At 44.0% G+C, this 62,734-nt stretch overlaps 1 protein-coding gene across 1 annotated transcript; it reads left to right on the forward strand.

Moving 5' to 3' along the window:
* Positions 1-27,966: 27,966 nt before the first annotated feature.
* On the forward strand, positions 27,967-53,838 carry TEKT3 (tektin 3; the record flags this gene model as incomplete). The annotated part of the gene is made up of 7 exons (XM_082678684.1): positions 27,967-28,564; positions 31,352-31,435; positions 36,061-36,131; positions 39,491-39,634; positions 42,030-42,252; positions 45,603-45,757; positions 53,622-53,838. The coding sequence occupies exons 1-7, from the start codon at positions 27,986-27,988 to the stop codon at positions 53,836-53,838; spliced, it is 1,473 nt and encodes a 490-aa protein (XP_082534810.1). The 5' UTR covers positions 27,967-27,985.
* Between the last annotated feature and the right edge of the window lie 8,896 nt (positions 53,839-62,734).

Consider the following 62,734-nt stretch of genomic DNA (forward strand, 5'->3'; position numbering starts at 1 on the left):
AGAATACGTAAAGATATTTGCTGCCACATTGTTCATAATAGTGAAAAGAACTGATAACATTCGACGTGCACAGTCATGGGAGGTGGGTCAAATAAAGTCTGGTTCTGTCCCAGTGGATGCGTATCTGCAAAGCCTCTGCGGAAGCATAAGGCTTGGTTTGCAGAACAGGCCTTGGTGCTGGCGATGAAGCCTGGCTCTGACGCCTGCCGGCTCTGTGGACTTTGGCGAGTTTACTTAAGCTCTCAAAGCACTAATTTTCCCCTTTGAGAGTGGTTTTAAGGATGCCAACCTCGTTGGGTCAGGAAAATCAGACAGGTGCTTGGGACGGCTACTGGCAGGCTGCCAGGGTCCCAAATGGCACGCAGCCAATGAAATCAGCTAAGCCGCAAAACCATATGATTACTTTTGTGTGTGTGTGTGTGTGTGTGTGAAAAATAAATACACATATAGAGGTAGAGAAAGTCTGGAAGGATATATGCAAACTCGTCGAGAGTGGTTATATCTCAGAGGGCGTGTTGTGGGTGCTTTTTTGTTTCATCTTTCTGTTCATTTGCGTTTTCTTTTTGCTACCATGTGCTATGATCATCTCTGCAATAAAAGCACATTCAACTTGTACATATGGCGTCATTTCTGGGTCCTTGGGAAAGGAGTTTTGTACTGTTTGGCATAGTTTGATGACCTGCCATAAAGACAGATTACCTGATGGGCAGTTTTATGTAGTCTGAGCAAAGTTGATCTGCTAAGAGGCAGCTTCATCCTTTTTGGATGAACGTACATTATTTTCCCATCAAAGAACTTTGGCCGCTCACGCCTCAGGTAGGGCTGGGGAGGCAGCATCTGTGTCACCGTGGACAGTGCTTGCTGGCAGGTCAGTAACGACAATAATGATAGCTCACGTTTTGTCTGCCTGGCACTGTCCCAATCATAACAACCCTATGCTACTATGATACTATGATTGCCTCTATGAGGTGGGTTAAAAAATGAAGGCACAGAGAGGTTAAAAAAATGCCCCCGGTCTCAAGGCGACTAAGTGTTATAAGCAGGAACTACCACATTCAAAGGCACTGCCTCCCAGCTGGAGGGTTCTGACAGTGAAGCACCCTGACGATCCCCCTGGGCAGCTTTGTTAGTCGATGGACCTTGTGCAAGTTTCTTCATCCATAAAATGGCGATATCAACGGTGCTCCTTGGGATGAATCCATGAGCCAGTGCGTAGAAAGCAGTTATCACAGAGCCCGCGTGAGGTCAGACTTGACGTCCTGCGTGTGTGGCTCCGTTTCCCACTAAGCGTGATGGCAGAATCCTCTGCAACAGGGCTCCGAGGGACCACCCCTCATGAGCTAGAGCCGATTCTCTTATCTGCCATCTCTGGGCTAGCATTTCCTAGATGTTCTTACGATGTCATTTCAAACGATAAAAATGCAAGCTCTGGTTGAAGACGGCTGTCTTTCCCCATTCCTGTGCTGAAGCAAACTACCCTAACCCTTGTGCTCTCTTGCCCTTCTCCTTCCCCAGGGACAGCTCAGATGTTAATAAGCATGGTGATCATGGTGATTTTCATTATTCTGATACTATCGAGAAACCTGATTTTTTTGGATTAAGGTGCACTGAAAATTAACAAATGAATTTGTACGGTTCGTATTTGAGATGACTATTCATAATGTTATTTGTAGTACACTTTATTTTTTCTTGTGATGAGATACAGTATTATTAACTCCAGTCACCATGCACGGTGAATTTGCAACATTTCAGGCTGCAAATTCAACCTTGGAAAGTTTATTGATACTCTAAGGAAACAGAATTGTGATGTGGTGAGCTGTCACCTGATGGTCGTTCTTTGGCTCCACAGTTCACACTGTAAGGCATGTGTGTTATCTGAGATTTACCTAGAGGTTAAACAACCGTGTAGGACCCAGTGAGTCATGCCTTCTGACTCTGGGCCAAATGGGTGTAGCCACATGTTGCGTAAATGTCAGCGTCACTCGTTTTCCTATTCTTCTAGCAAGCAGAATATTAAGGTTCATAAAAGAAAATGATATATCAAAGTCCAGTGGAAATAAGTTATTACAAAAGCGAGAGGGTGGTATGCTCAGAAACGTCTAGAAACTCACAGCTGTGTGGATTTTTGCGCGTTTTGCCGGTGATTTTTGCATTTAGAACGGCTTCCAAGAATAGCGCTGAGTTGCTGTCCAGTGATCCTAAGTGCAAGTAGGCTGTGATGGTCCCTTATGGAGGAAACACACGTGTTAGGGAAGCTTTGTCGGGCACCTGTTGTAGTGCTGACGGCCGTGAGTTTAGTGAATCAACGATGTATATTAAAGTGTCTTTAAACAGAAACACACATAAAACAAGGTTATGTGTCGATTGGTCGATGAAAATGTTGTCATCAAAGGCTCCCAGGAGTCTAGCCCTATATTTCCCCCAGGAGCAAAGGTTCAGGATTCGCTAATTCAGTGTTCTCGGTGACTTTATAAAACAGAACTGCCGTGAATAACAAGAATCAGCTGTACACATATTGATTATATATTGATTATCTGTAACTCAAAATAACTAAACTTCAGCTGCATTAATATATTTCATCATAGTGAAGACCCTGCAGCAGGATGGGAAAGTGACTCCTCAATTCTAACGAACCCGGGGCCCCCTCCCTTGCAGGGTTGCGAGTCGTGTAAGGATATTTATTGTGAGCCCCAGGGTGAACACACAGTGACTGAGGAAGGGCAGCTATTCTGACGATGGTGATGAAGACATTGTGAATCATTTCAGGTGGGTCAGGACGGACCCACGAGATGATTTTCAGTGTAGGCATGAAACCCACAACCTGTTCCTACCCTCCCACTAATAAAAAGTTCAAACCTCATAAGAATTAAGTTATATGCCAAAGTCCAGTGGAAATGAATCCCTAGAGGTGAAACACCCAAAAAGTATTCTGTACAAGGTGAGAAGGTGAATTTAGCACCTAGGAAGAGCCCAAGTATGTCTTATTGTGCTTTATTGTTATTTTGCAAAGGCTTTGCTCGTACTGTTTCCAGTTTGACAGCTGAGAGTTGGTTCAATTCAACTGAAATCACTCAGAGATTTGCATTTGCTCCTTTGTGGTAGTTGGCTGGAATCCAGCCTTGAGACAAACCATGGTTGATTTTCACAAAGAAGTAATGCTGCAGAATTTTATGTTTCTAGAACTACAGGAAAGCGTAGATGAGGATTCCTTTCCTCTCGTTATTTGTGCAGATGAAGAAGTGAAGGCCCCCAGTGAGTGAAGGAGAAGCCCCATCGCATGCCTTCTATTCAAGGTTCTTAGGAGAGTTCATGGAGCAAATCCTATCTTCTTGGACAAAAGGAAAGCTAGGGCGTCCCCTCTAGAGTGGACACCAGGACACTAGGGTGTGCCCTGTTCCTCTTGTCCACTCTGTCCAGTGGTGGTCAACCCTTAAGGCATCTGCCCTCAGCTAATGTCCTGGTCGTCAAAAAGTGCATCATTAGGGACTTCCCTGGTGGCGCAGTGGTTAAGAATCCACCTGCCAATGCAGGGGACAAAGGTTTGAGCCCTGGTCCGGGAAGATCCCACATGCCGCAGAGCAACTAAACCCGTGCGCCATAACTACTGAGCCTGCGCTCTAGAGCCCGTGAGCACCAACTACTGAAGCCCGCACTCCTCGAGCCCGTGCTCCACAACAAGAGAAGCCACCGCAATGAGAAGCCCGCGCACCGCAACGAAGAGTAGCCCCCGCTGGCTTCAACTACAGAAAGCCTGTGTGCAACAATGAAGACCCAACGCTGCCAAAAAAAAAGAAAAAGAAAGCAAAGTGCATCGTTAATATGGCCAGCCCCCTTCTGAGTGTACATGATTAGCTCAAGATGAGACTAAAAATATGTGGATCAGTGCAAATCCCTCCAAGTTGGAAAAATCTTTTGAAGCACATCCTCCTCATCTTGGGCAGGCTCTTCCTCTGTGCCCTTGACCTAATTGAAATAGGTCCATTTACTGCTCACTAAGTGCCGGCTTCTGTTCTATAGGTCGCCCCACTGTCTATCACTGGATGCTGGAGAATTTCTGTGATGGAGGCAGTGTGGTCGTGGTCACTGTAGAGCCGAGGAAAGCAAAGCACAGAGCTGTGCTCATCTTACAGCTTATGGTCAAGTAGGCAATATTCCGACCTGGGCCGTCTTACCATGTGGTGGATCTGACGTCCAGGTAACGAAGGTGGACCTGGATTAACATTTCAGCCCTGCCAGTTGACCTTCATCCAGCTACCTAACCACTTGGATCACCATTTCCCCCAGTTCTAAAGCAGAGATAATGATAACTACATAGTGAGCCAGTTTTATTGTGTGTCTGTCATTAGAAAGATGCAATACAGTTTTAAGGTTATTTAGCTGTGAACCAAATGGCCACATACCTATTTCTGTGTGTCATGAGGGAACTGGGTGTAGGTGTCGGGGGAGTGAAGATGGAAAGATATCTCTCTATGGCTCTATCTAACTGCATTAACAAAAGAACCCACCCAGCTTTCTAGAGAGATCTAGAGCTTTTCAGAACAATAAATCCTCAACCATCAAATCAGCTCTTTTGAAAGCAGCACCTTTTCTTGAGGAGGTATTTGCTCTCCTCCTCCTTGGATAGACCACGGTCCACGGATTCCTGGAATAGTTTCGCTGTAAAAGCCGAGATCCGGGACATCTACAATCGAGCCCCTGGACTCTGTCTGTGCTCACTCCCACTGGCTGGAATTTTTTATGCGAGTTCAGACAAAGGCCATTTTGTGGTGACTCCCTCTGCCCCCTGCCCAGAACTGGCTTGGCTGGAATGCATTAATTGCTGTGAACAAAAGAATGCCTATGTCCTCTCTACCCCATGGCTGTGCATTGATTCTTTATGGCGTTGGTATCAAAACTGCCAGTGTCTCCCCTGGACGATCTGCTCCCTGACACAGGACACAGCCGTGGGTCACCTGTGCTCCCGGGGACGTGCTTGTGAGGCTGGGGAAGTGGGAAGTGATGAGCTTCACTCACCTGGCAGCCTGGTGGGAAGCACCTCCACTGGCCATAAGGTCCCCTTTGTCTGTTTGCGTCCATGTCCCGGGCACTAACTCTACAGGTCCAGCCCAGCATGGGGAACAGTCAGCACCTTGCAAAGATATTCAGTCCACCCACTGGGTGTTGGCCTAAGAAGAAACCTGGTCCTACCCAGAGAGGTTTCTCAAAAGGAGACAAAGGAAGGATGTGAGGGGGTGGGCTGAACACCTGTATGAAAGTTTCTTGAAAGGGTAACAGCACGAAAAAATAAGATGGCATGCCATGAGCCAGTAAGGATGGAGGACAGTCCATTGAAAGGCCGCCATGAGATGCAGCGACGTGAGGAAGCCCAGAGTCTCCAGACAGAAACACAGGCTCAGGTGGGAGACCCCTAGTCTTACTTTAGGGGTGTAGTTGGAAGCTGCCTTTGGAAGGTGAGCTGGGCTAGGCAACCCCCTTTTCCAGCTCCTACTTCAAGAAGTAATGACTTCTGTCCACTGACTAGGATAGTAAGAGTGAGTACTTGGGCCTAAGACGGAAGGAAGTGTCCCCAGAGGCTACTGAACCCAGGGAGGAGTGGAGACCTGCTCACACCCAGAAAACCCCTGCTCATAATTCCCTGTAGTGAGGTCCACAGAATAAACGGGTCTACAGGCAAAGAGGGAATCCCCCAGATGAAGGGAAGCGTGAGAATCACCGGCCTTTCCAGAAGATCAACCTCATGAAAGAGAACCACCAAGCTTGACAAGGGGGCAAATCATCCCCCTGCCAATAGTGAAAACAGAAAAATACTTTAAAATATAGATAATTATTACCTTATGATGGGCTAACTGGGAGGAATCATCACAACACAATAATGACTGATGTTAAAAAAGAATCAAGTAGACATCTTATAAATTCAGAATGAGATAATTAAAAAAATCCTTCAATATATGGAATGAGTAACTAAATATAAAAAATAAATCCAGGCACCAAATGGTCAAAGCAAGAAATTCTCCCTGGTTTGGGGGGAGTTCCCTGGCCGTCCAGTGGTTAGGACTTGGTGCTTTCACTGCCGGGGGCCGGATTCAGTCTCAATAGTTTATAGACTGTACTGTTCTATTTATGGGGAAGGGTAGGGGGCAGGGATAGTTTGGGAGCTTGGGATTGACATGTACATACTGCTATATTTCAAATAACATGCCTTTCCATGAAAAAAATTAATTAATTAAAAAAAGAAATTCTCCCTGATTTTTAAAAAATGTAGATTAATTTTTTTAAAAATTGCAGTAAAATACACATAACATAAACTTAACCATTGTCACCGTTTTAAAATGTACAGTTCAGTGCCATTAAGTACCTTCACATCATGTGTAACCGTCACCACCATCCATCCCTAGAACTCTTTTCATCTTGCAAGACTGAAGCTCTGTCCGCATTAAACGCTAACTTCCCATTCCTGCCCCCCTCCCCCGACCCAGGCCCTGGAAACCATCCTTCTACTGTCTGTCTCTATGCATTTGACTACATTAGGGACCTCATATAAGTGGAGTCCTACAGCATTTGTCCTTTTGTGACTGGCCGATTTCATTTAGCATCATGTCCTCAAGGTTCATCCACGATGTAGCATGTGTCAGAATTTCCCTCTTACCTATGGCTGAATATTATTCCATTGTAAGCATACACCACTTTCGCTGATCCATTCATTTATTGATGGACACTTGGGTTGCTTCCACCTTTTGGCTATTGTGAGTAATGCCTCTATGTCCTGGGTTTTTATACTATAGAACAAACAGATGAAAGAATGAAACAGGGACTTCCCTGGTGGCACAGTGGTTAAGGATCTGCCTGGTAATGCAGGGGACACGGGTTCGAGCCCTGGTCTGGGAAGATCCCACATGCCATGGAGCAACTAAACCCGTGCGCCACAACTACCAAGCCTACGCCCTAGAGCCCGAGAGCCACAACTACTGAAGCCTGTGCGCCTAGAGCCCGTACTCCGCAACAAGAGATGCCACCGCAGTGAGAAGCCTGTGCACCGCAACGAAGAGTAGCCCCCGCTCGCTGCAACTAGAGGAAGCCTGCGTGCAGCAACGGAGACCCAATGCAGCCAAAAATAAATAAATAAATTTATATTTATATTAAAAAAAAAAGAATGAAACAAAAGGTAAAAGATCTGGACTGGAGACCCAGAAGCTCCAAACACCACATTTCGAAAAAGTTTGAGAAGCAGTAGAAAACCTAAATAAACCGATTACCATAGAAAAATGGAAAAGGCAGTCTAAAATCCAACCCTTGAAAGGATATAAGGCCCAGATCCTGTTTTGGACAAATTCTACCAAGAAATATAGGAACTTTCCCAGAGCCTAGAAGAAGATGTAAACGTTCCCAATTCGTACTATGAGCTTAACTTTGAAACTAGACAACAATAGAAGAAAATGAAAGACCCAATAAAAGAGAACAGATTACATCCATGTATGTATCTTTCCTCTCTCCCCACCTCTCTGCCCGTACCCCCCTAAAATAACATTACAGGAGGACAAAAGTGTAGGGCTTCTGAGGGCTAAGAAGGGCAGACAGGAGCCCCCAGTGGCCAAGAGATTTAAACAGATTTCTACAAGATGGAAAACAGATGGGAGAGAGGAACTAAGTAAGGAGGAAGAAACTACATTCTAATGTGTGTAGGCAGGGAATACTGAAGGAAAACAAGCCATTTAATTCCATAAAACCCCTTGAAGGCTCTGGACCTGGTAGCATCACAGAAAGTTGGAGGCAAGCTGGAGGCAGGAAATGGGAAACAGGACCACTGTTTCCATCCAGGGCTCCTGGTTTTCTAGCTCTGCCCCACTCCACTCAGAAGACTGCAGGTTTATGTTCTGGACAAATTAAATAGAAGGAGCTCTGGTCCTGGACGTTTCAGGTACAATTTGGGGGGGGAAGGGGTGTGGTGTAGGGATAAAAACAGGTATGAAATGAAAGTCTGATCCCCTAACCCCCTCCCTGCCCCTTTTCCCTGCTCTGCTCACAGAGTCCCTGCAGCTATATGCAGGGGTGGGGATTTGGGAATTCCTTCCCAGAGAAAATAGCTCCACACAGTGAAATCTGGAAGTGCCCAATGTGGAGGCCACCAGGCGAGAAGCCTTATTCACATATTTAGAGCTTCCAGTGTCTTTCTTAGAGCCTTGCTCTGACACATATAATAAAAGGGTGTCAAGGATTACCAGGCATTTGAGGCAAGAGTCCAAAATGAACAGGAGAAGAGGAAAGAAACTATGCAGGGCAGAGAAGAAAACTTAAAATACTGTGTAATTTAATATCTCCAAACAGGTACAAGATGGCATTGCAGTCGTGCAAGAGCGTTGCTCTCAGAATAAAACAGAAATCAGGTCTCGCTAAAAGGCTCTTGGAAACTAAAAGTATGGGAGTAAAACAAATGGGGGATATAATTGAGGAAATACTCCACAATGTAAAAGTTAAATGACCAAGTAATGGAAAACAGGAGAGAACTGATGGGAACATTAAGAGGATCAATTTAAAAGAAACAAAAAATCATCTAATGTCAGTTCCGGAGGAAATGGAAGAGAGAAAATTATCAAACAAATAGTACAAGAAGGTTTTCTGGAACAGACGAACATGACAGTCCACATAGTAACCAACCAAGTGTCTGGGATCATGACAAATAAAACAAACAAACAATCAACAAGAAATCAAACGCATAAGAAATCTACTTTTATGAAATTTCAGAACAATAGTGATTAACGACACAGAGTTACAAGAGGGAAACCAGGTCACATACAAAAAGGATTAGGAGTCAAAATGGTATCACACAGCCCTGAATGGTAGATGACAAAATTCGGAGGGGAAATTATTTTCAACCTAGAATTTACTACTGAGACCAACTGGGACTCAAGTGTGAGGGAAGAATAATGACATTTTCAGAGGAAAAGGGAATTACACATTTTACTGACCGTGAACCTTCGCATAAGAAGCTGTAAAGATTTATTCCACTAAAGTGAGAGAGAAAACCAGACATGGAAAAAAGCAATGGAGCCAGGAAACAATATTTAATAGAGAAAAAAAAAGGTAAATGAAAGTCTCAGGATGTCAGCTGTGCAGAGTGGAGCTCACATGTGCTCCGTGAAAGCCATAATGACTTGGGGGTGGGGAATGCTCCTCCCTGGCTGGGGTCAGAGCATCTGTGTTCTGGGCCAGAACCTTCCAACACTGTGACTGTTGCAACTCCCTGGGCTCCCCTTCGCTTTCCTTGTTTGTAAAGAGATGAGATTGAACAGTATACTTTTTGAGTTTCCTTAGATTCCCAGTAGTCTTTGCTTTGCAGAACAAGAGGAAGAGGTTAGGGATGAACTTTTTCCGGAAAAAAAGTGCAAGCATATATACTTTTCGCTTCCTGTGGAACAAAACATTGATACCGGAATAAGACAGAAATAAAAATAAAGCCACTTGACATGTTTCTAGCTCTAAAAGTCTGTTCTTCCTTCCTTTGGGTGAGTAACCCAAAGGAATTTGGGGTGGTCTATATAAGTGTGATGATTGTGGAACAGAACTACCAAGTAAAAATGCACCAGTTGCCCTCTTTCTTGAGGTCTTGAAGTGGCTTTCTTGCACTGGCCTGAGCCCCTTCTTTCACTACTGGCTAATATTTAAACCCAAAACATGTTCTTAAATCTTGTGGTTATTTTTAGTCAAACAAACTGTGAATCGAAACTACATAAATTTATTGTTAAACCCCCAAAGCAAAACTTGATTGGAAATGCTCTTCTTGATGAGATGGATGGGAGATTATTTACTTATTTAATCAATGCACATATCATTGCTAAACTGAGCTTAGTTTCAGTGTCAGTTCTGTGCCAGTGCCTCATTTTTCAAGCTATTGGTGTTGAGAAACCTCATTCACACAAATTAGATAGGACTGGAAGGAGTATTCTTTTTTTAAAAATTTATTTTATTGAAGTATAGTTGATTTACAATGTGTTACTTTTTGGTGTACAGAAATTATATATTATATAATATATATTTATATACTATATATACTATATAGTATAATATATATTATATGTTTATAAATATATATAATTTTCCCAGGATATTGAATATAGTTCCCTGTACTATACAGTAAGACCTTGTTGTCTATCCATTCTATACATAATAGTTTGCATCTGCTAATCCCAACCTCCCCCCCATCCCATCCCCCTACCCCTCAGCAATCACAAGTCTGTTCTCTATGTCTGTGAGTCTGTTCCTGTTTCGTAGATGAGTTAATTTATGTCCTATTTTAGATTCCCCATATAAGTGATATCATATGATATTTGTCTCTCTCTTTCTGACTGATGGAAGGAGTATTCTTATATCAATGCTACTCAATTGGAAATAGAACACCTTCTGAGTTATGTGTCAAAAATGACAAGATCATCTATCACCAAAAATTGTTTGATGAATGGACAAGCGTTTAGCTCTTCCTTCCTTGTTGCAGGAAGCCAACTGGAAACCACGGGATTGGCAACAAAATTCACTACCTAATTATCAGAGTGATACACTTTCTGAACCCATTACCAAGTCTGAACTGTCCCTTGGTTGGACACCCTGAGATGTTTTTCACCCAAGGGCAACACACTCCTGAAAGTCAGAAGAGTGTCTGTGAAAGGGGCGGGGAGCCAGGAGGATTCCAGGACCCTGCTCCCCTCCGGTCAGATCAGTTGTAGAAATGAATATGTACAGAATGGAAATGGTTGCCCTGAAACCACTGGAGGGCCCGCCTGGCCCTTGGAAAGTCTTTCAGTACCTCTAGTGGGATAGTCCAATAGTCCGCTGGTCTCTTCTGGGCTGGAGAGGGGAGCTGGGCTGCATCTAGGACAATGCCCCAGACCCAGTGAGACACTTTCCTGCCCCTTCCTCTACTTTGTGCCTCCTGAGAGCAGCCCTGCGAGCCATGGTAGCCTCACTGCGTCCCCATCCTTTGCCGTCTCTTCTGGACTCCATTAGAGACTCCAGGGAAAGACTGCACTACCAGATAAATTAAACTTCCTGGACGTGTGCGTCAGGAATCAGGTAATCTGTTTCCATGATTATTTCTAGGCTGTGTGCTTGGAACGCTTAGGAACTCTAGGGAAAAAAAATTAGCCCCAAGATTCATCATAAACCCTGATCTAGGTTAGTCCTTGGGCCCATCTGCCTTAAGCTGAGAGGAGAAAGAAGAAAACTCTTTTTTTTTTTTTTCCAGTTTAGTTATTTAAAAATAGTTGTCACCTTTCAAGAAGCCCTTGGTCATTTTCTGGAAGAGCTGATGCAGTATCCCAGGTTGTGGCTGACTTGCAGCCACATATAATTAAGTCCCATCCTGCTGTGGTTCTGCTGTAAGATGATGCGATGCTTCCCTTCCCGCCAGGAGAAAATAGCTCCCTGGGGCTGTGTAGGTTCCCAAACCTGCCCTCAGGTACCCCCCTCTCCTCTCACAGGAGCAACAGGATTCTGGGGAGGGGAGGGGAGGTACTATTTCACCTGTGTTCTTGTTGAACTTGCGTAAGAAGCTGGGAAGGTGGTATGATTATCCCAGCATCGCAGATGAGGAAACTGAGTCTCAATGAGGTTTAAATGGCTTGCTCATGGTCTCGGGCCGGCAGGGGCAGAAGCAAGGCTGCAGTCTGGGTCCGTCTCATCGCTGACCCCATGTTCTTTCCAACACGCGGAGGGTCCACCTCAGGCAGAAAGACTTCTCCACGGCTCTTCCCGGGCTGGAACACGCAGCTCCTTGGCTGGGGCGGGTGCCCGGGCGGGGGCGTGGGAAGTGGCTGCAGGTGATGCTGCGGTCTTCAGGGATGCCTGGCAGCTGTGAGTCCGGAGCCGTGCTGCCTCACCCTTTCCACATCGTGGCTCATAGAGAAAAGGAAAACGTGTATTTGACAGCTTGGGTTACACAGCGGAAGGTGGCCAAGGCTGGAGGCCGGGGGCCTGACCTTGACCTGGCTGCTGAAGGAGGCACCCTGGTAACTGTGCTGGCCTGGGTGCTGGGGCGCTGACCCACCATGCAGGTGCCACGCAGACCTGGTCTTAAGGGAACAGCCTCTGTCGCAGCGGGGCCTCTGCAGAGCTGTGTCCCTTCATGGGATAAGCAATGGATGGTCCCTTTTCGAATTCACGGTGATGACGCACTTAGTGTCCTTGGAGCAGTGGTGACTTTGGATGGTGGAGGAATGTGGAGGGACACTGCAGGTGGTTATGAGTGACAGCCCTTGTCCCTGGGAGCAGGAGGTGGCAGGAGATTGCCTACTGGTCATGGCGTTGCCCACGGCGTTCTCTCCTTCTCTCTCCATTGACGACAGTCCAAAATGAGATAAGAAGAACTAATACAGCGTGGGGTTGGTGACTCTCACTTTGGACTCAAATAAATAATTTCTGAGGAAGTAGAGAATATATAGATGTGTCTATATGTAGTGTATCCATATATATGTGTATGTATATATAGCGAGAGTATATATGTATGTGATATACATATATATATAGAGAGAGAATGTATAGGTGTATGTATATGTGTGTATCCATGTATGTATATATGTATATATATAGAGAGAGACTATGTGTGTGTGTATATATAGATATTATATACATATTTAGAGAGAGAGAGAGAGAATGTATAGGTGTATGTATATGTGTGTATCCATATATGTATATATGCATATATATAGAGAGAGACTATGTGTGTGTGTGTATATAGATATTATATACATATTTAGAGAGAGAGAGAACGTATAGGTGTATGTATTTTCAGAAGATATATGAAAGCAGGCTGCAGGGATTTAGGTAACTGAGAAGACATGAAAGTATCTTGAGGCATGATGAAGTCTGCTTTTCTTTTCTAATTAAAAAATGTTCACCTTGAAGGCTCTTCCTTAGGGAAGCCTCAAGCGGTGATGGATGGATCCCCGTGGCTAGGGTCTGATCAAGCAGAGGGGAGACGGAGCGCCCCACGATGAGCTGAGCTCAGAGACAGCAAGCCTACCCCTGCTCAGCTGGGCCAGAGGTGCTGTTTGCAGAACAAGACTAGGAGAAAAGCTCCAGTGAGATGATAATACTCACGCCAGGCCTCTGGGTGCAGGGCAGCATCAAAGGATGTTGGGGGCAGGTCTCCGTGGCCACTTGGGTGACATGGGGCACGTTGAACGCGTTGGTCTCAGTTTCCTCATCTAATAAAGGGGCTGAACTGGGGAGGTATTAAGATCCTTCTAGATTTCACTTTCTGTGATTCCATCAACTTCGATTCAGTTACCTGAAACCTCTTTCCAAAGACACTGTGTGCTTAATGGGACAGGTAAGGGAGAAACAGGAGAGATGTAAAGATTCCTCTTGAATACTTAAAAACAGTTTTTAAACTTAATTTAAATGAGAAATATAACTATTAAAAACATCTCACCCACAAGCAAAGAATGGGCAACTTATTTCCAATGCAAGTTAGGTAAGTAGACAAATATTCATCTCAAACGGGATACAGGGGCCTTCTTCGCCTTCAAAATTCCCCAACTTTTTAAATAAAGGTTAAAGTAAGGGCCATCTGAACAAAAACGTAAGATCGGGTATCATTGCTCAAATCCAAGTAAAGTTTGCCTGGATCTCCAGGCCCCGCCCTAGACTTACAGAATCAGATCCTCTTGGGCTGAGATCCTGAAATCTGCATTTGAAAAGATCTCTGGGAAATTCTGATGTGTCCCCTTCTTCACCTGGGAATGTGCTCGCAGAGCAACCATGTCCCTGCACTGTGACTCCAGCGAGCTAATTATTGGAGCACTTAGTATTTTTACGAGCATTCCAGAGAAGTGTGGGGTGTGGGCTGCAGGAGCTGCTGTTGATTCCAGGCAAGCACAGCTTCTCTTTGTTTGCCGGAGCCTGTAAAGTGCTGGCCTTCCATCTTCGATATGGAGGGTTGTAGTTTGGTATCTCTCTTCTCCACACCCTACTTGACCTGTTACTCCAAGGACTGTTCAACCTACATTTCTGAACAGAGATGTCTGCCCTGAGCCCCTGTCTCTTCTGGGGCCCTGGTGAGCAGAGCTAGGTCAGAAGTTCCTTTTTTTTTTTTTTTTTTTTGCGGTACGCAGGTCTCTCACTGTTGTGGCCTCTCCCGGACGCGCAGGCCCAGCGGCCACGGCTCACGGGCCCAGCTGCTCCGCGGCACGTGGGATCTTCCGAGACCGGGGCACGAACCCGTGTCCCTTGCATCGGCAGGCGGACTCCCAACCACTGCGCCACCAGGGAAGCCCAGAAGTTCCTTTTAAATCCAGTTATTGGGCGAACCTGGAGCAAGCCCAGACAACACGTCTCAGTTTCCATTGATCCCTAGAACTAACGTGTTTTCTTGAGCAAAAGGCAGCCAAAGACTCAGAGAGCCAAGGGCCAAAGGGCGCAACATTCCTGGTTTGTAGAGCTTCCTGGTTTATAGCCTTCCTGCTCTTTCTTTCTGCTACCGCTCTCCTCCCTAGGTTGATAGCCTCACCTTGGGAGAGAAGGGGACATGGAAGACAAGGGCATTCCGCTGCCGCTTCTACCGCAAGCACGAACACTCATCTGCATCCTTTCAGCTTTTCGATATCGCAACCAGATTTCCTTCCATCTTCACCGCTCCACTGATTTGAATACTGTCTTGACTTCACCTTGCTTCTGCTGTATCATTACGGCCTCCCTGATAGTTTTCAGGACGCTTCCCTAAGAATTTGACGAGTGGCCAGAAAATTGGGGCCCTCCTGAGGTCATTCCTAGCTTGTGTTTTAGGCTCTTTGAGAAACAGAGACACCCGATTACCTTGAGTCATGAGGATTCCAAGAAGGAGACCTGGAGAAATAAATCTCATGGCAAATGGGAGACCGTTTGAAAACTGGAAAGTCACGGCGGAGGCAGTAGGTTTCCAGTTGTTAACGCAAGTTCGTGTGCCCAACGAAGCAAAGTGAGCCCAAACAAACGGAAACGTCGGAGTTTGGAGCAGAGAAAGGTTGATTGCAAGACGAGGCAAGAACAGGTGGCTCATGTCCTAAAAAGCCCCGAGCTCCCCGAAGGGTTTCCGCAAAGCATTTTTAAAAGCCAGGTGAGGGAGGCTGGGGGTCACAGGGAGCAGGGTGGTGTCACAGGGGTTAACTTCATTAGTCCTTAGGCTCCAGGAGGCCTGGGGCTATGTGCTCAGGGTCATCAAGTAGTTAACATCTTCCATTTGGTGGGGGGTTTTCAACATCTGCAAAACAACACGGGAAATTTGCATCAAATACTATTATCTAGGTAGTTCAGAGAGAAGCTAAAGCAGAGGATATGGGGGGCGGAAAAGCCTGTCCTGGGGAAGGCCCCGTAGGGTCCTGCTCGTTACACAATGACAGGGTATCTGGTGGCTCCCTGGCAGGCCTAGTCTGTGATTCTCAACCAGAGTTTTGCAACATCAAATATGATGACTCAGCTACTCTCTGGAGGACTCAAGGTCTGGCTTCCTGAGAGAGCAGGTCTGCTTAGATGAGCTTGTATGTATATCTTATACACATACAGCACATCTATCTCTATCCTACTCCATTTTTATTTCCACAAACCCTCATCGGTCTAAAGAGCTAGGCAATTTTCCATATAACCTGTGAACTCATCTTTCAAGAGTCCCTGGATGACGCTGCTTTGCCCTCTTCAGAACTCCTGGGAGACTTGAGTTCCTTTCTGATGCTTCTCACCACACTGGAGTCTGCAGCACAGGGGTTTTGCCTGTGTCCTGCCAGAGAATAATCTCTTTAAGGATAAAAACAGGGGCCCACTTCCAGTGATGTAAACATTTAACAGCTGGCTCTCTGGGAAAAATGTCTGCATGCATACATACATAAGTTTATTATACATTTTAATGATATAAAGGACACATAGCCCACAACTTACAAATAGTCACAAAAATACACAATACTCTGTATTGCAAATTCCACATAGTCAATTGTTTTTTTTAAACATCTTTATTGGAGTATAATTGCTTTACAATGGTGTGTTAGTTTCTGCTTTATAACAAAGTGAATCCAGTCAATTGAATTTTGCCAAATGCTTTTACTGATTTTTGCTACACTCGTATCTCTAGCCAACCTTGCAACTGATGAACAAAGGAGTTTCAGCTTGAATGCTGGTTGATATTTTCATTTACGTTGTTGAGTAGACAAAACTGAAGATGCATGTTGCAATTTCACTTAATGATATGAATCACTTCTTTGCTGAATCAGATGTTTGTCTTCAATACTGGGAGAATGTAGCTTCTTAATTTTTTTTGCTTGTCACAATGTAATGGCCACAGACACAAGACATTTTTAAAGTTTCATCTGCATTATAGCATTTTCTCTATGACTTTCTTGAGTCTAGGCAATCAAGAAAACAATAAATGAAGCCTTGATTTGTAGCTTTTAATGATTTCCATGGTTTAAATACTCCCATCACGGTCAATCCCAATTTACCAATGTGACATTGCTGAACTTAAAAATGATAAGGGATACCGTCATTATGTAGTATTTCCACCATAATGATGCAACAGATGAAGATAAACTCAAAAGGATGAAAAACAGTAAAGTGTTGGAAAAGAATTAGAAAGTGTTGTTTTGAGTATTTATTACCATTGTTTCGATATAATTTATTTAATGATACATTGATATAATTTAGCTCTTAATAAGGACTCTTTAACAATGGGCTTGCAAAATTCCTGCAAATTTAACAATGGGCTGTTGTGAGCCACTATAAATCAAACTACTGCCAGTTACCTGTCTAATTCATTGCCTTGCATGCCCACAGCTAAAATACCTTCAGTGCTTGCATGAGGGATCTTGGTCCAGTAAATTCGAGACATTGACTGTCTGACTCTGTTTGACATGCTCTATCTCCTTGACTAAAGTTTAACAACCTCCCAGTGGTAGCTGAGTTCAGAAGCTAATTTTTCTTAACTGATAAAGACTCATCTGGATGAAATACGGTGTATCGCTGATATAAACCAGCCTACTCAGACCCGTTAGTCTTGTATCAGTCACATTGAAAAAATAATGCAGTCTCTGCAGAATCTTCACGAGAATATTACAAAATGGCCTCAGCTCCTAAAATGCCAGATCAAGATTCTAAGTAGCCTTGATATAGCCCTGTTTTTTCATACATAGCATGAAGTATAATCCACAACCTAACATATACCATTGTATGACTCTTTAAAAATAATAAATTTATTCATTTATTTATTTAAAATGGATTTTTGGCTGTGCTGGGTCTTCATTGCTGCGCACAGGCTTTCTCTAGTTGCAGTGAGCGGGGGCTACTCTTCGTTGCGGTGCGCGGGCTTCTCATTGCGGTGGCTTCTCTTGTTGAGGAGCACAGGCTGTAGGTGTGTGGGCTTCAGGAGTTGTGGCACATGGGCTCAGGAGTTGTGGCACGTGGGCTCAGTAGTTGTGGCTTGTGGGCTTAGTTGCTCCGCGGCATGTGGGATCTTCCCAGATCAGGGATTGAACCCGTGTCCCCTGCATGGGCAGGCAGGTGCTTAACCACTGAGCCACCAGGGAAGTCCCACCACTGTATGACTCTTAACATCTTTAAAGTGTACTGTTTGTGTCTTTGTTTCTCTCCTCCTTTAGATTGTCAGGATCTCCCTGCAGCACTTAAAATGAGTCATCTTTATCGTGGATGATGATTAATTGATGACGTTAGACTGCCAATAAATACCAGGACCTTCTAAATGGTCTAATCTTAATGGAACTTTAAGATTAGATTTCAGAGGTGTCCCACATCATATAAGACTTTAGGTCATAGAGCTCAATTAATTGTCTAGCTATCTCAGCTGCTGGGGCGGCTTCTGATTAATACCCCACAACACACCTCACCTGATAGCTCCAATCTGGGTTGCTTTTCCCTTGAGTTTTATGTATCTCAGGGAGAAAGAGAAGCATCCAACTGTCCCTGTAGAGGTGGGTGCCATTCCCCTTAGGTGGGCTAAATACACTTAGCTTTCCCAGAACTACTCATAAGTGAGCATCTGAATTTCAATCTATTTTCTGGGAAGGATTTCAATAGAGCATCTGATTAATGCTCTTCCTTTCAGGCCAGTGAAGCATCATTAGCCCCATTTTATGGAGAGATACAACAGACCTGGTGTGATTTGGGAATTTGTCCCAAATCATCACTATTAAGTACCAGGGAGGGAAGCTGGTCCCTCCTTCTCCAAGCGCTCATTCATTCATTCAACAAACATGCACTAGGAGTACACCGTAGGCCAAGCTCGATGGCTGGTGCTGAGGATAGAAAGGAGAATATATGAGAAGGAATATAGCTATTTGATGTAGGGGGAAGACCATGGGCTTTGAGGTCAGACAGACCTAGGTTAGACTCCAGCTCTATGACCTCCTGGCTAATGTGACCTTGGTCAAGTTACTTAACCTGTAAGTCCCTGTAAAAGGGGAATCATATTTTCAACCTTATGATGAGGGTCATAAATGATGTGTATGAAGCTGGCACAGAGCAAGTGCTTCAAAAATGGTTCCCGTGACTAAGGCTGGAAAATCATTGTCTCTGCCCTCGCAGGGACATAGTCTAATGGGGGAGACAATATGTGAAAACATACGACGGTGACATAATGGCTCTGATGGAAACAAAAGGAAAGAGAGGCTGTGGGAGTCCATTGTTTTCTACTTGATCCGAAGGACACACACAGAAATGCGACCCTGGGCATGTCATTTAGCCTCTAGGACACAGCTCCTCACTTGCTAAATAAGTGAGCTAGAATATGATATCTGAACTTGATAGAGTCTGTGTACCTTGGCTCTCTGGGAATACTCTCAACGAGGTGTGCGCTGCAATTTCATGTCATGAAAAAGTCATTCAATGAAAAAAGCCGATGGTGATTCACACCCCTATAAATAACCTAGTAACATAAGCAAAACATAACAGTGACAACGGATACTACCTTCCTGTGGTTGTAAATGATAAAATTCTCAATGAACACATCACACACTCAAGTTGCCAATAAACACTCCACAAAGCACTTTTCTGTAAATATTAGTGTTATATTCTGTGCATGAAGGCCATTTGGATCCCATACCCAGTTACAGGTTATAGTTTCCAAAACTACTGATTCTCAACACAGCACTCAAGGAAAAGAATACCATTGATATTGATGGTACAAATTGGAATAAAATGTCCCAAATCTGTTTCTGAGTAATCTCCAAGAACAATGATAAAGAATACATTGCAAGAACTTACATTGTTCTAAAATTTAGACCGAAAATGTTTGTAATCACCTCTCCCAACTTTGACAATGTGAAATATTTCCAATTTCCCTGTATAAATAGCCATAAAAATGGAATTATGGGATTAAAAAAATTTAGAAGGCACAGAGAGATTAGAGACAGTTGGCTGTAAAGGCAATATTTTCCATTTCATTTTCCTAAACATTCCTTCTCAGCCCAACACACTCATATCCCCATATATTGCTCTCACCTCTCTTACTTTTTTTCTCCTCTTCCTTTATTTTCCCACCAGCCGCCCTTTAACACACCCTCTCCACCCTCACCCCCCAATGCCTAGACAGGATACATACAAGGGCAACTGTCATCAAATCACAACTGAGTTAGAATCGTTTATTGAAGACACAGCTAAGTCGGTTATGTACGCATGGCTTTGGAGAAAAAATGGCTTGTCCATCTCTAGTTAACTGCTGCCATTCTCCAAAGCCACGTGGACACAACTGATTTATCTGTGTCTTCAATAAAAGAATGGCATCCACTATGTCACAGGGAGAAGCACAAATGGGTATGGCCAGGTTAGGGTGTGGGGTAAGGTCAGCCTGTCTTCCCAGCCAGGCTGAAACGCGGGGGCTTGTCAGCCTCCCGAGCCTTAGAATGGGCCACCAAGGTCTGCGCAGCTGAGAGAGCTCCGATTTAGGCGCCGCAGGGGAGGCGGGGGACCCTTCACCCCTTCACCCCCTCCACCTCTCTGTCTCCCCCGGAGCTGTGGTTACTACGCGCGAGAGCGTCCATGGCAACGGTCGCCTGCCCGCAGGGTTTCCCTCCTCTCTCCGGCTCCCGCCGCCCGCCTCTCCCTCCACCGGCCAATCGGCTTCCGGGGAGCCAGCAGCGGCGGTCGTTGAGTGGTCCTCGGGCGCTGACGTCACAGAAGGGCGAGGCTGGGCGGGGCGGGGTCTGGCGGGGCCGCTAGTCCGCGCTCCAGCGGGTTGTAGTTTGTGGGGCTGCGACCCCTTCCCGCCCACGCCCGCTTCCCCGCCCCTCGCCCGGCACCGCCGACAGGTGAGTGGTCCCTCGGGCACCTCCTGCCTGCTGCTGGGACGACCCCGACAGAGTCCCCGCCCCTATTAGGACTCCAACGTCTGGCCTCAGAATTCGGGGTGAGGTCGTGGAAACCCTGGCCCCGCCTCCATCTTCACTTCGCTACCCTCACCCCTGCATATGAAAACCGTAAAACCCACAGGTACACTTACCCAGTCTCCCAAGCCTTCTTAATGTACGTTTCTGGTGCTTTTCGCGGATTGAGAAGTTACTTATAAATGCAGAACCAGGAAAGGTGTGTCAGAACCCCAGACCCTAGGTCGCATAATACCTTACACCTGTTGGCAGTGCTGTGTTTGTCCCTGTGGTTCTTGTGTGCCTCAACCCTCTGCCTTGTTCTCCCGGCTTACTTAGCCCGGTCTTCCAAATGCAGCCAAGGGGAGGGCTGGACAACCAGTCACCTGGCCGTTCAAAGAGTTGCTGAAATTCAGGTCACAGCAGTTGTTCCCTTACTGTCCGTGGCCTTTTCTGTTCAGCTCTGGCTGTGAAGCACTCACTTGTATTTTGACAGTTTGCACAAAGTAACGGTATGTTTTCTCCCTAGATGCTTATGGTGGCGTAGCTGAATAAACATTTTAGAAATGAGTAGAATTACTCGTTTGATTATTGTGAAAAAAGCAAACAGACTCATAGGCCAAGTGTATTGAGGTGTATGATAAAATATTCAACTGTTCTCGTTTTAAAATATTTCACAAAGTGTTCAAGCATGCAGGTACCCACCCCTTGTTTAAAAACAAAACAAAACAAAAAAACTTACAGACACAGAAGAGGCCTCCTATGTACCCCTTGGGAATCGCATGCCTTTTTCTCCTTCCCCACCTACCAGAATTTAGTGTTTACTTATACTCTGCATATTTTTATACTTTTGCTACTTAGGTATTTATCCAGAAACCAATATATAGTCTCATTTTAAACGTTTATATAATGCTGTCATTCTCTACATGCTCTAGGTCATTGCTTTTAACTGTTGTGTGATAATTCTTGCATGGATTTATCGTAAGTTACGCATGCATACTCCTGTCGATGGACTTTTACGCTTTTCCCTTTTAAAAATCACCAGAAACATATTCTTGTACATTCTAATTGTATCATTTCTGAGTCATAGGGAATGTTTTTTCAACTTTAGTAGATACTGCCCCATAGCTCTCCAACGTGTAGTAATTTATACTTTCACCATCAATGAAGAGAGTTCCTTATCAAACTTTTTTAAAAGAAACAGATTGTTCAACTTTTCCTGCATTCTTATTTAATATATGCATAGAGAGAAATTACTTAAACGCTGAAATCTGATATATTTTCTCCTAAGTCTGGTACTTATTAATGTGTCAGGGGCAGTGTTTTATTTCTGCTTCAATTTGAAACTGTGAGGAATTAAATACATATGATCAAAGGAACAGGGGTTTTGTGTGATTCTTTCAAGCCTGTGGTGGCCGCTGATCTGAGGCAATGTGTGAAAAAAGTCATGGAAACTTTCTGTCCTTGTCATGCCTTCTGCAGACTATGAGCTATAGGTTTTTATACCTTGAAATATTTATGATCTTAAAGTCTTGCGTAAATGTGCTAATAAAATATATTTCTCCAGCTTGAGGCCACCTTTTGGGTTTGAAATGGAGCTTTCCAGTACTTACAATCTCTGTGTGATTAATTATGTTTTTAGCATGTTAATATTTATAGAAGACTATTGTAGCATTTTTCCAGTATGTAAATAACTATTGACCCCAACTTCAATGAATACAGTCAAATACTGTATTTGACTTTGTAGCAGGTCTGATTTCTTAAAATGCTTTTTTGGTCATGACTAAAAGCATAATAAAAAAACAATTGCATGATTTAGGGGATGAATTTTTCCACAGCTATTTTCAGTCATCTTCCCAAAGAATTTGTTTAGTTTACTTGCAAATGTGAGATATTTATAGCATCAGTTAAGGATCATAGTGTGTGCTCATTGCCTCTTTAGGAAGAGGCTGAGTTAGAATTTAGAGAATAATTTAAACATTGTGAAAGGCACCTGACGCAAGTAAGCGATAGGCTTTTAAAAGCTATACTATTTCTTCCTTAAAACTCTGGTAGAATTTATCAGTGAACCCATCTGGACCTGATGTTTTCTTTGAAGAAAGATTTTAAACTATAGATTCAATTTCTTTAATTCCTATACAGCTGTTCAGGTTACCTTTTTCTTCTTAGGCAGTTTTGTTTGTATCTTTAAAGAATTTTGTCCATTTCCTCTCTGTTGTCAAATTCCTTGGCATAGGTTGTTAGTAATCATACGTTATTAACTTTCTAACATTTGCAGGGGCTTTAGTAGTATTCCCTCTTTCACTTCTGATAGTAGTCATTTGTCTTCTCTTTTTTAAATCTTGATCAGTCTTGCAAGAGGTTTATCAATTTTATTGTTAAGATTTCATTGCTTTTCAAAAATTTGTTCATTTTCTACTTCATTGACTTTTTATTATTTCCTTCTTTCTACTTTGGGTTTACTTTGCTTTTTTTTTTTTTCCTAGCCATTAAGATGAAAGTATAGATCATTGATTTTAGCTCATTCTTATTTTCTTATATAAGCGTTTAAAGCTATAAACCTCATTCTAAACACTCTTAGCTGAATTTCACAATTTTGATACGTTCTGTTTTTTATTCTCATTCAGTTCAAGATATTTTCTAATTTCCCGTGTTATTTCTTCATTGACCCATAGGATGTTTAGAAGTGTGTTGTTTAGCTTCCTAGTATTTGAGGATTTTCCGAACACCTTTCTATTATTGATTTCTAATTTAACTCTGATATGGTCAGAGAGCGTACTCTGTAGAGCTTTAGTTTATGTAGGTTACAGCTACTGATATTTATTATATCAGAAATTAAAATAGAGAAATTAAAAATATTAACTCTTAAAAGTAACCATAACAACCTATTATATAGTAACATAAACAATACTTTTCATTAAAAAACTATGTTTTCTGAAACAAATTTAGTTAGAAGAGTGGCACTGTTTCACATTTTTGGTAAAGTTTTAAAATTTTTGTTAGTCGGTGGGTTCTCATATCTACTTCTGCATTCAGTCTGTTGTGATATCGCATATCATGTCACCTCTGGAAACCTCTATTGTACATTTCTGAGAGAACGAGAGTGAAAAAGGCCAATCACATCTGGGTGTTTACTATAAAAATAACCTTGACCTTGTCACTCCAGAGAAGGTCTTAGGCAAGCCCATGGTTTTGGGTCACATTTTGAGAACTGCTGCTCTATGGTTTACAGTATGCATTTTTGACTTACTGTAGTATATGCTTAAATAACATTATTCCATTTTAGTCATAAGGCCTTTACAATAGTACTTTTCCATTTCTGCTCTCCCATCATTGGTGCTGTTATTACCATATAACTTACTTTTGTTTTTATCATAAACCTCCCAATGAATTTTTATTATTTTTACTTTAAGCAGCCATCTTTTAAAGAAATTTAAAAGTTAGAAAAGTTTTTTTTTTTTTGCTATTAGCACACATACTTACCATTTCTGAGACTTCATTTCTTTGTGTAGCTCCAAGTTTCCATCTGGTATAATGTCCTTTTGCCTGAAGAATTTCCTTTCACAGCCCTTTTAGTGCAGTTCTGCTGCAGCTGAATTCTCTTGGCTTTTGCTTTTATATATATATATATATATTAAAAAAAACCTTTTATTTCACCTTCATCTTTGAAGGATATTTTCACTGGAAATAGAATTCTCGGATTACACTTTCTTCCAGCCCTTTAAAGATGTTGTTTGATTGTCTTCTGGCTTGCATAGTTTCTGACAAGAATTCTTCACTAATTCTTATCTTTGTTCCTTTCTATCTATTGTGTCTTTTTTCCTCTGATTTTAATTTTTTCTCTTTATTGTGAACTTTCATCCATTTTATTATGATGAGCCTTGAGGTAGTGGTGTGTGCACACACACATGGATGTGTGTTTATCCTCCTGGAGTGTGTGGAGCTTCTTAGACATAGGGGTTTGTACTTTTCATCAGATTTGGGAAATTTGCAGCCATTGTTTCTTCAGATATTTTGTCTCCCTCTCGTCTTAATGTGACACCCCAAGTGCATGATGTTAGACCACTTGATATTATACCGTAAGTTACTGAGGCTCTTTTCATGTTTTGTTTCCAGTGAATTAAAAAGTCTGTGCTTTGGTTTGGTTAGATTCGAGCTCACTTATCTTTGCTTCTCTGGTGTCTAATCTGCAGTTACTCCAATCTAGTGAAATTGTGCAAGAATATATTATATGTTTTATCCCTAAAGATTCATTTTGTTTTATCCCTAAAGATTCATTTTGTTCTTTTGTTCCATGTCTCTCTTCATTATGTTCTTGTTTTCCTTTAAATACTTGTACGTGGTTTTCTAGTGCCGTCACATCTCCGCCATTTGTATACCTGTTTCTATTGACTGATTTTTCTCCTAATTACGGGCCACATGTGTCTACTTCTTGGCATGTCTGGAAGTTTTTGATTGGATGCTGGACACTGTGGTGCTCTATATTTGAGCTCCTGACGTTGGCAGGCACTTACTTGTGGATTAGTTTGAGCTTTTTGAGGCCTGTATTCAAGCTTTCCCAGAGTCTTTAGTACCTTCGTTCTAAAGATAGGTCGGCCCCATTCTAATGCGTGACCTCTCTGGGCTTTCCATCAAATGCTCCAGGTGACCACTAACAACTCTCCACTCTGACTGGTCTGGGTTCAAAATGTCTCTGGGCCCTCTGTGAGCTCTAGGAATTGTGCAGCTAACAACACTGCCATCATTATTTGCCAAGGTTTGTGGAACATTCCTTGATGTATGTACAACCTATTACTCAGCAAAGACCCAAGTGGACCCCTACATAGATTTATGGAGCGCTTTGTCTGCATAACTCATTTTACTCCAGAATCCCGCGTCCCAACTTCCAGGTGTCTCAGCCTCCCCAAATTCTGGCCTCCTCCTCAACTCACAGATGCTGCCAGGCTCTGTTTTGTTTCCATCCATTTTCCCCATAGTCTGGAAATTGCCTCCAGGTGATCAGAGGGCTCACCTTTTTTGTTTCTCTTCTCTCACAGATCAGAGTCCTGTGCAGCCTGAAAACAGTTGTTTCATATATTTTGTCTAGATTTTTAGGTGTAAGAGGCTAAGTCTAGTTTTTATTACTCTATCCTGGTTGAAGGCAGAAATCTATTTTGAGTTAAATATTTCTTAGGCCATGAGATTCTCAATTTTCTTGGCCAATAATGACCAAAAGAAAAAAAAAGAAAAAAAGACATTGCCAGGCTGTTGTCTTTTATTGGGTCTTCCTAAATGACTTAGAAGGGGGCCTACTGGAGCTGGAACATGGAATATTGGAATATGGAATGGCAATGGAATATTGTCTCTCATGTGAAACTTACTGCCATATATGAGGAGCTCTACATCTGGGAACTTTTTAAACAACTGACTTTATGCTTCAGATTCCAGATTCTAAATTATATCCCATCTCTAATTAAAAATTATCACTGGATGCTTTTACAAACCATATTGATTTTCTCAAGTCATATGTCTCCTCTGGCTTGTGGAACCCTGCATTTCACACATGTGTTAAACCTGAACACTCGTGGTTTGATATTTGACAGACATGGATTGAGCTGCCTCAAGATTTCAGCATCATAGGTGTCGAGTAAATACATGTGGGAATTCTACACCTGGAATTCCGTGATTGAAGGACCAAGTGTGACATTAGCTTTTAGATTCATTGTTGTCAGGAATTAAGAAAAGCCAAGCAAGAGTGGTCCAATCCCACTCGAAGCTTCTTGCTCAAAGAAAACTGATGGGATTATTTCTAGATGTGACTTGGGGAAGGGGTTGAAACTAAAAGTAGCCAGGAGGACCCTCGTGGCTCAAGTTACTTGGAATTTGCTTTTTCAAAAAGCAATGTTTTAAGTTTCAGACTTAGGTGTGGAATGGCAAGTGGTTATTAAGGCTTTCGTTTTTACCATCGTACTCTAAGCTTGGCCCATATAAAGTGTTTGGGGGCTGAGGGAGGGAAGAATAAGGAAAACATCAGGGAGCTAGGGTCAGGTGGGATACCACCAGTGGCAGTGGGTAGCTGTTTCATCACATGTAGTCCGAGTGGATTTTGATTTGGCCACAGTTCTACAAATAGATTATTTTGTGGTTTGGGTACCAATGGCGTCAAAACAGCTATTTAAAGAATCATTGAATGTGGTTTTTTTTTTTTCGGTATGTGGGCCTCTCACTGCTGTGGCCTCTCCCGTTGCGGAGCACAGGCTCCGGACGCGCAGGCTCAGCGGCCATGGCTCACGGGCCCAGCCGCTCCACGGCATGTGGGATCTTCCCGGACCGGGGCACGAACCCGTGTCCCCTGTATCGGCAGGCGGATTCTGAATGTGTTTTTGTTTGTTTGTTTTTTCTGAGTAGGAGCCTACAGAATTGGATCTGATATTATTTTTCCTTTTCAGTAAATGCATCTATGGACATTAACCCCCAAACAGAATGACGTTCAGATGCTGAAAAGTATGTCATAGTCTATGGCATCTTTGGCTTTCTGGACTAACAATGACCCCAAATTCTGGACAATAGAATATTTTCAGCTGGTAAAAAAGGATAAAGTGGCTCTCTATGTTTTAACAGGGGGAGAGGTCCAAAATACATATATTTTCAAAAATGCATGTTCTGGAATGATACATATAATGATTAAGATAATTCAATTTTTGTATTAAAAAACTCTGTGCATATGTATATAGGGAGATGTATATAGATTTAAAAATAATATATATGTTGGTATATGAAAAGGAAAAATCTGGAAAGATACAACTAGTAATGAATTATTCACAGTGTCTACTTCTGAGGAGTTTATTTTGAAGGGGGGAGAGTAGATATTTATCTTTTACTTTGTATACACCTCTGAGCTAGTAATTTTAAAAGCTAACATTTATTGAGCATTAACTATGTGCCCAGAACTGTGCTAAGTATTCCAAATACTTAGCATCGTCTTACTTAATGCTCAGGGGCTGCCATAGCATGTCTGTCTATACCGGAGTTGCTTAGAGGTGGCAAGTTGCCAGGAAAAGGGGATCTAGGTACTTCCTTGAGTTATGTTGGCTTATCTGCCACACTGGTGTTACTCTGATCGTGTGTTTATTTAGGAAGACTAGGGGGTTGGGGTGGGCGGTGGATGCCGCTCAGCAACCCCTTGCGGCTAATACTGCTTATAACAAACCAAAGTAGCAATTACTACTATTATTCCCAATTTAGAGATGAGGACAGAGAGCTTAAGTCATTTGCACCAGGTCTCACAGCTAGTAAATAGCAGAGCCGAGATCTGAATCCCAATCTGTTAGAAAGCATAGTCCAGGCTCTTCATTTGAATCTGTTACGAGATGGTGTTACTTCTCATGATTGAAAAAATATGTCAAAACTTCAAAAGGCCAACCCACAAAAATGTAATTTGAATACAATCCAGAGACAGAGATGAAAAATAAATGCAGAATATGTTATCACAAGTAAAGGTGGTTATCAAATTAAAACAAATATCTAATGTGCTAGACAACACTGCTGCTTATAGTAAGTCAGGTGGACCCTTTTATCTGTGAGTTTTCACCAAAGGTTATTTATGTGACTGTCTATTTTTGCTTCCGCCCCTTTCCCCCCCCTTTTAAGCAGGAGAGATTTACAAATAGTGCTTGAGCATCATGGAGCTTCTAGGTTCTACTTTGGCGGCACCTTATGCCCACCCTAGACCAACACCAGCCAACTTCCTACCAGCCATCAGTGCCATGGCCTCAAGCTATAGGAACTGCTTCCCGCACTGCAATCTGACCCACAGTCTGAGCCTGCCTTGGAGACCAAGCACGTACTACAAAGCAGCCTCCAACTCACCAGCCTTGGACCCGTGCTGCACCAGATCTCAGAGGGTGTCCGAGAGCACCACGCTTCCCTGTGTTTCCAACAGAACCACACTCTTCACCAGATATACCCCAGATGATTGGTACAGGTCCAACTTAACCAACTTTCAAGAATCCAACACTTCCCGACACAATTCAGAGAGACTAAGGGTAGATACATCTCGCTTGATTCAAGACAAATATCAACAAACGAGAAAAACCCAGGCAGACTCCACCCACAATCTGGGAGAACGAGTCAACGACATAGGATTTTGGAAATCTGAAATCATTCATGAGTTGGATGCAATGATTGGAGAGACAAATGAACTCACCGATGTTAAGAAAAAACTGGAGAGGGCTTTGATGGAGACAGAAGCCCCTCTTCAGGTAACTATAAGACCTTATTAAAAGGACAGTGCATTTTTATGATTATAACCCAGTTGTTGAAATTTTGAGGTTATTTATCTATTGAATTATATTTCGCTTCCCCTGTAGAAGCCAAGCCCTTGTCAATAAATCTGTACCGGGTTTCAGTGACGATAAAACCATTGCCATTTTTCTCACATTATACCGAACAACCATTTAAGTAGAAAGAATTCTGGAATTCCCTGGCGGTCCAGCAGTTAGGACTCAGTGCTTTCACTGCTGAGGACGCAGGTTCAATCCCTGGTTGGGGAACTAAGATCCCGCAAGCCCAGTGGTGCAGCCCAGAAAGAAAAAAAAGTAGAGAGAATTCTGCATGCAAAGCAAAGGAGGCTAATTAAAGCGACGCTCTTAAGACGCACAGTATTTTATGGTGAAAATGCCATCTTCCCATCTCTTAAATAGGCTGCTTGGTTATTGCTGTCCCTGGATTAACATAAACGTTGTTTGAGAGGAAAAAAACTGTTCTTTTAGTCTGTGTCATGAAATGCCTTCTGCATGTATGTTATGAGTCCACTTCAGGCACGGTGAAACGATCAAATTAGAGCTTCTTGGGAACGGAATGAGTTTGGTTAAATAGAGAAATGGGATAGAAGTTAAGCCAGTTTTGGTCCTAGAGGCAGCCTTTCAGTTGGTTGCTGGCCTCTGACCAGGCTTCTGAATGGAGATCAAATTACCTTTAATCCTCTGAGTGTGCGATGGGCCCCCTGACCCCATTCTATCCACCACCGTTGGAAGAAGACATTCTGTATGTGAAGATGTCCAAATGATGCAGATTATTTTAGAAGTTGTGTATATGTGAATGGGCAAAGCGAACACTCTTTTTCTCCATGTTTGTGTGAGATTAGAGAATCGAAGAGCTAGAAGTCTAGTTGTTTGGGGGGTTTGCTGGAGACCCCTGCACACCGTAGCTTCTTACTGCACCCCTCCTCCCCACTAAACACGAGTGCACACAAATACACACGACCACAGAAATCCTGAGAAGGGTCGACAGGACACTAATGATATTCTTTTGAAAGAACTCACCATGGGATCAGAAGCCCTTCCATACTTTCTCTGAGCTCTGGATCATTTTGAGGATTCCTGGTCTATTCTACAATACATCCCATCCCACCCCACCCACCACTTACTTTAATGAACACTTAAAATGACAGCCACTTACCTTTTACTTAATTTCCAGAGGAGATTCAGTTTCTTCCCTTGACACTCCTTTCAGTGATGACTGCTTTCAATGAGATGGGCATAATTTAAATACTTTTCTGCAGTTTTTGTCCAGATATCTTGTGTGTTTAAACATTTACAATCAACACGGTATCAGAAGATCCCAATTAAAATGAGAATTAGTCCCATGAACAGATACAGCTCAAAAGAGGAAATACTGATGATCAACTATATATAAGACAAAAATATTAAAACTCAATAGCAAAAATGCAAACTAAGTCAATGAAGTAACCGTCTTTGGCTTACCAAATTTGCAAAAATGAAAACCAATATGTGTAGGGTTGGCAAAAGTGCAGAAGACGGACACTTCAGATATTGCTAGTAGACTATGGATGAGCAGAAACTTCCTGGAAAGCAATTTCGTAATACACATTAAAATAATCAGAGTTCCCTTCAACCCCTTAGTTCATCTTCTAGTCAGTGTACATTAGACTATTAAAAAATTAGAGATTCACTCCAAGATTTTGTTCAATGACATCATATCCAGATTACAGTGTACATACTATTATATTTTATGCTTTTTAAACATTTAACATTATAGTCATCCCATGTCATGAAATACTTACTCTTTGAAAAAAGTATTTTAACATTTACATAATGTTATTTCATGCATAATTTAGTTGTTGGCTATCTAAGCTGCTTTCCATTGGAGTCATTAATGTACTTTGTCTCATAGACTATTTCAAGTCTACTATTTAACATCAATCCTAAAAAGAATAAAATTATGAGGGCACTGTAACTTCTGTTTAAAACAAACAAAACTGATAGGAGTATGGATAACTCATTTTTGACTTCTCTCTACTTTTTCTCTTTAATGGATAAAGCATATTATTATTATTATTATTATTTGTGGTACGCGGGCCTCTCACTGTCGTGATCTCTCCCGTTGCGGAGCACAGGCTCCGGACACGCAGGCTCAGCGGCCATGGCTCACGGGCCCAGCCGCTCCGCGGCATGTGGGATCCTCCCGGACCGGAGCACGAACCCGTGTCCCCTGCATCGGCAGGCGGACGCTCAACCACTGCACCACCAGGGGAGCCCCGCATATTACTTTTATAATTAGGAAAACAATAAATGGTACTTTAACAATAATCACCTGGATTTTTGGCCACACAAATATTTTGAGGTCTTTAAATAATCATTTGTTTCTTCTTCACTCTTCTCAGTAGAAAACATTTGGAAATAAGATCTTGAAGACTATGATTTGGGTTATTGAACTATTTCTCTAGAAGGAATTGATGTCACATAGTTTTCTCAGATGCTGATTTGTGGGGATTAAGTAGATGCCATCTGCTTCAGTTTGTCAACTTTCCAAATTAGGATTTTTTTTCAAACTCTTTACCTTTTCACTAGCAGCAGGGATTCACTTCGTTGTCACACTGAGTTTCTTGTTTGATTTCCAGGAAAATGCCTTGAAAAGTTGGTATTGGGAGCATCTATTGCCTTGTTTTAGAAACAGGTTATTAGAAGTGCTAGTCAGTGATTTTAGTCAGGTTGTATTAGTGTTTTTCATTATTTGTGTATCTGTAGGTAGCCCGGGAATGTCTGTTTCATCGAGAGAAGAGAATGGGAATCGATCTAGTTCATGATGAAGTGGAAAAAGAGTTGCTGACGGTAAATATGGGGCAAACCCTTCAATAACAAGAAACCTCATTGCAAATGTGCGTTTAATGTATAGAAACAAAAAATGATGTTATGTAAAGACACAGTAAGGAGTTATAGTATCAGATATTTATGGTATTTAGAAAAGATACATTTTATTTTATTTTTTATTGAAGTATAGTTGATTTACAATGTTGTGTTAGTTTCTGGTGTACAGCAAAGTGATTCAGTTATACATATATATATGTATATTCTTTTGCATATTCTTTTCCATTATGGTTTATTACAAGATACTGAATATAGTTTCCTGTGCTATACAGTAGGACTTTGTTGTTTATGTTATTTTTTAGAAAAGATATATTTTTGGGGGGTTATGAAAGTAATAGATATTTATTGAGAGAATTTGAAAAATGCAGTAAAGATAAAAATCACCTAAGTTCAATTAGACAGAAATGACTATTAATGTTAGAGTATTTCAGTCTTTTTAATAATCATACTTAGGTAGATACCACCCAACTTAAAGACACACAGACATATCTTCCAGGTTAGAATTATAGTGTATCTATGCGTTTGAATAGTGCTTTTTTTGTTGGATAAATGCCCAATGATGTTTATTCTTAAATGTAGACGTGGAAAGGCAGTGTTGTGTTTTTTTAGAAGACAATGTTTTAGAGCACTTTTAGGTTCACAGCCAAATTGAGGGGAAGGTCCAGAGGTTTCTTCCCATGTGGCCCCTGCCTCCACACACGCATCGTATTGATAACTGTATGCATTTCTGATTATTTCCTCAGGATACATTTCCAAAACTGTAATCCACGCATCAAAGGGTATATGCATTTGGACAGCTTTTGATCAGCCATCCGGGAGCTTACCTCCTAGGCTCTCTCCCACAAGATCTCTGCCATTTCTTAAGATTTCAGCCCTTAGGTACCTGGGACCCTTCCCAGTCTCTCTTTTTTTTTTAGCCTGGATACTCTATTAAGCGTTCGTTCTGCTTCCCCAAGTGCCAGACATATGTACGTTGGTAACTCATTTTTTGGTTCACATTCATAAAGCTTAAAAGTGAACTTTTCTTTGACCCTGATGCCTTCTGCCTTCCCCTTCCTATTGATGGTACTGTTACTGGTTCTATGACTCCATCCCAAGAGGGTTCTGCTCTGAGACAGTATTGAATAGAACCTGATACCAGCATGCAAAGAATGTCTGGGTGGATTCTCACCACCAGTAGCAAGAAACGCCTTCCCCGTCTGGGATTTCCGCCTCTAAATGGCTTGTAGGACCCCAGCCCCCTCACAACCAGCCGGGTGATGGGTCAACTTCAAGTGATTCAGGAGCAAACACTGAGAGTGCACATCTTTAAGGAAACGCCGCTGCTTCCCAAACTCAGGGATGAGTGAGAATTTGAGAATGTCGTCATCAAAACACACTGTCTATAGAAATGGGGTGCTTGCGCCTATCGATGACATTTGCCATTATCCAGATTCCATTTGGACTTATAGTTTGATTTTTAAAGTGTGATTTCAGTAGCCTATTCTACCTGTTAAGAGTGTGATAGTTTACCCACTTACCCCAAACTTAAAAAGGCTCAGTTAAGCCTTTAAGTTTGTATGTATCTGTGGATACATAGAACCACAGGAAGCAGGGTCTGGGTTTAACAGTGAGGTCCCAGAAATGATCGTATATCCACAGTTCAGGGTATAGCCGAGAGTTAGCACACATCCATGTGTGTGGTCAGAACTCGGAGTTCTGATCCATGTCGCATTATAAGTCCTACCCTTTAGTGAGAGCTTCCATCTGCAAGGCACATAATTATCTACCCCACAACCTAGAAAGGCAGGTGTTATTACCCTTTGTTTATAACTCGCCTTTGCTCCCAGCATTTGCAAAGGCAGCATTGGACCTGGGCTATCTGATGCCAGAGCACGTCTTTAACCACTATTCCACCCAAGACACAGGGGGTGAGGCAACGGGGGGGGGGGTGGTTTGCTCGAGGTGAGGGCACGCCAAAGGCTGTGAAGCCTCTATTCTACCTCCGCGCTCCGCCACCCCATCCCAAGACCACAGCTCCCAAGAGGAGAACCGTAAGAGATGCTTTGCAAAGGTTTCGCCTGCTCAGATAGTAGGATTAATTCAAGGTTCTTCAAATGCTTGGATGTGATTCCTTGTTCTCTTTCCATCTCAAGCCACAGTGTATTCATTTTGGCCACTGAGACTCTGAGAAACTCAGAGGAGTCACTGCCACCCTTTTATTCTCGGGGTCTATTTTTCCTCCCCAAGTTCAGGATCCAGAAGGGGTGGCATCACTTGCCAGGCGCCTAGTGTGTGGTTCTTGGGTTTTCTGCCATGACCTTCACTTCCCTGGGTGTCAGGTGGCAGCTGTCGGTCTGACGACATCTGGGCTCTTCTCACACTTCTGCCCTCTGTCTGTACCCACCACCTTCCGGCAAAATTTCTTCTCACGGGCGGTTGAGGGAATAAGGCCCTTGCCCTGCAGTCACTTCATGGAGGCGTTTCCAGACCAGCCCCATGTGTGAGTGCAGACTAGTAGGTAAGTTAGCGTTGGGGACAGTTACAAAAGTCTTTGGTTTCAGGCATTCCCTATTCCAAGGAAGCCTTCTGCTTCCAACCACGATGTTCACCATATGACATTATTTAAATTCAAGTATAAAAAGTAGTGTTGAAGGGATTTTTTTATAGCAAGAGTCTCATTAAACGTAATTTTTTCCACTGAAAGTTCCAGGAATTCCCTCTGTGTGAATAGTGTACACATAGCATAAAAGCTCACTGGGATTTTGGGTTTTAAGTGATATTTTCTAAGCAGTATTCCATGTATCCTTTGCCAACACCTCCATGAAATGGCTACACACACACACACACACACACACACACACACACACACACACACACACACACACACACACACACACACACACACACACACACACACACACACCCAAGCCATAGAGAAAGATGAAGACCAGACAACCAAAAATATCAAAGACAGGCACCACCTACAATGAGAATGTGTGAGAAATCCTTGCTGCCTGTAAAGGCAGGGGGACTTGCTAACATGTCATGGGAATTGCGTTTTTCATTTACTCCAGTCATTCAGAGTATCAAAGAATCAGGCAGGAGGGTTATCACTGAAATAAACTCTAGGCATAATATTTTTACGACAACCAATTAAACAATAAAAGAATAAGAAGGCGATATAGTTGAGTAATAATTAACATTGGAGTGAAGAGGCCTCTAAAATCACATGAACAAAGGCGGAAACCCAAAGGGAACATTTGATCGTTTGATGTCATAGAAACCAGAAATGTCTGTAGATCAGAGACACCACACACAAAATATAAAGGCAAGAGCTAAACTGGTAAAAAAATATATATATATGTGTGTCCTATAATGGGAAAGGGTTGAATTTTAAATACAAGAATATTTATAAATAAGAAAAACATAACAGAAAAGGTAGACAAGCACATGAACAGGTGGTTCACAAGAGAAGAAAGTCAAATCATGAGCAAATACCCAGTCATAATAGTAACCTGCACATCTGAACAAGTGTGCTTTTACTGGGGGGTGGTCTTTCATGTTGGCAAAGATTGAGAGGAGTCATAGTGTCTACTGGGTGTGTGAGGTGAGGAAGCTCACACTCATTTATTGTTGTAAATGGGTACAACTCTTCTGAAGGGCAATTTGGTTGTACTTGTCAAAACCTTGAAAAAAGGCATCCCCTTTGGTGGTGTCTAAATATTTTTGAGCTTGTTCATCACAGTATAGTTTTATGTCATGGGAAAGTGTTCAAGTTTCATGTTCAGTGTTCAATATGATGGTATGATCACTTTTCACTTGAAAAAGTGGTAGCGATCGTTATGTGCACTTTTTAAATGTCTTCTAGGTGCTATTTTGGGTTCCTAAATTTTGTAATGTGAATATGAATTTCAGAGGGAAGTAACTACTTATTTGAAAAATCTCTGCTACCACACAAAATCTCTGCTATACGTGTAACAATATATACATCCGAGCAGCATCAAAATGCCATGTGCGTGGTCAAGCAGAGTGGCATGGGTAGTACAGATTTTATACGAGTATAGCAGCTGGGCTGCAGGGCAGAGGCAGGACAAGGGGAGACCTGGCCTCCTAGGGTGGAGGTTGGCCTCCGTTTGGAACAAAAAACTGGGTCTTTTGGAGGTCACATGCACTGCCTGAGAGAACTGCCTTTTAGGCTGTCCTTTTCCCTTCCAGATTCACTTTTCTTGGAAGAATACTTAGTATAGAAGAAGCCGTGCATTAAATTCAACCTTGGGTATCACCAGAATTTGATTGATTGATTGACTGATTCAATTAAAGACCAGAGATAAAAAATAAAACTCCTAAAATTTTACCCGTGTCCCAACTTGTTCCATAATATATTTCCCTAAAGCCCTGTGAAGGGTGAATCTCAGTCTTATGTTAAGACAGACAATATCACGGGGGCGTGTAGGTAAATAAGTGGGTATAGAATTCTTTTCTTGTTTTACTTCACGATTTTCCCAGAAACAAAGTTTTCTATCATCAGTGTTTTGTTACATTGTCGACTCTGAACGTTATGTTCAATATCAAAACATTAATGTGGCTTTTTTTTTTCACTTGAGTAGGAGGTTGATATTATTCTGTGTTGTCAAGAAAGGATGAAGCTGCATTTGGACAAGGCCATTGCCCAACTGGCGTAAGAGCTTTTATCTCTCTATATAGTTGAAACTCTATCATGAAACTGTACCTCCACGCTTCCCAATCAGATTTCTCTTAGCTTCTTATGCAAGGATTTCTTAGACATGGACACACATCCGCATGCACATACACGTTTTTATTTAGAAGGTAAAATGAGTACTTGGGGTACTTACTTTAAACTTCTATTTAAAGAAATAAGTTTTGCAATGCTTCAGAAAGGATTTTTATCCAACCTTGAAGTGTGGCTAAGGTTACTTTTAACTCAAAAGACTTTTATTCTTTGATAAGAGATAGACTTGTACACGTGCAGCCCGACAGCTGGAAAAGCGATGAACTGTGGCACACTTTTTTATTTACTTTCCACTTCTCCTTAAAAACTCAGCCTTCTCCTCCGGTTTCTCGGCCACCCTGGTACATGGTCCTTGGTGCTGTGATTACACCACTGCATTCACTGCATCCATTGCACTGTAATTGTTCACCCATCCTACTCTCTAGCAGAATACAAATTCTTCTTCTCGGCAATAGTAGACAGTAGGCGCTTAATATTTATAGTGGGGGTTGGCGGCAAAGAATAATAATCAAAGGAGGGTTTGAAGCAATGATAACAGCTGTCAGCATAGAAAAAATATTGGCCAAGCCTGTCGCCTTATAGGACTAGAAAGGTCAACGTTCATTTGGTGACGGCCATGGAAAGAAGTAGTGTTGACTATGTCACACAGAGGAAATGATGATTCTGCCTGTACTGATGTTGTCAGGGGTAGCGTGTGATGTAGCCAAAGGAATAGTGGTTCTAAAGGTGGTGGTTCTTTTCGCTCAGTCTGCTGACCATCAGGATTGATGCTATGAAGGTCGGTGAGATTCAGATGGCTGAGTTCTCTCTCAAGCTGTCATTGGAAGGTCTCCTTAATTCAGAAATTGGTGAGGATAGCTGAGGATTGGCTAAGGATGCTCTAACATGGTTACTGGGCTCGGTCCAGCAAAGGTGATGGGAGGAAGGTTTTCAGCTCCACTTGTCTTGAAGGAACAATTAAGGAAGGAACATGAGATGGGCTTGGATCTCAGCTGAGAATGGAATCTCATTAGAAACCCACATGGAGGCCTAGATCTCTCCCATCTTGGGCTCTAAGATGGTGCATGGATAGAAGGCCTTCCTAAGGAGGCTCTGAGGTCAGGTCAGAGGAGGTCAAGGGTGTCAGCCCAAGAGAGGAAGCCTGGGGAGCATCATGGTCCCAGACCACAGATGAGAAAGGCCTAAGAATCCCAGAGTTTCAACCCAGTAACCTGAACTCGGAAGCAGCAGGGATGCAGCTTCCTCTCCTTTCCTCCTCTGCACACACACGCTGATTTAGAATTCACCAAACGCAGATGACCTGTGTACTGCTACCCTCATTTCCACTTTACAAACAACAAAACAAAGAGCTTTGACAGGTCAAGTGACTTACCTGAAGGCACAGGCCAATTTAAGGAGGATCAGCCCTTCAGTTGCACACAGGCTTTCCTGGGTGGTCCCTCTATGCCAGGGCCTTTTTCGGGCCCCGGGAGTAGAGAAATGTCTAGGATCATCCAGTTCTCTGGCTTTTTCACATGCTCTCTGTATGCGATTGCCCAATTTTTATTTCTAGCCCAGACCTTTCTCCCCAATTCCAACAACCCACTTGGTACCTCCGCTTGGATGTTTAATGGACACTCAAACGTAAAGCAAAGCCTGCTGTCTTCTCCCCCAGCCCTCCATCCCACCCATAGATTTGCTCACCTCTGCTGATGGAATCCTGCTATCCCAATGGCTCAACTTTGGCTTTTTTTTTTGCTCCAGAGCCTGTGCTCTTTATTTATTTATTTTTTAACATCTTTATTGGAGTGTAATTGCTTTACAGTGGTGTGTTAGTTTCTGCTGTATAACAAGTGAATCAGCTATACATATACATATATCCCCATACCTCCTCCCTCTTGCGTCTCCCTCCCTCCCACCCTCCCTATCCCACCCCTCCAGGCGGTCACAAAGCACCGAGCTGATCTCCCCGTGCTATGCGGCTGCTTCCCACTAGCCATCCATTTTACATTTGGTCGTGTATATAAGTCCTGGTTCCATCTCTAAAGCATCTGCAGAATCTGAGCATTTCTCACCTCCTTCACTGCCACCCTGTTGGTCCAGGCCACCACCATCTCTCACCTGGGTAGCCTCACCGGTCTGCTCATGGGGTCTCTCTGTCCCCTGCAGTCCGTTCTTAACCCCACACCAGAATGATCCTTTAAGATTGTAAGTCGGTGGTCTCTCACTCCACTCAGAGGAAAACCTGACATATTCCAATGGGCAGCAAGGTCTGGTTCTCCCTCTGCAAGTCTTGGTATCACCTGCTTGAGGAGAGTCCTACCCTGGCCATCCTATTTAGAATCATCGCTCACACTCCTGGCCCCCCTTTTCCTGCTTTGTTTTCTGCATTGTTCTGCTTACAAACCACAGGATTTGCTTATTCCTTATGGGGACTGCCTGTCACCCCCCGTAGGATGTGAGCTCCTCTAGGGAGGTGACGTGTGCTTCGTCCGTGATGCATCCTGGCACAGAGTAGGCACTCTGTAATGATATGTGGAATGAACTATGCCACAAGTCAGGGCGTGGCTCACCTGTCACCCACGCCTGCCCCACCGGCCTGTCTCTTTGGGACTGAGCTGCCTGCCGGGTCCTCTCTCTGCATGGCAGGGCAGGAATGCCAGGCATCTCAGAGCTCACCAAGTCCTCTTCCTTCCCAGGAGGGTTCTGGCGGGAGCGGGAGGCCAGGGGCTGCCAATTCCTGGCCTCTTTCCACACGCTGACTCCTGCAGGGGAGGTCCATTTTGACCCTCGGTTTCTACCTCCAGGCCTGGCACAACTGCAAAGTGAGGTCATTTACAGCTGGAGGGAGGCTGGCTGTGAATACCTCCTAACTTCTCAGGGAATTGCACTCTAGGAATGGAGGAGAGAGGGGTTAGGACGTAGCTGAGGAAAAGGAAGAAGGAAAGGGAGGCACAGATGTGGACAGATTGCTCCAAACCAGTGTCCTGTCTGCAGCAGTTTGGGTACTAGGAAGATGGGCCCCAGCCTGGGGGAACTCCAGATACCAATTTCTGTGTGTCTGCACGTCTCATGCCCATGGAAGGGACAGTGTGGGCAGGGCTCTCATCGCCCATATGTAGGGACAGCTCCAGGGGAAGCTGCTTTTAATGGAGAAGTTGGACATCGTGGGAAGGAGGAGAGACCCAGAGAGCAGTCATGGGTGCGCGTGGGGGGTGGAGGTGGGTCCCCACCCCGAAGGGCCGTCATGCTTCCTCCTGTGACGTTGTTCCCTTAGCCTGAAGCTCTGTCTCCCCTCTGTGTTTTAGAGCCAACAGAGCTTCCCAGCACGAGCTGGAGAAGGACCTGAGTGACAAGCAGGCGGCTTGCCGCATCGACGATAAATGCCACCACCTGCGAAACACGTCGGACGGCGTCAGCTACTTCTGCGGAGTGGAGCGGGTGAATGCCATGTGAGTAGGGCGCGTGCCGCCTCTGTGATTTCCATGTCACTTAATTCATTCTCTCTCCTTTCAAAAGGATGCAGCGCACAGGTAAATCGGAGATCCTGGGAGGATGCGGAAAGGTAAGAGGCACCTGCGATGGGCAGGTCGTCAGTAAGCACAGGGCTCTGCAGACACTTGCATCCTGCTGTAATCTTTTGTAGAAGAGTATTCATTGTTTATATTTCTAACTGTGAAAATAGCACCTGCTTGAGGCACAAGAACCTAGAAAACACAGTTTAGCACAAAGAAAATAAAATGTTACCAATGTATTGGATGCCCTGGACGTGGGCCCGGGGTGGGAAGTACAAGCTGAAAAACAGCTGAATGTTGAATAATTTATTTCCACTCTTTCTTACACCTGCCCCGTCCGTGGTTTCTTTGCCAGGCCCCTGGATACGATCTTGGGTTCATGCTCTTTTCTCTATGAGAGGGCCTGTCTTTCCGCATCTTGATAACCCTGCTATCTTTCTTTACCATCTCATAAAAATGGTCCTGTCGCTTTCACATCTCTTTGGAAAATAGTGGCATAGAACATTAAAAAAAATCAACTTGATTGAGGTGAAATTCACCGATGCTAAAATGCATTTGGCGTTAGTGTACATTTTGATGAGTTTTAACGAATTTCTATGCCTATGTAACTGTAACCATATCCACACTCATGGCCCCTCCCCCTTTTAAAGGGACTCCCTTTAAAGCTCCCTTTAGGGCTGGTCACCCCAAAGCAGACCCCCTCTTAGCTCTTCTGTAATAGGAGCAGCAACGGGTACCAACTTTGTCATTCAGATTCTTCAGGTGTGAATCAGATTCAGACCCTCGGTCCTAAGCGGTCCCCATGAAGTGCCTCTTACTTAATTTGAGGAGAGCAGGAAGCATCTTCCTTTTCTCCTTCTGGGGTGGACGTGGAGGGGCAGGTGGGCTGGGATCAAACCACACACACTCTGACCACTTGGTCCTCCATAAAGGGCCTCATCTATTTCCAGCATGAACTCTTTGCCGTCTCTTGTAGGGTGTCAGGGTATGGAACAGATAGGATGTTATTTTTGGTCATCATGGCCTGAGCTAAAACCCTAATCGACAGTAAGAGTCTCATTTGACATCCTATTACACCATCAAGCAAAGAAACCACACAGAGAGGCCCAATATTAACAATTTACCGTCAGTCCTTCCAGTATTCTTCCACTCGTGTAGATATCGATTTATATTTTTAAAGATTGGTATCACGCATGTGCTGTTTGTATAGCCTGTCTGATCTTTCACTTCAGGATATGTCAAATACATTGTTTGTGAAAATATTTTTCTACAGCGTGAGTTTGCATGCTGTATGGATTACTTTTTAAAAGGTACCATCATTTACTCAAATTTTTCTTTACTTCGGGACATTTTAGCGTGTTTCCAGTGTTTCAGGGATTGGCATAAACACTGCTAAAAATGAATCTCCTTACATGTACATCTTTGGGTTATTTCCTTAGGATCAATTTCTGAAGTGGATCGATACAGAGATTAGCATGACCCTTGCGCAGTGATGGTGTGCCAGTTCAGGAAGCATTCTGTATTTTCAGTCCGGGGATATAAAGCACAGCATGGTGACTGGTTAACAATACTCTATTGCATAGTTGAAAGTTGCTAAGACAGTAGATCTTAAAAATTCTCATTCAAGAAAAAAGGTTTGTAACTGTGTGTGATGGTGGATGTTGTCAGCTAGGCTTCCTGTGGTGACCATTTTGCAATGTACCCATAAATCAAATCATTATGTTGCACACCTGAGACTGATATAATGTTATAGTAGATTTCAATAAATTAGATTTCAATTAGATTTCAATAAAAACACTTTCTAAAGTGGAATTTCTGAGGTATGCACGTTTGCTCTCCGGCATGGCCGTACCCATTCAACTTTCCTACCTGCAGGATGAGAGAATCTTTTTCTAAACATGCTCACCAGAAAATTATCATCCCTTCATTCTTTGTTATTCTGACAAAGCGTTGTTAATATGTTGTTGTTTTCATTAGTACCACTTTGATTAGTTCTGAGGTTGAATATTTTTTCGTAACGCTTATGGGGCCGGTGAGACACATTTCTAATGAATGGACGTACTCATACCCTTCGCCGATCCCCTCCCCCGCCCCTGCACATTGGCAGAGGACTTAATCTATGCTGCGGATTTACAGAGAGAAAGCACTCAAACAAGGAACAATTAAGAAAATTTTAAAAGAAGCTTTGCTCTGGTGTTTACACTTCATGCAGTAAAACCAGGATCAAGTGATTTGGGGTTTTTTTCTTTCTCCGGACGAGCGGTTGTCTACAGAAAATCTAGGCTGATTCATCATCATTTCCATTGTCTGGGTCTATTTCTTTTTTCTTCAGGGTCTCAGTGCCCGAGTCCTGGGCCAAATTTACCCACGACAATATTCTTCGCTCCCAGAGCGAGCGAGCTGCCTCTGCGAAACTAAGAGACGACATCCAGAACCTCCTGGTGGTGACAGCCAACGAGATGTGGAATCAGTTCAACAAAGTGAACCTGGCTTTCACCAGCCGCATTGCTGAGACTGCAGATGCTAAAAATAAGATTCAGATTCACCTCGCAAAGGTAAGCCAAGCACTGGGAGGCCCCCGCAGCTGACCTGGATAGGTAGAGCAGGGGGCCCTGGGACCACAGATCTCCACCGTAAGGCACATGACTTCCTGGCCATACAGACTAAGAAAAATGAAAACTGGTACAGAGTGCACCATTTATTTTAGCCAGGTAGCTAGGTGTCAACATGAAATTGGAATCCAACGTGAATTGGAAATGGGAACACAAAGAATGCACTATGTCATGAAAGGTTCCTAGTATTTAATAGAAACAAAAATATTACTATTAACGTTCAATGAATCACCGTATGTAACTAGGAAGTGAATTTATTATTAGAACATATGGGAGGGATGTTTTCTGTTAAATTATTTCGGGCCTTTTTTTCTGGAATACAAAACCAAATACAGGCGACTATTAAGTGCTTCAAAATGTTTCTGATATTGAACTTTTTAAAGTGTTTTAAGTATAAGTGTTTTATGAGGACAATAAGATGAAAGATTTAGGCAGAATTCATGGGTTTCAAGATAAACAAGGTGCTCTTGCTTTTTTTAGTATCGGTCTTGGAGTCCTTGTTATTTCTGTGGGTTATGCTGCATATAGTTTTCTGGTTTTGTTTCTTAATTTAATTTTTAGTTTATACTGGGGTATAGTTGATTTATAATGTTGTGTTAGTTTCGGGTGTAGTGGTTCAGTTATCCGTATATATATTCTTTTTATTCTTTATATATATTTATTATATATTATATATATATATAAATATATATATTATTATTATTTATATACATTCTTTTTCAGATTCTTTTCCAATACAGGTTATTGCAGAATATTGAGTAGTTTCACTTCTCTTTTTAAGAACCTTACCATGTTGGCTCTGTTGCTCTCAGGAGATATTATCCTATCGAGGGCACTGTGTTTTCCCAGGCTGCAGTAATTTACCTTTCCTTCTCATGGTGTCTTCTTTGGGCGATGCACATTTGTTGGGTCAGACAGCTTCTACATCCAGCGAAGGGAAGAGAGAAGGATAAAATGTAGTTTTTGCCCCAGGAAGCTTATATTTGTGGAGAAGGTGCGCGTAACATGAAAAGCGCATGCACAATGAAAAACAATAGAACATGACAGATCACCGTTGCCAAATAGCCAACACAGAAATTGTTCTGGGAGTTTGGAGGAAGAAGCGAGCATTCAGGTGGGGCAGCATCATGAACAAAGCCTCGGGAGGTATAGCCAATCAGAGGTTGAGTCAGGTCCGTAAAGAGACCCTCTGGCTGGCGCAGACGGTGTGTGTCCCTAGAGAGACAAGCTTGGAAAGGCAGGTGGAGCCAGGCCGTGGAAGTCATTGATGGGCAGGCGTCCCCTGGGCAGTGAGGGGCCACCTAAAGGCCTTTTATCGATAGAAGGCTGACACAATGGGGTCCCTTTGCTCAACAAAGTTTTGTTTACTACTGTATTAGTTTGCTCTGGCTGCCATAACAAAGCCCAACAGACTGGGTGGCTTAAACAACGGAAATTTATTTTCTCCCAGTCCTGGAGGCTGAAGTCTGAGATCAGGTTATCCGTGGGGTTGCTTTCTCCGGAGGCCTCTCTCCTAGGCTTGTAGACGGGCGCCTTCTCCCACACCATCATGTGCTCTCTTCCCTCCATGCCTGTCTGTCTCCTAATCTCTCTTTATAAGGACACCAGTCAGACTGGATTAGGACCAACACTAATGACCTCATTAAAGAACTTCATTAGCTGTTTAGAGGTTCTACCTTCAAATACAATCACATTCCGAGATCTGGGGGTTAGGACTTCAACATATGGATTTGGGGGGGTTGAGGAGGATAGAATTCAACTCATAACAGCTACATTCAAGGTGCTGTGCCAGGGGCTTTGGGGTGTACACAGATGACGACTCACTGACCCTGCCATCTTGTGTCTTGTGTGGACAAGACACGTACGTAGAAAATGATAAGTTCCATCAGAAAAGTGCAGAAAGAACCCTTTGGAGCTACAGATAAAAGGTTCAGTTTGTTTAGCAGAAAGAGCAGTTATTTCCAGTGGTGAGAGATGGGGGTGGCTTCGTGGAGCGGGGAGCCCTTGAGGGTGACCTTGGTGATAGAACAGTGTAATGATTTTCAGCAGGTGGTTGAAAGCTTGGAAGAGAGGGCAAAGCTTAACTGACAGGTGAAAGAGTTCCTGGCTTTCACAAGTGCTGAAGCTGTGTGGTTACAGGAGGTCTCTGCAGGGAGAAAGGAGGTAGCAGAGAAGGGGTCAAGGGCAGCACCTTGCACTGGAGTGAGGAGAAGGGGTTAGAGACAAAATCAGGGATTAGGATAGCAGTTGACCAGAGAAGTAAGCAAGGCGAGGGTTTCAAGGGGAGGGACACTCCGGAGAGGCCTCATCATTGACTTTGAGTGCGTGGTCTCACCAGAGCAACCAGGGCCAGAGACTGGATACGGGGGCCGCTGTGAGGTTAGGTGGGTGGCACGTGGAGGGAGTAGGCGAGGCCACTGCTGAGTCCATGTGGCTGTGAACTTGAGGAGAGGCTGGGAAGGTACCAGCCAGAGAGGACCCAGGGGGATTGGATGAGAGCGTGGTGGGGAAGGCATGAGGGTTCAAAGGAATTTGGGTGATGGTTGGGGGGCATCTCCAAGCCACAGGAAAGCGGCTGAAGAAGAGGGGACTAATGGGGGGGTGTGGAGACCCGGGGGGGGGCAGAGGTCAAGGTCGTAGGCGAAGGAGAAGGCAGGGTTTTCAGAGCACAAGAAGGGGGCTTGCTTGTCAGAAGAGGAAGACGAACCAGGGAGGGATTCAGGTTTAGGTAACCGGGGGACTTCTTTAAGGAGAGAAGAATATAAAATTGGGGTTACCAGATTATGAGCTCCTCCCTTGCAAGTGAGACACCCCAAAGCTTGACCTCGATTTGCCTCAAGGCAAATCCTCTCCTAGCAGGAAAACCTCTCTGAGATTAGTGAGGAGAGGCAGCGGGACGATAAAGAAGCAAGGATGCAGCGACGTGGGAGGGAAGCGGGGACCCTCGAAGCTGCTGGCCTCCCTTTTCTCGGAGTCACGTGCAAATATGTATCAGTAAATATCTAACAGCCGGTGATCTGAGGGAAAAGGAGAAAGCGAGCTCGGATTTGCGGCATTCGCCCATTTCTGTGGCCTAAGTCCTCGCACGCTGAGTCGGGAGGAGATGCTCTCCAAAGGGTGGGAGCAGGTGCCGCACCTCCCACCGCGGGTCCCGGGATGGGGCTGGTGGGAGGAGGCCCTCAGACAATCCTCCTTCCCGTGACGGGGAGGCCCGGCCACCGATGCACGGGTCGGAGAGCAGGTTGTTGAGGGCCCGGCACCAAAGCCCCGGGCGTTTGCTTCTCCTGGTACAGACCCTGCAGGAGATTTTCCAGACGGAGATGACCATCGAATCCATCAAGAAAGCCATCGAGGACAAGTGCGCCTTCCTGAAGGTGGCTCAGACCAGGCTGGATGAGCGTACGCGGAGGCCCAACATAGAGCTCTGCAGAGACACGGCTCAGCTGCGGTAAGCGAGGAAGAGGCGACGGGGGAAGAACCAGGAGGGGGTCACGGTGATGGGGAGGGGGGCGCCCTCAGGGCCAGCTCGGGCTCCTCTGGGGAAACCCCCAGGCTGCCGGCAGCTCTGAGCTCCTGCGGCTCGTCCACCAGCACACGGGGATGTAGAGCGGCCTAGTGATGGTCACGGTGCCAGAGCCTCCTTTAAAGTGTCAGTAACGGGGTTCGTGTTTAACAGCCCGGAGTTTCGGTTTGGGATGATGAAGAGTTCTCGAGATGGAAGGTGGTGATGGTTGCCAAGTTTGTGAATGTACTTAATGCCAGGGACTCAAGAGCTGAGACGGTAAATTTTGTGTTGTGTCTGTTTTACCGCGACTAAAACAAAAAGGAAATGACATCAACACTACACACAAGAATAGTGGTAACACTTAGCCTCATCCAGGGGGTGGAGGTGGCGTTGGGCTCCTTTGCACCTCCCTGGAGTGTCCCGAGTTTCCAGATCCCCTGTCTCGGAAACAGTACAGAGGTTGGCCGCTGTGTGTGTCCGAGTGCCCCTGACTCATCGGAAAAGGGACTTTGGGTACCACCTCCCCCCACCCCGTCTGCTTGCTCTCACCGTCGCTCTCATCCGCTTCTTTGGGTGCTTCATTCCTGCTCTCATCGTTAAGAGCATCCTCAGGACCCCCTAATCCCGATGGCTCATTTCAGCTCATTTCAGTTTGTTCTGTTCTTGACAGAAATTGAAAGCAGCTGGTCAGCATCAAGCATCCCCCACGTGTACACGGTGGGAGGGATCTGACACTACACTTCATCTTCTGGACACTAGGTGTATTTTCTCCTTCTTCTTTTTAACTTGGAAGATTCCTTTCAGGATGGGCTTGAATGGAATTGGCCGCCCTCCCACCCCCATTCTGGCTTCGTTTCCAGTTTCTCAGTACCTGCCTATCTGCCTCTTTCTGGATTGCATCACTGCTGTGCTTAGGTCTTGAAACACTTTGTGCAGAAGCAAATGAAACGTATAGCGACTGGAGGGACGAAGCGGCAGCGCTTGAACTGGAGCAGTGGGAGAGACCACTAGCCTTGTAGTCTGCCTGGTGCACGACTGAATTCCCTTATATCCTAGGGACAAAGCGACTTGGAGCTCTTACCCAGGGAACAAGCGGTGGGGTGAGGCTGTGAAGGAAATTTCGGGTGGTCTTTGTGAGGCCAAGAATGAGAAAGATGCTGATAAAGGTGGTGACGGTGACAATCACAATAGCTGTTGCCATTTATTGATCTTATTCTGTGCCGGGCACTGTCCTGCACACTTTACCTTATGCATCCTCTTCAATTTACAAGTAAGTAAATGGAGGCAGAAGCGGGCTGAGTGACGGTGACCCAGCTGGCAACTGCTGGGAGGAAGGAGAGACATAGTTAGAATCCTTGCCCATCTCCCTGCTGAGCTCCGTTCAAACAAAGCAGCAATTTGCCTCTGCTTCCCCATGTTTCATCGTATGGGGCCTTTGCCACCCCGCCGTCCTGTACCTAAGCTCATCCGGCCTTCTCAATGCCCACATGGGATGGGTCAGCAAAGCAGGTGCTGTATCCTCATCTCACTCTCACAGAGGATAAAACAGAGGGTCACAGAGGAGACCTTACTGCAAAACACCCTCCATGGGCAGCACGCGTGTTGTCTGTGTTGGATGCTAAGAGGTGTGCTCTAGAATAGATTCAAATGGCCTTCGTCTCCCACAGTAGCTGTGTTTCTCCTAGTGGAGCTGTCGTCTGGGCCCTCACCATGGAGGAGGTCACCCAGGCCACATGTTTCTCTAAGTGGGTTCCACAGGACCCCTACTCACACACAGCCCATCACTGAGGTGAAGCGGCCCGCCACTCTGGAGGCAACCAGGCTGAAGTATCTATTTATTACAGGAACCTGGTAGTGGGATCACACCCATTTGGCCAGTTAGATTAGATCATGAATTGTGGTTTTATGCAAATATTATTGGGAGAAGCTGAGCTGAAGTTTCATGCTCCGACAATTTCTGCGGAGTCATCAAAAGTAGTGACGGGGGACTTCCCTGGTGGCACAGTGGTTAAGAATACGCCTGCCAATGCAGGGGACACGGGTTCGAGCCCTGGCCCGGGAAGATCCCACATGGCGCGGAGCAACTAAGCCTGTGCGCCACAACTACTGAGCCTGCGTTCTAGAGCCCACGAGCCACAGCTACTGAGCCTGTGAGCCACAACTACTGAAGCCCGCGTGCCCAGAGCCCATGCTCCGCAACAAGAGAAGCCACCGCAATGAGAAGCCTGCGCACCACAACAGAGAGTAGCCCCCACTCGCTGCAACTAGAGAAAGCCCGCGAGCAGCAACGAAGACCCAACGCAGCCAAAAATAAATAAATTTATCAAAAGAAAAAAAAAAAAAGTAGAGCCGGGAAGAGAGAAATTGTCCGGTCTGCCATCAGACCAACACAGGGTTGCTTTTCAGAAGGGTTTTGAGTCGTGGTCGAATTTGACTTTGCAGTTATCAGACAATGAGGCATTCACAGCTGCTTCTGAGAAGCTGAATGATTTTTCCTCTTTTCTCCCCCTTCACGGCTAAACAGAATTTGCTTTTCCTTTACTTCCTGTCGACCCTGCAGTGTGTCTATTTCCTCTGCTCCTTTACTGACTTCAGGACAAAACCTAGTTTTGTTTCCGTAAAGATTTCTTGTTAAAATATCGTTGCCAAAAATATGGTCCTAGAGGAACAGCAGTGGAATTTAGGATTGTTATTGAGGGAGGAGGGGATTATTTTTCTTACTCAACTCATCATTCTGAAAGCAGCCCTTTGGCTGTCTAGATGAAGAAAACACAAGGACCATAAACTCAGGGGAGTGAGGACAGAGAAAAAGTGCTGTTTCCATTTCAAGACTTTGATTTGCATTTGAACTTTTTCTAAATGGGTGCTTTCAAGAACAATTCTAAACATTCTTGGCATCCTTGAGGGCAGGCCAGACCAGGCTCTGCTTTACTTAATCTTGATATATTTTTTTCAGACGACGGTAGTTTTGTTTGTATTTGAATGCAAACTGTTTTTTCGGTTCTGTAATTTCCCCCAAAATGAGTGGTTTCAGCAGAACGGCTGTCTGCCATCTGCCAAGAATAAGGAAACTGAGAGTGGAACGTGGCCTTGAAAGGGGAGGAGAAACGTATTTCTAACGGCGAAAGTTGAGGGAGGTGTAGTATCTCTGAGCTGCCTTCACACAGCGATGGGAAAACCAGGATGTTAGCTGCCTGCATTCTAAGTATCTGGAATTGCTTTTTTAAAAAATTGGTATTTTAATGTGTCCTTTTTCAGAAGAGCCCTGACAGATAAATTTTCCACTAGACTAACGTTTGGCTGTCAGGAGTGAAGACTCGCACGTCACCCTGCTCCGTCCCTACCTTTGGGTTCAGAGTTCCTTTTGAAGTGGTGAAAACAGCTCAGGGAAGGCTGGGAGACGAGAAGCAGGCCAGTGTGATTATAAACCACTCACCCTCATAAATCCCGTCACCAGCCGTGTCCGACAGCCTCTCTGAAGATCTGTTTCTTTGCTAGTGGTATTGTGTACCCTGGGATCTTCAAAAAAGAAACGTACTTTTAAAATCCAGCCTGACCTAAACAACAACAAAATATGCCTTTAGCTCAGTTCTCAGATGCTGTGTTTACAGATCTCAGGCCAGAGGAAACTTCCACACTTAAGTTTAATTCCTTCCCTCCCCCACTAGAAGTAAGAAGACAGTTCAGGCTCTAAGATGAAAGGAGATGCACGGTGTGGGTGTGTTTTCATGGCTTGTCGTTGCATCCATGAGCCTTTTGGGGGTGCTCTGCGGTGCTCCCCACCTCGGGCTGGCTGCAGGTGGCTCCCTCTGGCCTGTGCTCCCTCTTCATCACCTGGGGTCTGCTCCTCGTTCCTGGGAGACGCTTGACTTGGACTTCCGGGCAGCTTCCTACCTCCCATCATGGGCGGCATCTCCTAGGAGACAGAAGTTGGTCCCCATCCATCAAGCATTTTCTGTGCCCCTGTCAACTGCAGGAGGGGCTGTGGATGTCACTTTCCCGGACCTGATGGCCGGCAGGGAGACGTAGCACACAGGCCACGACAAGCACCCCGAGGGCCACAGAAGGGCTAGCGCTCTTGGAACACACGACATCGACATCGGGCAGCGAACTAGTCCCAGGGCTGAGGGAGGGACTTCCCTAAGAAGGGTCTGTCCAGCCGGGCTTTGAGGATGGCGTAAATTAGCAGGATGAAGAGTGGAATAAGAGCATCGTGGGCTGAGGGGACGGCAAGGGGGAGACCCTGAGGTCAGACACGGAGCAGGGACATTCAAGGACTTGCCTGCATAATGGAGAGGAAGGGCGCAGGGGCACGGGGAGACAGGTACCGCAGATTTTTACATTTTTACGTAGGGGTGTGAGGAAGAGGGTGGGGTCAGGGATGATCAGAAGACCTTCGGTTCCAGCATCCGCAAGGATGACGTCAGCATGGCCTGAGATGGGGCAGGCAGGTGGCCTGGGGTGCTGGTGATTCATCTGCTCTGTACCCCACCTTGGCGTGGGTGGGCCCCTTGCGGGCATACCCACCAGGGAGGGTGTGTCCAGAACGTGGGCCTGCAGGGCGGTCCTGGGGAGTCTCCAGACCCCCTTCATTTGTCCGCTGTGGCCTCGGATGGAGATGTGATGTTTGCCCCGTCGCGGTGTCGGTCCAGCCGAGGCACTTCAGGTAACCTCTCTGAGTTCAAGGCCAAAGAGAGTTCAAGTCCCTCAAAACTGTGTTTCCTTTTTGGAAACTATTTATTGTTTTCTTTCTGGCTTTAAGAGCTGTATCTGTTCGTGATAGAAAATCAGAAAATGAAATAAAAAATAAAAATCACCGTCAATTCTCCTTGCCGTTGAGGGATAACCGTGGTTGCCACCAGGCACGTTAACAAAATTGTGATCACGCTGCATGTAGAGTTCTCTATCCTGACTTTTTCAACCAACATTGTATTCTGAGTCTCCTTCCCCAAGGCAAAAACAAATTCTTGTTTAAAAAGTATTGCCTGCATAGTATTCCATCGTCTGACTACGGTGTCCGTTATCATCAGGATCTTGTTTCCTCTTGTTCTCTCATAATAATACTCAGTACAGGATAACACAATGAAGGCATTGTTCCTTTATCGTTTTCTGTCAAACTTTTCACTTTGTTTAAATTCACAAGTAAGAGAGAGACACGCTCTGATTTTAAAACAAATTCAAACAGTACAGATCCATATGGAGTAAAAAACAAGAGCCTCTTTTCTTCCCTCTCCTCTCCCCCCCACCAGCACCCCCCCCCCCCCACAACCTCAACCAGCAGCTGCTGATTTGGTGCATAATACATTTACAATCTGTCCTTTACGAAAAGCAGGGGGCGGAGGGTTTTGAGTAGAGACGTTGTGGCTTTGGTGCCGTCTTAAATGAATATTCTGTGAGAGCTAATTTTGGGCCTGACACTATTTTGGTTCTTGTGGTAGGGTTGCCAGATTTTGCAAATTAGCGACCAAGTAAATATTAATCTCAGATAAACGACGAATAATTTTTTAGTATTAGTATATCCCCAATACCGCAAGGCATCTTTACACAGAAAACACTTATGGTAAGTAAAAATACTTGTAGTGAATACTATTCAGCCTTAAAAAGAAAGGAAATTCTGACGCGTGCTACCACATGGATGAACCTTGAGGACATTATGCTGAGTGAAACAAACCAGTCACAGAAGGACAAATACTGGACGATGCCACTTGTATGAAGTACCTAGTGTGGTCAGATTCATAGAGACAGAAAGAAGAACGGTGGTTGCCGGGGGATGGGGGTCGCGGGGCGGAATAGGGGTTAGTGTCGAAAGGGGACAGAGCTGCCATTTTGCAAGATGAAAAGAGTTCTGTGGGTGGAGGGTGGTGATGGCCGTGCGACTGCCCATGATGCCACCAAACTGCACACTTAAAAATGGCTCCGATGGTAAATTTTATGTTGTTTCTATTTTACCGCAGTGAAAAAAATACTTGGACTAAAAACATACGTGTTTATCTGAAATTCAAATTTAACTGGGCCCCCTGTGTATTATCTGGGAGGCCTGCGCTGTGGGGATGACAAATAGAAATGAGACGGTCTCACCCAGAGGGTCCAGGGCCGAGGCCAACTTCCCAGGTCTCTGCTTCTGGGAGCTGAGTGGGCGGGGCAGGAAATGGGACCCAGTTCCTTATTATGGCCACCGAGACTCCTGATTTCCTTCTTAGCTTCCTGGATAACTGTGAGTGGTGTATAAACACATGTAGGCCGTCTGCCTGTGGGGAGGGCAGTTCATCAATCCCTGGGGCTCAATTTCCTTGTCTGTAGAGCAAGGAAGCTGGGCTTGTTGACCTCTGCCATTTATCTTCCAGTGGCAAAGTCTGTGAAGCTATAAAATGGTCTTGGTATAATGATTTCCACATGGTCTGGGTATTTTTCTACGATCGTGAAATCCTTTTCCGCCTGCAGCGACGTCCACACCCCTATTTGTTCACTGTCACTATTCTCTTTATATTATGGTACATTTTAGTTAATTTCATGCACACACCCACCCTCCCCCCACCCAACCAGTCTGCTGATAAATGAACATCCCCAACAAAGAAAACTTTAGCTCTGAATCACTGGGCAAAATTTGATGAATTTGGAGTTGGTGGTTTCAACTGAGATAAGTTATTATCCTTACTATTGTCTTTTATAACCTGTTTAGTATTCTTTCTCTTGATTGACCACATGGTCCCACCCCTTGGATATTATTGGCCAAATCAGAGGGTAAAGGAGTCCTTGCTTAATTGCTCTCTGGGAGGAGAAAGAGTTTCTAAATATAAACACAACAGAAGAAATCACAAAGAAAAAGAAAGATTTAGCTAACTAAAAATTGAAATCTTATGTGTAACGAAATATAAGCTAAATTAAAAGGTAAAAAACAAATTAGAGAAAACATTTGCCACAAGCTTAACAGACCAAAAAAAAAAAAAAAAAAGTAATATGCCTAAAACTTAAAGAACTTTTTGCCAAAGTTTAAGATAATTAGTAATACCCCAGTAGAAAAATGAGCAAAAGACAGGAAGAGGCAATTCACGGAAAAATTGCAAAATGCCCAATAGACATTTAGGAAAGTTTCACTAATAATCAAAGAAATGAAAATGATATCAGTTAAAATAATTTGAGGAGGAAATGCTAGATTTTTTACATGAAATGATGCCTTTTTTCCTTTCTGTCTTGACAAATGTGTCATGTTTTTCATCATCAGCACAATCAGAACGGCAGCTTGTTTCATGGTTTACGTAGCTGATTTCATGAATTATCATTTTCATGTCCCATTAGGTTTTTGACGTTTCGATATTTACTCTGGAACCTTGGGGCATTGCTGGGGGGAGGGGCATTATCACTGGAGGAGTGCCCATTAACTAACCCCTCCCCCACCGTAGTTAACAGGTTGGGCTGAATTCTAAACGCTGAATAAAGCTGGGTGTTCCCCTCTTCCTCACTATATAAACAGCTTTCAATGATAAAGTAAATGCATGAAAATTGAGCTGTTAACATTTTCCCCATCTTTACTATTAAAAAAAATCAAATGTTTAAAAGTTTACCTTTTAAAATATTATAAGGTTTAATATTCGCGTGTATGCGCAATGCATGTATGAAAACTTGCTGGTGTCCCCCGAATATCCTTGGTGTGCCTTTTGGATCGTCCTGTTTGCTTTGCGGCTTTGCAGCGTGAAGTAGTTCTGAGGTTGATGTGACCGGTGGGAATTCAGTAACCACACTCGGCGCCGGCGAAGCTGATAACCAGCGTGACTTCTGCTAACCTAACAGGTGCCTCTTCCCCACGCAGCCTGGTTAACGAGGTGTACGAGGTGGACGACACCATCCAGACCCTGCAGCAGCGCCTGAGGGACGCGCAGGACACCCTGCAGTCGCTGGTCCACACCAAAGCCACCCTGGAGCACGACCTGGCGGTCAAAGCCAACTCCCTGTACATCGACCAGGAGAAGTGCATGAGCATGCGCAGGAGCTTCCCCAGCACCCGGCGGCTGGTGGGCTTCTGCTAGGGCCCCCTCCCCTGGACTAGGTGTGATGCTCCCCAGGTAAGGCGGAACCAGGGCGCCGCGCGCGCACGCACTTACACGAGGGCCAATCTATATTCACTTATTAAAGGATCGTATTTATAGACATGTGCCGCGGTCCTGTCTCGTAAAACCTTTCGTTTGCCTCCAAACCTTAGTTGCCGACGATTTACTAGGCCTCTGGGCCAGAGAAAAACAATCGATGTAATAGACAAGGTAAGAACCCTTATTTGTATTACTCTTGTATTCTCTGTGTAACATGAATGGGCTGGAAAGGAGCAATGTATTCTTTTCTGAGGCCGTGGAGGCAGGTATCCCAGCAGGTGGGTTCTGAGAGAACCGGAGAGGTCTCTGGAAGGTAGTAGTCGGGGATAGTTTGAGCAAAACCGAAGGTGGAAAAATAGAGTGCATTTGGACACTAGTAAGTAGACCAGTTTGGCTGTGATTCATAACGTAGGGTGTGTATGAAGAAACAGGATGGCTGAGACCCCTGGAAAGTTGCGGGGGGGTGGGTTCAAGGGTAGGGGGAGTGATGGACAGCTCTGTGCAGGGACATGGCCTTGTGAAAGCAATGACCGGGTAAGGAAAGTTTGAATTAGAGATGGCCGTGGAAACCAAGAGGGGAGAAGCACAAAGCATGTTACAACAAATCAGCAGGACTCGCTAACCTCACAGGCGAGTGAGCCCTGAGGGCCCAGGGTGACAAAAAGTTGCTGACTTTGGGTGGGCCGAAAAATGGGACATTGCTTACATTCTAGGAGGTCCTGTCTTATCTCAGGGGTTGCTTATTTTTTTAAAATAACTTTATTACAAATGAAAAACATTTGCTGATATCTGTTTTGGAAAATAGGGAAAAGACACACCCAGAACTCCTTGTAAATTACTTGCTATCACAGCGCCCAGAAATAATCACTGAAGTTGGTCAGCATTTTATGGTATATGCTTTCAGTCCTTTTTCTGTGACAGTATATGTGTCTATAAAATTTATTTACATATGTAGTGTTTATTTACACATATGTATCATATGTAATGCTTATATTTAAATACATAATTAATAACACTTGGGACCACACTTCTGATTTGTAATCTCCTTTTCCTTATTCATATATTATACTATAAATGGGTTTCCATGTCATTAGCTGTTAATGCACAACATCTTTTTTTTTTTTTTTTTTGCGGTACGCGGGCCTCTCACTGTTGTGGCCTCTCCCGTTGTGGAGCACAGGCTCCGGACGCGCAGGCTCAGCGGCCATGGCTCACGGGCCCAGCCGCTCCGCGGCATGTGGGATCTTCCCGGACCGGGGCATGAACCCGTGTCCCCTGCATCGGCAGGCGGACTCTCAACCACTGCGCCACCAGGGAAGCCCCACAACATCATTTTTTAAAACCTTGCCTTGGTGTCTCTAAAAACAATAAATAACCACTCTTGGAGATTTCAGAAAATACAGGCGAGGGATAACAGAGTATTTGTCTTTCTCTGCCTGACTTATTTCACTATGTTATCACGTATACGTGGAATCTAAAAAATAAGACAAACGAATGAATATAGCAAAACAGAAACAGACTCACAGATACAGAGAACAAACTAGTGGTTACAAGAGGGGAAAGGGAAGCAGGAGGGGCAAGAGAGGGGTAGGGGATTAAGAGGTACAAACTACTATGTATAAAATAAGTAAGCACAGGGAAATACAGCCATTATGTTGTAATAACTTTAAGTGGAGTTATTATTTTATTCTATAAAAATATTGAATCACTATGTTGTATACCTGAAACTAATATAATATTGTAAGTCAACTACAATTGGATTAAAAAAAGAGAAAGTACAGATGAGCAAAAGAAGAAAATAAAACTCTTCCATACTTCTAAACTAACTAGATGCTTTGATATACCTATATTCTATTTCTGTATTTTTATGCACATTTTCCTTTCAGAAATGGAATCCCGAGTAAAGTAGCCCTTACAAAGCACTTACTTTGGGCTGAAACCATTGCCAGTGCTTTGCTCACCTCAACTCATTTACGCTTTTTGCACTTGAAAATGTATACTCTTTCCATGTCATTTAATCCCTTTCCATAACTTCATTTTAATGGCTTTTTAATAGTCCATTGTCCTGAGGTTCTAGAATGTTCTATGACCAGTTACCCATTATCAGATATTTTCGTTGTGCCCGACTCTTCTTTATCACAATGTAGCCATGATTTAATCTTGTTAGTGAAATGTGTGCGAACAACTTTAATATTTTGCTTAAGGAAGGTTCCTAGATCTGGAGTCGTTACATCAAAGTCAGGCACACATTGAAAAAGGCTTTTGCAGTGTATTATCAAATTGACCTCCTGAAACTTTATGTCACTCAGCACTCCACCACCAGCCTGTAAGAGGGCCTGTCTTTCTGCATCTTGATAATGCTGTGTTATCTTTCTTCACCAGCTCATCTTTAGTGAATAGTGGTGTAGAACCTTGTTCACTGGACCCTTGAATTTCTTCTGTCAGTTGCTAGTCCTTGTTATCTGCCTGTTTCCCCTGAGTATCTCTCTTTTTTTCATTTGTTTTTTAGAGTTCTCTGTGTATCAGTCATGTGACACTTTCAGCCTATGTACTGAGCATATATTCTTTGTATGCCACCTGCCTTTACATTTTGCTCATGGTTTTCAATGTTCAGAGGCTGAAATGTGTAAATACTTCCGTGATGATTTATTTCTTTGGAGTTACACCAGAAAAGCTCTTCTTCATTCCAAGATTATTTACCTATAATTTCCTCTGATTCCATTCATGACTTCTTAAATTACCCTTAACCATCTGGAATTCAATTTGATATGATGTAGAGAGCATGCTAGCTTTGAATCCTTTGATCTGGAAATACTGAAATGGGAAAATGAGTTACTGGAGGGAAGGGTTTCTCTCTTTTCTCTCCTATTTCTCTCCTCTTTCTCTTATAACCATCTTTTTTCTGCCTGTGTTCTCTTTGCTCTGTCCTAACCACTGTCTATTAATGCCAAATCCATCTCTCTCTCTCTTTCTGTTTCTTAAAAGTTATTTTTCAGCACATCTTGGTCAGTCAACTTCACAAAACATCTCAAAATGCTAGTAGGGTTGACATAAACATGATAAGCTTGTACTAGGGTTATTTTTGTGGTCTCAGTGTATCATTTTAGACATCAAATTGTAGGTTTTGTCATTCTCCCTTTGCTTCTAATGGAAACAAAGATATTTAAGTGCCACTAAGACACTTGGCAGTTAGAGTAATCAAGTGTTGGTGGTCATCAGTTTTAGACAATAGTTAGAATAAACATAAATTCCACGTCTCTTATTTGTTACATGTTTCAGGGAAAATCTTGCTGACTTTTTCCACGAATTATAATTTTTTTTGAGGAATATGTGAGTGTGGAGTCCTTTTACTTAAACATATGTTCCCAGCATTACAAGAATGTGATGGGAAGAAGACATAGTTCAGACAGAGGAAAAGGCTACTTTTCTTGTTATTTTGGTAAACTGTGGGCAAAGCGAAATTCCACAAATAAACATTCGGTTTCTGGTCTAAAATGTCACAGCTACTTCCGAGGGCAGATATTCAAACGCTGGGATCCACGAGCAGCCAAGACTCAGAGTGTGATCTTGCGTCAGAATCACAGGTCCGCAAATATCAACACGTGATCTGGCTTTATCTATTCAGGCTCAAGCTATCTTTAATATTACGTGGCTTTAAGAAGGGCTGCTGGAATGTCAAAGGCTTCCACCCACCCAAGCATCATTCAGATTTAGAAATGTGTGTAACTGCCCCTAAATAACCAAGTCACCTATAATTTTAGCAATTTCCATTTACATCCCTGGAGAGTGTTGTCATAAACACCTCGCAGGGCACTTTTGAGTCCTGAGTTCATGCTGGAAATAGCTGAGGTGGGGTCCGGTTCTTGGTTATAATTTTTGCACTGAAAACGGGAATGGAGTCCTTCCTTTTGTGTGCAGGGCTGACCCAGTTCAGGAGAAGGGGGAATTGGTTCTCATGGATGTATCCCCAGTTTTCCCTGTCAGTCTCCACTCTTCTAGCCCTGGCCCTTCAACTGTTCCCGGCAGTGCTGGACCCACCATTGGTGGGATTGCCAAGACCAGCCTTTTGGGCGGGATGCCATGATGATATTTTCTGAACCCTGTTATAGTCAGGCATTCATGGAGAACAGAGGCAATACTTAATGTCTTCTCCAAGGATGGAAAATCTATTTTACCTTGAGGACCAGTTCTAGACCATAGCAGTGCTTATTTGGAATGTTGAGAAGGAGTCTGAGGACATGTGTGAGTTCACACAGGTAAGAATCTAGACGTCGGAAGGCTAATCTAACCTGCAGGGGTCCAGGATGGAGAAGAAGCAGCACAAATATTGCGATCTCTGCTCTAAACAGTTCTATATTCTCCCTCAGCCCAGATCTTTCCCTTCCAACATCAGAAGCGTTCTGTTTTGTGATTAATGGGTCATTCCCTGGGGACCCTGCTGGGAGCTACTGGGAGACCCTTTCTGCTGCCAACTTTTTCCTTTTAGCAAGGAGCTTCTAAAGAGCTCACCATGACCAAAAAGCAACTCTGGTGGCATCATGGTAGAGATCTAACTGTACGGAATAAATTAGACATTATCATGGGATGTCCCTGGCAGTCCAACGGTTAAGACTCTGCGCTCCCAGTGCAGGGGGCGTGGGTTCGATCACCGGTCAGGGAACTAAGATCCCACATGCCCTGCGGCATGGCAAAAAAAAAAAAAAAAAAAAGAATAACTTAGACGCTATCAAAGTTTGTGGGTTTTTTAAAGAAAATTATTTGAAAACGAAAGTGTTATTTTTCCCAAGAGACGTCCATGAGGGTATAATATTTCGAACAATCAATCTCATCAACACAATGAATTAATTTTACCAAAGTATTGCCAAGTCCTAGATCTCAACGTCTTTGATTCTATCTTTAAATAGCATTTAAGGATAATATCTGCGTGTATACTCTGTATCGTCAGCTAGAAGAAAAAAATCTCCGATTTGACAGAATGTACGCAATTCTAGAAATCAACCTCTTCTGGCATCCTCTTGGCAATAACCGTTGGTACTGATGGACTGTAGGACTACTCTCCATGTGCCTGGGTCTTTGGAACCGTATTTCTCCTAAAGAGCATTCAGTCCCAAATGGGGAGCCATTGCGTTTTGTGTCGCTTACCGGCATTTTGGTGCGAGTTAACCAAAATAGGTTCTTTCCCGTTTGTGCGCATTCTGGGTTGCGTCTGAGCTGGAGTTATAGCTACAGAAATAGCTAACTTCCTCTAGAGAGAAAAAGGAATTTAGAACTAGGTGCCTCCTTTTCTTACCTTGGTTTGGATTCTGTTCATCTTATCTTGTGGGTTTTAAGACCCTTAGCTTGGGTCACATTTCTTTGCTCGCACGGAACTCAGGACACACAGGACTGTATTAGTAAAATGAGTACTAGGCATTGTGGAGTAACAGTGTTAGGAAATGTTGAAAGGAGTCTAATTATGAAATTTAGAGATGAAGAGTCAATGAAAACCCCAAATCTACACACGTAAAGCTATCTAGGGAGAATTTCAAGAGTCATTTGAGTTCTGGTTTGCTGGATAATTACCTTCGTAGAGAAGTTCTGAGATGTGTTTATTGTTCAAGCTTCAAGAAGACGATGATGATGTTTATCTCTTAGGGAGGGGAAAACGCAAATGTTCGGGGATAATGCAGAAAGACCTTATCCCCAGTGGTGAAATAATGACCATCACTCTTGGTCAGTTTCACGATAGAAGATCAAATCCAGTGGCAAGCAAGAGGATATATTGTGGCCCAGTAGGAATGGCAGGATGGTTCAGTAGTAAGTAATCCAAACCTCAGCTTCGTTCTGTCTGCCTGTTCGCTGGTTGGTTGAATCCCTGGAGGAGAGCAGAGCAAGGTGTATGGAGCGAAACCGTGCTAGGAACTGGGGTCTGGACTGATATCTTGTCCTCCAGCGTCACCCTCCACTTGTCCCCACCAGCCAATTCTTTGAAGATATAGTATGTGGAAAATTGCAATTCGTTCTTTATTCACTGACTCAATCAGTAGATTTTTACTGAGTCCCTTCCATGTGTTTGTGCTGTATTGGACAGCACGTTGTATTGGATAATACAACGGACGAGATCGACACGGTCTCTGCCCTCATGGAGCTTGCAGTCCAGTGGATTCTACTGACAAATAATCACACAAAGAACTAAGCTAATTATGAGAATTTATGAGAGGGATTGCATCTTGGAGGGCTCTCTTGAAGTTGTGACGCTTAAGCAACTGTCTGAATGGTAAGAAAATCAATGTGCAACGTGCTGGGGGTGGGAGAGCCTGCAAAGGTGTTCTAGGTGGAGAGAATCACATTTTCAAAGACCCTGAACATGTGAGGAGCTACATACAGGAGTTACATACAGGCAGGACTGGCTTCGCGGACATGAGACCTGTGCAGTCACTCAGAGCCTTGGGCTCGGGAGCTCGTGCTTGGTTCAATGCTCTGCTGTTACCCCCTTGAAATTCTTAATAATTTTTGAACAAGGAGGCCTGCATTTTCATTTTGCACTGAGTCCCTCAGAGTATGTAGGTGGTCCTGGCTGTGGAAGTTTGATCTTGGTCCTACTTGTGCTATGTAGCCATTGGAGGGCTTGATGCAAGGAGAGACATCCTCTCACTTCCTAAAAGATGCTCTGGTTGTGATGTGAAGCGTGGAAGGAGGGATATGGCTACCGCCCTTTAGGACCTTATAGTACAGCAGGTACAGCAAAACCTGGCCAAGGGGTGTTCTTAAAGGTTACACATTATAGGAAGTTACACATTATAGGAATATATTGAAGAAGATCCTGAGAACTGAGCAGAGAGTTATCAGGTGAAATTTCCGGGTTGGGAAAGGTATCACCTCTTACATGGGTCCTCCCAGCCTTCTCTTCTCTGAGCTAAATACCATCGTTTTGCTTCTTCAACTCAAGCTCAATTTCTTTAATCGATTAAGAAGCTTAAAGATCTGAAAACCACTGTTTCCCGTTTGAAGCTTCGCAATAGTTTTGGGAATTGCCTCGTAGCTTTAGCGCAATGCTGGAGACTCACATAAAGTAGGGCTGCTTCCCCCCGCTTCCTTCCTGTGACGCAGCGAGCTCAGATAACACCCAGATGATTACGATGAGGCTTTTCAGTTGCCTGTCTGAATCTCTGCTAATCTAATTCCTTCGATGCCCTGGAGTACATCCCACAGACACTTGCTGTCTCTTCCACTTAAGGCGGCTGTGTTTCTGCTGTCAGTGAAGCTTCTGTTCTAGGCATTTCCCATAAAGACTATTTTATGACATTATTGCCAGCCACGTCATAATCCTCTTGTGCTGTTTTAGCTCTCGGCGCTGTCCAATAGAACTTTCTGCAATGATGGAAGTGTTCTACATCCTCTCTGTCCAGAATGGTAGCGACCTGCCACATGTGTCTATTAAACACTGAAAATTAGCAGGGTTCCACATGAAAACTTAGGGCACTAAAGCTCAGGAAAGCTATTTGGTCGTTCAGTGTCACAGAATCAGAATAGGGCAAATCCAGACAGAAGCTCAGATCTTCTGACTCTCAGGGACCTTTTTTCTATGCTATGACCCGGCGGTCTCAAACAACCATTTATTTGCAAAGCTTTATAGAGCATCTATTAAATGTCATGAGTATTGCGGGGCATGCCAAGAAATAAAATAGTTCCATTGGGTCAAAAAAGGGTGAGCAATGAGAAAAGAGAATCACTTGGTTGACCTCTAAGGACAAATAAGAGAAAGGGAGGGCCCAAGTGTTCACCTCCAGAGGTCCAGAGGTGTTGCCATCTGTTATACAAATGGGCCGTGTTCTGCGTCTGTGCTCGAGGCAAAGGGTCCTGAACCCTGCAGGTTCTTTAGTGCCTGACACACACAGGCTGCGTGTGGTAAACCCCACTGCCTATGCCACTCCCTGGTCTTTGGGTTTGCAGAGACTGAGGCTACGTAACCTGCCCAAGCCCACACAGCCACTGAGAGTCCGAGTCCAGGTTGAAATCCAGATTCTTTCGGCCCGAGTGTTAATTAGGGTAGCAGTGGGTGTGGATGCTGCAAACTAAGTTTGTGCACTGACACTGGTGGTCCTGAGTGCCAGGCTGAGAGACTTAGATTTGACCTATTGGCAGCAAGAAGCCAGAGAAGCTTTTAATGAACTTCTCAGTGGAAGCTACCGAGGAAGTAGGAAGGATAGACTCGTGGTGGCCAGAGCAGAAAGATGGAAGGGCTTCAAGGAAAACCACGTGTCGAGGTTTCTTCCCTTAGGGGCTCATTTCTCCCACACCCAGATGTCCAGAGGCGCTGGGAACAATGGTGGCATTGGAACGTCAAGGAGAGGGACTGTTCTGGGAGTTAAGGAGATGGGGGGTAGGGGGTGCAGGCAGAGAAGTTGCCTCCAGCAGAGTCAGAGGACGTCCAGAATAGGGCAGTGGAGAGAGAGCAGAGATGGGTCCAGGCAGCGTGGGGACCAGTGTGGCATCGTGTAAAGGGTCACAGAAGGTCGAAGATCAGAAGACTTGAAGGGCATGAAGGAGATCACTGATAACTTTTAATAGTTCTCTTTGGGGAGGACAGTGTAACCAGATAACACAGGAATTTAAGGGAAACAGGGCTGTGTTCCATGGGGAACAGGAATTGACCAGCAGTGAGAGGAAGGGCAGAAATGCAACACCCAGAAAAACACAAGGCAGTCCATACAAGTTTTTTTGAGATTGCAAAAACTTGTTCATGTTTGCAAGTATAGGGAAAGAAGCCAGTGAAGAGAGTGAGAAATTAAACGTATTGGAAGAATGAGACTGCATGTATTATCTTCCAAAGAGATGAATTACTTGATAACAATTT

Source organism: Grampus griseus (genome assembly GCF_964374135.1).
Source record: "Grampus griseus genome assembly, chromosome: 20".
Lineage (NCBI taxonomy): Eukaryota > Metazoa > Chordata > Mammalia > Artiodactyla > Delphinidae > Grampus > Grampus griseus.